Here is a 72,089-nt window from a genome sequence, read left to right on the forward strand (position 1 = left end):
TTGCTAATTGCTGACTACAAAAATAGAATGAAAAACAAGTTGTGAAGTGAGCACAAACAGTCTGCAAAGTGGAAGGACCATGTCACTTTATTTTCTGTGTTTTTCTTTAAAAAGAAACCTGTAGAATGAAATGAGAAAGAGCTATTTTAAACCAGTGTTTGAAAGGTTGGCTGTATGTCTTGAAAGCAAATAACCTGACTCCCATTGCACACTTTTATAACTGAGTTGTAATTGATTTGGAACTGAGGAATTGGACTGATGCAGCATTTGCTGGCAACAGGAAGTTAACTGGTCTATGGACAAGTGATTACTAAATAATAGATGCTGCTTGGCCTGCTGTGTTCATCCAACTCCACACTTTGTTATCAATGATAGAGACCTTCTTGCCTGTCAACAAATGTGTGCTTTGCTCTTGGGCAACTGAACAGCTTGGGACTGGGAACAAGTTATAGAGAGAAGGAGAGACATGTTCAGTTCTTTCCCAAATTTGGTGCTGTCTATCTGTTATTTGCAGTCAAAACTCAGTTTAAACCTGAAAAAAGTGTGTCTTCATGCAATAATTGATCCAACCTGTGACTTCTAACTGATAAATCAGAGACATTTTACAAGTGAACCAGCTAACTTGTTTCTCTTAGCAACCAGTGAAACATCCAGAGAAAGATGATTAATGCAATAAGCTGACCGCAGAAGAGTCATAAGGATTATTTCAGCAACAGAACCTGTTGGCAGCAGAGTAGAATGCTCCAAATGGAGCTCCTTCGCTCCTTCTGTTTATTTCCCATTTCTATCCATTTTTCCCCTTTCTTTTCTTTTTCTTCCCCATTTCTGGTACTTTTCCCATCTTGCTGCTCACCTCACCTGTGACAGTCTCAGTCTGGTCTCTTGGCAGTTCGTGGTGGGTCCCGACCCGGACTCTTGGTGGTAGCAAGTCCTGGTCTGGTGTCTTGGCAGCATGGCATCTCTGAGCCTGGACTCTTGGCAGCTCTTGACGGTTCCCCGCCTGATCTCTTGGCGGGTCCCAACCTGGTCTCGCAGCAGCTCATGGTGAGTACTGGCCTGGTCTCTTAGCAGCTTGTGGCAGATCCCAGATTGGTCTCTTGGTGGGTCCCAGCCTGGCCTCTCAGCCCTCTCAACCTGGCTTCTCGGCCATATGTGGGTCAGTCTCTTGGAGACGCATGGCAGTTTGTCATGCGAGTGGATCCTGCCCGGGCATGTTCCTGAGGCACCAGGAGAGATTGAAGAGGCGATGGTTTCAGCAGCAGCGGTGATGTCTGTGGCAACGGCATCTTGAACAAATATCTGAGGTTTCCTGGAGAGCAAGTCAAGTGGAGGACTCAAAGACTAAAGAGAGAGCTCAGAAGAGCCAGGAGGAGACATGAGAAGTTGTTGGCGGATAGGATCAGGGTAAACCCCAAGGCTTTGTACAGGTATTTAAGGAATAAAAGAATGACGAAAGTAAGATTAGGCCCAATCAAGGATAATAGTGGTAAGTTGTGTGTGGAGTCAGAGGAGATAGGGGAAGCACTAACTGAATATTTTTCGACAGTATTCACTCTAGAAAATGACAATGTTGTCGAGGAGAATACTGAGATACAGGCTACTAGACTAGGTGGGATTGAGGTTCACAAGGAAGAGGTATTAGAAATCCTTCAGAAGGTGAAGATAGATAAGTCCCCTGGGCTGGATGGGATTTATCCTAGGATCCTCTGGGAAGCCAGGGAGGAGATTGCCAAGCCTTTGGCATTGATCTTTAACTCGTCATTGTCTATAGGAATAGCGCCAGATGACTGGAGGATAGCAAATGTGGTTCCCCTGTTCAAGAAGGGGAGTAGAGTCAACCCTGGTAATTATAGACCAGTGAGCCTTACCTCAGTTGTTGGTAAAGTGTTGAAAAAGGTTATTAGGGATAGGATTTATAATCATCTAGAAAAGAATAATTTGATTAGGGATAGTCAGCACGGTTTTGTGAAGGGTAGGCCGTGCCTCACAAACCTTATTGAGTTCTTTGAGAAGGTGACCAAACAGGTAGATGAGAGTAAACCGGTTGATGTGGTGTATATGGATTTCAGCAAGGCATTCGATAAGGTTCCCCACAGTAGGCTATTGTACAAAATGCGGAGGAATGGGATTGTGGGAGATATAGCTGATTGGATCAGAAATTGGCTTGCTGAAAGAAGACAGAGGGTGGTAGTTGATGGGGAATGTTCATCCTGGAGACCAGTTACTCATGGTGTACCGCAAGGGTCAGTGTTGGGTCCCCTGCTGTTCGTCATTTTTATAAATGACCTGGATGAGAAGGATGGGTTTGTAAATTTGCTGACGACACTAAGGTCAGTGGAGTTGCGGATAGTGACGAAGGATGCTGTAGGTTGCAGAGAGACAAGCTGCAGAGCTGGGCTGAGAGGTAGCAAATGGAGTTTAATGCGGACAAGTGTGAGGTGATGCACTTTGGTAGGAGTAACCAGAATGCAATGTACTGGGCTAATGGTAAGATTCTTGGGAGTGTAAATGAGCAGAGAGATCTTGGTGTCCATGTACACAGATCCTCGAAAGTTGCCACCCAGATTGACAGGGCTGTTAAGAAGACATACAGTGTTTTAGCTTTTATTAATAGAGGGATTGAGTTCCGGAACCAAGAGGTTATGCTGCAGCTATACAAAACTCTGGTGCGGCCGCACATGGAGTATTGCGTACAGTTCTGGTCACCGCATTATAAGAAGGATGTGGAAGCTTTGGAAAGGGTGCAGAGGAGATTTACGAGGATGTTGCCTGGTATGGAGGGAAGGTCTTACGAGGAAAGGCTGAGGGACTTGGGGCTGTTTTCGTTAGAGAGAAGGTTGAGCGGTGACTTAATTGAGACATAAAAAATAATCAGACGGTTAGATAGGGTGGATGGGGAGAGCCTTTTTCCTAGGATGGTGACAGTGAGCACGAGGGGGCATAGCTTTAAATTGACGGGTGAAAGATATAGGACAGATGTCAGAGGTAGTTTCTTTACTCCGAGTAGAAAGGGAATGGAACGCTTTGCCTTCAACGGTAGTAGATTCGCCAACTTTAAGTACATTTAATTGGGCAAGCATATGGACGTACATGGAATAGTGTAGGTCAGATGGGCTTCAGATTGGTATGACAGATCGGCACAACATCGAGGGCCGAAGGTCCTGTACTGTACTGTTATGTTCTACGTTCTATATAAAGACTGTTGAAATTCTTACTTGTTACTTTATTCTCCTAATTTAAACTAAAAAGACTTTCATATTAAGTATTACCTTATTTATTTATCTTTCTGTGAAGTAATGCTTAATTTTTAAACCCTCGTTTCTCTGACTATTTTGCACCTAAGTTTTTGTATTTGATATTTGGTACCTAAGATTGCGCTATGTATGGCAACATTATACAGTTTTCACTGCACTCCAATCCTTAAGTACAAGTGACAGTAAAATCTAAAATGTCTAAGTCTGCTGAATTATTGGTCCCCTGTGCTCTACTTTCTGTGTGTTTGTGGGTGCGTGTGTATGCGTGCAAGCATTTATAAAGAGATACCTTTAATTAATTAGAATCTAATTACTTGTAATAAAATAGTAATTTTTGTTCAGTAAGAAACTGAGTCAGTGCTTTTTGTCAATCTGGATCTGAAAGTCAGTTAAATATGGGAACCTTGTATACTTTATAAAACTTTTAACTTTTGTGACTAATCTAGGAATAGCAGGGGTTGATTTCCATTAAACTACCCCAGTGAATCATAACAAAAGATGTATGAACAGTTTAAGTAAATGGGCAAAAAAAATGACAGATTGAGTATACTGTGGGAAGGCATGCAGTGTTTTAGCATACACACACACAAAATATTTGGGGTCTTGCTTTTTCCATTTCGTTTTAGAATTGTTTCTTACAGTTTTTCTGTTCTGATGGAAAATGGGAATCAGTTACTTTCAAAGTCAGAGAGAGAGAGAGAGAGAAATTGATGTGGCCAATGCCTGGAGATTTTCTTTTAATTTTCTCAATTTTCAGAGAGCCACCTCAGTGGGAAGACTAGAAAAGCAATGTATCACTTAATTGGAGAGAGATTAAAGAACGCTGCTGTACAGAGATATCCAAGCAGTTTGTAGACGGAACACTGAAACTTTGTATTGGAAAGTCTTGTTACAATGGTGCATGGAATGAGTGAGATCATATCTAGACTACTACATGCAGCTGTGGGCTTGTTCTTGCATTGGAGCAATTCAAAGAAGGCTCATTACATTGACTCCATACATGAATCCTCCAGTCCCTGCATGTGACTGCTCTCACCTGATTGCCTTTGTAACAATCTAATTATGACCAGTGAATCACTTGCAATGATTTCTTGCCCTGCTCCCAAATTGTTACCTCTGGTGTTGCCATGGATCCAGACTTGGCCACCTAACACCTTCACATGTGTATAGTTCCCCCCAGGAACGTATGTGTCAGAATAAAATCAATTTTGATATGTACACTGATGACATCCAGTTCTACCACACTATCAACTCTTGACCCCTCCATTGTTTCGATATTATTAGACAGATTTCCTACATCTAGCACTGAAAAAGCTGAAATTCCTTTTAGATATATATTAGGAAGATTGAATTGCTTTATTTTTCCCCCTTTGAATTCACTTCCCTAGCTACCGACTCTAACCTATTCCCTTGTAACCCTCTGAGACTGAGCGAGTCTATTTGGTATAACAAAGTGTGCTTGGCCTGCTGTGTTCATCCAGCTCCACACTTTGTTATCTCAGAGTCTATTTGGTGTCACATTCAAAAACCGAAATAACCGGAGAAACACTGCATGTCTGACAGCATCTGTGGAGAGAAAGCAGAGTCAATCTTTTGGGGCAAGTGATCCTTCTTTAGAATTGGTGAAGGAAAAGGTGGCATATATGCTGAAGAAAGGGGGTAGGTGAAGGAGCGCATGACAGGTGGAACTAGAACTCAGCAAGACAGAACAGCAGTCAAGTACAGAAAGGGATGGATAATAGTGAGCCAAGGAGAAAGAAAAGCTGATAATATGGACCATTAGTAAGTGAAAATGGGTTGGCTGTGATGAAAGCAGGTCAGATCATAAAAGGCCCAGGATGTGGGTAAAGGCTATGGAAAAAGGTGTTCAGGCCCCAAAATTATTAAACTCGATGTTGTATCCTGAAGGTCACAGGACGCCAGAATTGTGTGAGTTTCTAGGCTGTCACTAAGCTCCCCTTGAAAGGTACACACGGCATTGGATTGCACTCTCAAGTTCAACTCCACCACCATTTTCATTAAAATCAGTGAGTTACACTGTTGATGGCTCTAGAACGAGAGATGTTGAATGAAATGAAGTAAGAAATTAAGTCAGAAATCAGAGGAATTTCTTCACACAGCAAATCATGAAGCTAAACAATGTATGAGAGACCATAAATATAGGAGCAGAATTAGACCATTCAGCCTATCAAGTCTGCTCCAGCATTTGATCATGGTTGATATGTTTCTCAACTCCATTCTCCTGCTTCTTCTCTCCATAGTTTTTGATCCCCATAATAATCAAGAACCTATCTATCACGGTCTTAAATGCACACAATGACTTGGCCTCCACAGCCTTCCATAGCAATGATTCACCACCCTCTGGCTGAAGAAATTCTTCCCCATCTCAGTTCTAAGGATCGTCCCTTCCTTTAGGCCTTGTCTTTCCTACTAGTGGAAACATCTTCTCCACATCCAGTCTCTCTCAGTATTCTATAAGATCCTCCCCTCATTCTTCTAAGCTCCATTGTGTGCAGACCCACTCCTCATATGACAAGCCCTTCATATCCGGGATCATTCTTGTAAACCTCTTCTGGATCCTTTCCAAGGCTAGCACATTCTTCCTTAGATATGGGACCCACAGGTGCTCAGAATGTTCCAAATGTGATCTGATCAGAGACTTTTACAGCCTCAGCACTACATCCCGGCCTTTGTATTCTAGCCAGCTTGAAATGAATACTAACACTGCATTTGCCTTCCATCTGCCTATTGAATCCATATGCTAACAGTAATAGAATCCTGAACAAGGACTCCCAAGTCTCTTTGTGCCTCAGATTTCTGAAACTTTTCCACATTTAGAAAATAGCCCATACCTCTATGTTTCCTACTAAAATGCATAACCTCACACGTACCCACTTTGTCTTCCATCTGCTCCTTCTTTGCCCACTCTCCTTGCCTGTCCAAGTCCTTCAGCAATCTCCCCCCTTCCTCAACCCACCTGCCCCTCCATCTTTGTGTCATCTGAAAACTATGCAACAATGCCCTGAGTTCCTTCATCCAGACTGTTAATTTATAACATGAATAATTGTGGTCCCAGCAATAACTACATGCTACTCCATTAGGGGAGAAGACGTAGTAGTAATTTATAGAGATTCATAATCCAGTAGCATGGGCTAATGAGGGACAATGAGTTCAAATCGCATCATATCATGCTGGTGTCATTTAATTTCATAAAATCTGGAATTGAAAGTTAGTCACAGTAATGGTGACCATAAAACTATCATGATTAATTATTATTTAGAGACAGATTCAATTGTACTTCCTGAACGAGCCTATTTGAGACTCCAAATCAATAGCAATGTGGTTAACGCTTAACATGTCCCAGAAATGCCCTGGAAAGCCACTCAGTTCAAGTGCAATGAGGGAAGGGCAACAAATGCTGGCCTCACCATTAATACCCAGACCCTTGTCATAAGATAAAGACAAACTCCACATACTTGTCTCGTTCTGTATGTCTTGACACCATGTCTGATATTTGCAGCGTTGGAAATGAAAGGAAGTGACCAGCAGTTTCCTACAGAGATTTATCTTGGAGCCTCAAAAATTTGTCATACTTATTGATTATTTGAATTACACAAGAGGGAACTATGTACCTAGGTTTGCCAGTCACATAAAATTTGATGGTTTAATAAGTTGTGTAACTGAGCACATGAGATTATAAGTAGTTGCTTATGATTAAGTGAGTGGCTGAAACTGTGGTAAATGGATCTCAACTGAGGTACGTATGAGATCATTTTTGATGGAAATGAATCGATCCAATTTTACCTAAATGGAGAGAAGCTGGGAATATTGAGGGTTCAAAGAGATTTAACAGTCCATGCACACGGATTGATATCATTCAATAACTTACAAAAATTGAATTAAAAGGTAGTTAACCTTTTAACCAGGGTACTGGAATAAAAAGGGAAGGAGGTTTTTCCACAGTTATACAAAGGTCAGAATAGACCACATATTAGAGTACTCTATACAGTTCTGCACGTGCACCTTAGAAAGGCCTTGGAAGGAGTATATTCAGTGGAATGATACAAAGACCCCAAAGATTAGATTTTAAAGAGAACCTACATCAATTAGTTTTATCCCCTGGAATATTGAAACTGTCAGAAGTCACATGACACCAGATTACAGTCCAAATATTTGTTTAAAATCACAAGCGTTTGGAGCTCTGCTCCTTCACCTGTCCAAGCTGAGTGAATGGATTTAAGGTACAGATTAGCAATGGTGTCACTAATTAAGAAGTACAAACTTGAGGGTCAGAATGGTCTCCTTATTCCATGCAGCCTTAGCTGTTCAAGATTATAAAAGACATTCCCAGCGGTGTTTGAAAACCCGAAACATTTACGAGTCAACAATATCTTTTTTTAAAAAACTGTGAAGAATGATCTGTTGTTCATTGCTAATGCATCTCTGGTTCCAGATGAGATAAGCCCTTTTTTTGCAAAGTTGTATTTGGTTCATGCAAAGGGCTAATACTATGTTTGCTATCTAAAGGGGAAAGGAAAATCACTGCATCATTAGGCCACACTGATTGGGCCAATGGTTCTCAGGAGAGCAGGCATTATCATGAAATAAGAGCACTCAGTTTATTAATGAGTGCCATTAGTCATTTATAGATGTTGTTGTGGAGCTTTATCATTGATAAAATGTTTGAAGTTTCATTTGAGGCAGCTACGCATTAACAAAACAAGAGACCATAACCATTTGATTTTTCTATGGAATCCAGCCAGTGGTAGGAAGCAAATACTTAATAAATTGAACAACTTACTACAGAACAGTCCACTACTCAGTTTGATTTCACAAACATCTGAGTGAATAAAGGTTAGCTGACTTGGAGAAAAATTCCGAGAGACACAAATGAATAGAAGTGATTCAGAGTGGTGCTCTAAAATTTCACAATTCTTAGCTTAGGTTTCACTCAACTTAGAAACTTGGACATTGGAACTCAGGGCATTTTCCATCATTTGTAAAATCTACAATATCATCACCTTCTCTCAAGGTTCCTAATGCTTGGCACCCTCCTGAATAGAAAGACATCACTGCATTTCTCAGCAACATTGCCAACAAAGTTGCCTTAAACAATGCTCTCAGTTTTGGCTCATATTTATCCTTCAACCACCATTATTAGAAACACAATTATCAGTTATCCTATTGCTATTGTGAAATCTTGCTGTGAAAGAATTGCCTGTCAAACTTTCTTGTAGTATAGTATTGAATTTACTTTAAAACAATACTTGGTTAGCTCAAAAGCACTGTGGTTCATCTTGGGGTAGTGGAAGTTGCCTGTATTGTTGCAGAATTGTGTTTTTTTGGTCAGTATTTGAATTCAGCTCTGTCAGCAAAGGAGTTCTGAGTAAAAATTAATTAATCTAATCAAAAGGTATACATTGGTTCATTGAACTAACAGAACAGGATCCAAATTGCTGCCAACTGTCCTATAGAATGATAAAAAATTGATCCAATATCATTAGAAATAATAATACAAAATCATCCAATTTCATTATGCGGAGAACATTCAGTCCATTTTGCCTCTGCTGGCTCCTTGAAAGAACTATCCAATTAAATTAACTCTGCCTACTCTTTCCACAGAGCATTGCAATGCATTTCAAATTCCCCTTTTCAAAATCAACTTGTGAAACCGCTTTCGATACCCTTTCAGACAGCCCATTCTAGATCATAACAGCTGATATATATTTTGAAAATAGAAAAAAATGTTGTGCAATTTACTAACTACCATATCTTGTCAGTGAAATGTCTCAAAACTGTTCAGGCAGTGCATCAACGTTGGTACACTGCAAGAAAGTTCAGCTCATTTACACCAGTAACGCTGCACAAACAACATTGGGATGGATTGCTAGGCAATCTGCTTGTTGGGGGGAGGAATGTTGGCCAGGATAGCTGGGAGAATTCCCTAAACTAACAAATCATACCTTGAAATATCCAGTTGTGAAATATCTAGTTGAACAGCCAGAGATTAGAAATAGTTACATGGTTGTTTTTGATTGATGCAGACTTGATTGGCCGAAAGACCTTTCTCTCTACTGTAGAACCTACACTCCCTTACTCTTCCTTCCTGCCATTATGGCACAGGCTGGATAAATTGTCTTGGCTTTTGGATCACACTGTTGAAAACTTGTGATCTGAAGGCAAATTGCACTAAAAATAAGGTTCTGGTTTATATTCAAATTCCTGTTCATCAACTTACTTACATTGGAGACAGAAAAGACCGAGAAGGGTTCCAAACTGAAACATTGACTTTTCTGCTCCTTAGATGCTGTCTGACCTGCTGAACTTATTTACCTCGCAGGGAGTACATAAGTCGACATGATCCAGTGCAATTGGGCAGTATGTCAGATTTACCTTTGCGGTCAAAGTAAAAGATATGCATTAAAATATATTCTTTCGCATATCTAAGAGTTGTAGCTGGAGCCATTTGATTAATACATCTCAAAATGGGTTAGTGCAAAAATAACACCAGTATCACCTGAGAGCAATTGATTTTAAAGATTGGAAATCACTTTTCAAACTATATAAAAATGCTATTTACTAGCTTCTTTGGTGTAAATAATTAGTTTCATGGTAAATTTAGAATTTTTTAAGGTGCCTATGTGATTTTGTGCCAGACACAGCAAAGTTGCAGATGTGGGACAGCCAGCTGAAAAGGCTTTGTGTGCACTTAAGCTGTTTTCAAGGGACATTACTCATCACCTTCTGAACAGCATTTATAGTTGGACAATCAATCTTAGCCTTGACAGTGAAACCCATCTCACATGATTGACATTAAAAACGGGCATTGATCTTAGAGAGTTTCAGACTTTCGGATAATCTTTTCTTTCTCTTCTGTTATTTCAGCCTCCTTGCTGTGTGCTGTCTCCCTTACTGTTGCTGGGCTGCTCTTTAAAATGTTCCCCATCTCCTCATTGAGCCTTAGAATAGTCTAGAGAAGGGGAGTTCAAATCCCACCAAGCCAGTTTGAGAATTGAATTCATGTTTGAGAATTGAATTCACTTTTGTAAAATCTGAAAATATGTGGCCACTGTTGATACAAATGTGCATGAAACTGTTGGGGTGACATTAAAACCTAGTTGATGAATGCCCTTTTAGAGAGGGGAAAGCTTACAGTCCTGAAAAAGCCTGGACCTCATATATATGAGTTTAGACATGTCTGAATGTGTTTGCCTCCTAACTGCACTCTGAAAGCATATCACTCACAATTTGGAATAGCACTAGAAAATAAGAGCAGGACTAGACAGATTGTCCCTTTACAGTAATGCTAATTCTTTTATATAGAGTCATAGATTCAAAAATCAAGAAATCAGACCCTTTGTTTCAACCAGTCATAACCAAACATAATCCCAAACCTCCTCCCACCCGCCCTCCTGCAAAAATTCCATCCCCTATTCCCAATTCCTCCACCTCATCTGCTCCCACGATAAGACATTCCACTCCCGCACATCCCAGATGTCCAAGTTCTTTAAGGACCGCAACTTTCCCCCCACGGTGATCGAGAACGCCCTTGACCGCGTCTCCCGCATTTCCCACGACACATCCCTCACACCCCGCCCCCGCCACAACCGCCCCAAGAGGATCCCCCTCGTTCTCACACACCACCCTACCAACCTCCGGATACAACGCATTATCCTCCGACACTTCCGCCATTTACAATCCGACCCCACCACCCAAGACATTTTTCCATCCCCTCCCCTGTCTGCTTTCTGGAGAGACCACTCTCTCCGTGATTCCCTTGTTCGCTCCACACTGCCCTCCAACCCCACCACACCTGGCACCTTCCCCTGCAACCGCAGGAAATGCTACACTTGTCCCCACACCTCCTCCCTCACCCCCATCCCAGGCCCCAAGATGACATTCCACATTAAGCAGAGGTTCACCTGCACATCTGCCAATGTGGTATACTGCATCCACTGTACCCGGTGCGGCTTCCTCTACATTGGGGAAACCAAGCGGAGGCTTGGGGACCGCTTTGCAGAACACCTCCGCTCAGTTCGCAACAAACAACTGCACCTCCCAGTCGCAAACCATTTCCACTCCCCCTCCCATTCTCTTGATGACATGTCCATCATGGGCCTCCTGCACTGCCACAATGATGCCACCCGAAGGTTGCAGGAACAGCAACTCATTCCGCCTGGGAACCCTGCAGCCATATGGTATCAATGTGGACTTCACCAGTTTCAAAATCTCCCCTTCCCCTACTGCATCCCTAAACCAGCCCAGTTCATCCCCTCCCCCCACTGCACCACACAACCAGCCCTGGTCTTCCCCCCCACCCACTGCATCCCAAAACCAGTCCAACCTGTCTCTGCCTCCCTAACCGGTTCTTCCTCTCACCCATCCCTTCCTCCCACCCCAAGCCGCACCCCCAGCTACCTACTAACCTCATCCCACCTCCTTGACCTGTCCGTCTTCCCTGGACTGACCTATCCCCTCCCTACCTCCCCACCTATCTTCTTTACTCTCCATCTTCGGTCCGCCTCCCCCTCTCTCCCTATTTATTCCAGTTCCCTCCCCCCATCCCCCTCTCTGATGAAGGGTCTAGGCCCGAAACGTCAGCTTTTGTGCTCCTGAGATGCTGCTTGGCCTGCTGTGTTCATCCAGCCTCACATTTTATTATCTTATAATCCCAAACTAGTCTCACCTGCCTGCTACTGGCCCATATGCTTCCAAACCCTCCCTATGCATGTACTTATCCAAATGTCTTTTAAATGTTGTAATTGTACCCACATCCACAACTTCATCAGAAAGTTCATTCCACACACGAACCACCAACTGTGTAAAAAATAATTGCCCCCATGTCTTTTTTAAATTTCTCTCCTCTCATCTTAAAGTTGTTCTCCTAGACTTGAAATCTCTTGCCCCAGGGAAAAAACACCTACTATTAACCCTATCTAAAGCACTCATGATTTTATAAACTTCCATATCCGGCAACGTCCTAATAAATCTCCTCAGAACCCTCTCTGCTTAAGAATATCCTTCCTATAACTGGGCCACCAGAACAGGACACTATTCCAGAAGAGGCCTCACCAAACATGGAACTTTTTTTTCAGTACAGTTGGGGGAGGGATGGTGGTATATGATTACTGGAAAATGATCAAGAGATAAAATGCAATGGGTTTGTTCTTTAACTTTGTAAGTCAGAAGTGACCAATTCTAGCATTGCAATTTCAAAACAGCTGACCGATTACAGCATTCCTTCTCTTAGTGCACAGGGATTGCTTTTCACAATCAGCCTTGACACAGCAAAGTCACAAAGTCCACAGCAAATACTATATGAGCCTGTCATTCCCAAAGTTTGCAATGAACAGTAAAAGCAAATTAGGGCCTCATTCCTACGGCACTACCACATAATCAGCGTGGAAAGGAGTGAGCTTAATCATCAAATTTTTTGCAGCAATAAATAATTGCTCACTGAACTCATTAATCTTTCTGGTTATTGATTACGTTTTATTTGCTTTCAACTGGTTGAACCCTTTTGACACTAATAGAAGCAATTATTAGCTGGAGTAGTTAAAAAATGACAGAGGGCTGAAAATTCAAGTCAACTGTTATCTCCAAAAATTATTCTTGTTAAAAACAAAGTCCACCTGTATTATAGGGTCTGTTGAACACTTGCATATTTTCTACATGATGAATGTCAATTGGGTGGCAGGTAACTGTAGAAAATTGTACATAAATAAGTCAAGGAAGTTCCTCTGAAGATAGAATTGAAGTCAGAGGAAACTGGGGCTAAACTCTTCACTAGTTCGAGTTGCTGGAATATGGGTCCTGGAGATTCCACACGTGATCCTCAACCAAGGGCAAACTTCTGGATTAAGTATGCAGTAATTGGGGCTTATGGAGGGATGGCAATTAGACTAGCTAATGAACCATTTCAATTTAATTATCACTGTTCCCTTCGGAATTCAATAGTGGCTCAGGGTTGAATGTGACCACTCCTGTAGAAAAGCATTCATCTGGCGCACGTTGTTACCAGCTGGTGGTAGGGGGAGATGTCCCTTGTTCACAGGCATCTAATTGGGGGACCCAGCCTCTCAGAAAAGGTGCTCCCACTGAAAAGAATTCCCTGCCTTTGCATGCAACATGCCCCTCCACACTAGCTCCCTCCCCACATCCTGACCTAGTTACCTCTCCCAGGCTGAGCCCCATTTCATGGTGAAGACCCTGGTCTATTATTAACACTAAAATAAGACAAAGAAGGGCAGATCTTGATGATCTGAAACAGGAACAGAAATTGCTGGAGAAATTCAGCAGGTCTGCAGCATCTGTGAAGAGAAAGCAAAGTTGATGGCAGCCAGAAACTGAACACCTGCTCAGCCCCAGAGAGTAGATGATCCCAGATTTCCAGCCATTAATGGCTTTGTTAAAGTGCACAGACAGACACTGGGGCAGTAGCCAGGTTTGTGAGAGGCCGTTGGTAACCTGGATTGAAGAGTGGAGGTGTCCACCAAAGATATTAGTACCATATTGGCTCAGTATGCATGTATCTGGTTGTCTCCACGAGCAAGTCAGCGACCCCTTTGGAAAGTCAGGTCCAGCTCACTCAATGTCTCACTTATGCATGTGAGCCTGCACTCCATTGCTGTAGCTGTTGATGCTCAGCAAGTGACCTCACTTCTTCGTCTTAGGAAGACCAGAGGTTGCTAGTGGAATCCAATTGAAAAACAGAGCAACACAAAGGACACCAAAGGCTTCCTCTCAGAACACTCTAGCGGCGTCTGGCCCCTTCACATTCCCAATGTCAAAGGCTGCAGAAGTCCAAACTGAGGAAGTTGAGCTTACATATGGGCAAGACACCCTCAGAAAGCTAGGGTCCTCTAGGCCCAGACACCCCTAGATACAACTGACCATATCTTCCATAGTGACAGGTCCAATTACACAACAGGCTCTCTCCACTCCAGATGTAGAAGTTGGGACTTTATTTAGATGTAGTCAGAAGAAAAGGAAGAAAATCATTAAAGAGGATGTAGAGATGGGAAGGGTGATACATTATTGTAATTATCTTCCACTTTTGTATATATTTGTGCATTTGGACTCTTCAAATGTTTGCTTGTGGTGCAGTTGTAGTGTCCCTCCCCTGGTTAAATAAAAAAAATTACTCTAGTGACTTTGTTGCTGTTAAACCTGTTCAGAAATGAGCAGCTTCTTCAGATATTCTAAAGATAAAAGCAGTTGTAATTGCCAAGTGTTGCTCATTACTAATAAGAATCCAACTCTTTGACTGCAGATAAACTCAGGTGTTAGAGATCCTAGAACCATGACATCATTGGCTGCAGCCAAGACATTGGAATTTAATTGAGGCAACACTGTGGTTAAAAACAAAGTGCAGGAATGGGACCTAGCCTGCACACATCTTCCACATATACAACCACCAGTGAGGATTCTGTACATCCCTGGAGGAAATGGCTCATTCTATGTATCACCATTTTCAAGACACATCACTGCCATTCAAAGCTGGAAATGTTCAATGGGCAATTCACATGTCCACTCTCCAACATTGTGCAACTTCTCTCAACAGACCATGACACTAAGTACTGCCTGTCTCAAGCTAAACATTAATTTACAGGATCTTGAAGCATTTCAGAACAATTTGGCAATCAACAAATATTCTGCAATGTTGAAGGGTTACCAATGATGGAAGGGTCAAAAGCAGAAGCCTCAAGGATTGCTCTTAATATTAAGTCTATCATGACAACCTTCACTGCACACTTGGTATTATATGCTGAATGAAGCCCTAAGAGCAACTTAACCTTAGTTCACAAGTATCACATGGTACAATCTCACTGACTGCCGCTTTTTCCTTATAGTCAATAGGGCATGTAATGGTTAGATATTGAAAGTGGGATCACTGAAAGATATCAAGCATACAGTTAGATGGATAAAAGAAAGCAGTCATCAGTCTCTCTAATAACCAGGCCCAAATGCCCATTACGCTAAACAGAGCTGCTCGCCATAAAAGCGAGAGAAAGTTGTGCAATTAAAGGAAACTGGTTTCAATTAGATTCTCTCTGGCTTCTCATGCTCAAGGATGCATTGTTCTGCTATGCTTTTGTGGATGCCCTTTCCAGTTAATACCCTGATCCTCATCCTAACTTTCATCCTCCGAAGATTGCTGTCAATCTCCGATGTCCTGTGCATCCCCACTTTGTCAGATCAAGTTGTGAATGGCACAGCATAGCAAAATAATCCTTTCTGGGCTACACTGTATGACAATGCTGGGTGATGCTGGAAATCAAGTCCAGGAAATTCTTAGACTGCCCACAAATATGAGAATTTAATTAAACTAACAAAAATCCCAACTTGAGAGTCTGTTATCATAAGACAATAAGATATAGGAGCCCACTGAGTCTTCTCCGCCATTCAGTCATGTCTGATATGTTTCTCAACCCCATTCTTCTGTCTTGTCCCTGTAACCCTTGACCTCCTCACTAATGAAGAAATAAATGCATTCAATGACTTGGCCTCTACAGCCTTCTGCGGCAATGAGTTACACAGATCAACAACCCTCTGGTTGAAGATATTCCTGCTCATCCCAGTTCTAAAGAGCTGTCCCTTCATTTTGAGGCTGTACCCTTGGATCCTGGCCTCTCATACTAGTGCAAACTAGTGTTCTCCACATCCATGCTATCCAGGCCCCTCAGTATTCTGTAAGTTTCAATCAGATCCCTACTCATCCTTCTAAACTCCGAGTACAGACCCAGAGTCCTCAACTACTCCTCATATGACAAGCCCTTAATCTCCAGGATCATTCTTGTAATCTTCTTCTGAACCCCCACCAACGCCAGCACATCGTCCCTTAACCTCTGCTGATTTTTAAAGGCTTCCCAATCGTGTTCACCATATTGAATGCTTTTTCTTTCGCTTTTATGCAGCCTCTGATTTCCCTTGTCAGCCACAGTTACCTTGTCCTCTCCTTGGCATTTTACTCATGACAAAAGCAAATTACATTAGGTTTCTTCAGTAACAAAAAAAAAGCCCTATTATTTATTATAATGCACCTGTGAAAGGTGAACTGTAAAAGGAAAGGCATCTGATTTGTACAGCTTAAACTTAATCTTATTTTAAGGAGCCTGACGGTCTGTGTATCAGACTGTGGGCTTTGTAAAGATGTTGTCAGCCACGTTTGTCAGGGGTAGCTCTAATCTCCATGCAGGTTGGCCCCTTATAACGTTAAACATTACCCCTTTTAAAATTCCTCCCCCCCACCCTACCAGCCCAACTCATCCACACACACACACACACACAAAATATCCGGGGTCTTGCTTTTTCCATTTCGTTTTAGAATTGTTTTTTACAGTTTTTCTGTTCTGATGGAAAATGGGAATCAGTTACTTTCATAGTCAGAGAGAGAGAGAGAGAGAGAGAGAGAGAGAGAGAGAGAGAGAAATTGATGTGGCCAATACCTGGAGATTTTTTATAATTTTCTTGTTTTCATTTCCCTTACAAGGCCTGTGTTAATCTACAATCTGACCATTAGATGGTTGTTGCTATGGTGCTTCTGCTCCAACAACAATTGGTTCCAGTTCACATAGACTCAATGTCCCCAAAAAGTAACATTGTTTCTCGTGTACTGGTTAGCTTGACCTGTTTCCCCAAACTGCAGACAACCCATGTCCATTCTCCACTTTTAAAGGCTGGGTCAATTTTTCTCATTTTTGATCCACTGTTTTAAAATAACTAGAGGTGGTCTCTTACAACAATTATTCCGTGCTGAAGTGATCCAGGTATCAAAGCTTCCTCATAAAGGGACCTTCATTGAATCATAGAATCCCTGCAGTGAGGAAACAGGCCCTGAGGCCCAACAAGTCCACACCTACTCATGAAGCATCCTACCCAGACCCATTCCCCTCTCACCCACCTAATCTACACATCTATGGACACTAGATGCAATTTAGCATGGCTAATCCATCTAGCCTGCACATCTTTTTGGACCGTGGGAGGAAACCGGAGGAAACACACACACAGAACTATAGTCGCTTTCTGTATATCTTCATTCTGCGTAGCTCTGAGGGGTTTGCAAAGTTGTCATCAGCTATCCTTGTCTCCCAGCAGCCATCCTAGTAAAACCCAAGGACCCTGGATAGGAGCAGGAACCTATAATTGTCTCTTCCATATGCATCATGACAGCTGTCAGGTCATCCAGTGCAGACCTCCAAATTCTGGCATCACGAGTTACATATTAATTGAACATTGACAAGCTGGAAACTATGAATTGGGCAGGTTGATGTCAGGGCACCTGTAACAATGTGGGTGCAGTCTATAGGGTCCTGCATCTGGGAAGCCATCTGGCTATTTGACTTACAGAACCATATATATTTATGAGGACAGAAAAGATCATTTGGCTCATGATATCTGCATTGGTTCACTGAAAAAACATCGTGATTTCGTGCCATTCCCCTGCCTTTGCCCCATAATCCTAGATATTATCTATATTTAAAGCGCCTAATACCCTCTTGATTGCCTCAATTGAACATGCGTCCACTACATTTTGAGGAAGTATATTCCATATCATAGCTACTTATTATGTGAAATTGTTTTTTCTCACTTCACAATTACTTTGTTCACAAATGGCCGTATATCTGTGCCCTCTGGTCCTTGATCCTGTTATAAGCAGCAACAGTTTCTCCCTATCTACTTTGTCCAGTCCCATTTAAGTTTGAAAAACTTATACCAAATCTCCTCTCGGGCTTATTTCCAAGCAGAACCATTCTAACCTCTCCACTCTACCTCATAACTGAAATTTCTCATCTCTAGAATCACTTTCTGCACTGTGTTTGTATCCTGCCTGAGGTGTTCTGCTGAAAACTGTACAAAATACTTCATCTGAGGTTGAACAACTGCTTTTTGCAAGTTCAGCATAGCCTCCTTGATGGTGGACTCTACATATCTTTGACAAATCCTGGCTGCTTACTTCACCTATCCTGCTATCTTGAGACTTCTGCACACATACTGCTCCTGCACACTCTTTTGGGTAGAACACTTTGTTTTATACTGTCTCTGCATGTTCTTGCAACTATGGTTTATCACCTCACATTTCTCTGCATTGAATTTCATCTGCCATCTGTCTAGCCTTTCCACCCAGTTGTCAATGTCATTTTGACATTTCTTCACTGTCCTTTCAAAGTTTTGCACCATCCATAAACTTTTAAATTCTTGGTAATTATTCCCCAAGCACCAATGTCTAGGTCATTAATAGATATCAGGAAAGGAATGGTTCCAAAACTGACTCAGAGAGCTCTGCTACAAACCTTTCTCCTGCTTATTAGCCATTTGTGTGTCCATGTTGTTACTGTCCTATTTATTCCATGAGCTATAGCTTTACTCCCAAGGCTATTATGTGACACTATTATCAAATGCCTTTTGGAAGGCCATGTTCAGCACATTTCTCAGATAAGAACAGAAATACTGAAATGGCATATAAATCAGATGAGTTGGGCTAATAATGTGATGCAAAGACATGGAAAATGGTAGTCATTGCTTTCTAGTGAAATACTGAAATCAGCGTTTGAAGTTTGAAGGAAAAATCAGGAACTTTCGGACTTGTTTCATTTTTGCTGTATGTTTCCAACATTCTTCCCCATGCCATTCAAGGGAGTCCCAATGTTAACATTTTAAGTCCGGTATGACTCTTCTTCAGAACCCTTGGGCAAAAAGCTGCAAATCTGAAATAAGGGAGGAAAATGGTAGAAATAAAGAGCATGTAATATTCCAGCTCCTCCTGGACACAACAGCTCAACTGTTTTCCTGATCATCATCTTCTTTTAACATGTTTTAAAGACATACAGTACATCAGAGAGGCTTTCTTTGTCGCCTTTCACTTCATAAAAAATCAAAAGTCATGAAAGAAATTCCGGTAACCAACTGTTTAATCTGTTAACTTACTGTTATAAATTGTACATTAGTCTGTTTTAAAAATAGCACTAGATGTGTTAATGGGACGTAAATCCATCCTCAAACATTACAAATCTCTGCTTAGCAGATGACATTTGCTGAAAGACAGGCAGTGAGTGATACGTTGCTCCATGGATTGGTTTCCATGAATAGTTGGTGTGCATAGTTCTACATCATTGCTTCCGGATCACAACATCCAAGAAACCGAGGGCTAATGCTTTGATCACATACTCAGCCTGCCCATCCCTCTCCAATCCAGCTCCATGCTATGTTCCTTATGAGTGTTTTGAGATCAGGAATGAGAGGTTGCCAAATTAATCTAAAATGGCTCTCAGAGGCAAATGATTGGATGGGAGCACCGATGGCTGATGGGTTCAGGGTTGGTGACTGATGCAAAGTCCATCACCTAGAGGACAGAATCAATGAATGTCTCTATTGTTGCTTCCACAGAAGCTGGTGTGCCAGCAAACCACCAGATGGAAAATTCAGTTCAATCCTCAGTTCTGCCATTTCAATATTTCAGCAGTCACGCAAAAGTTATTTTCAAAGAAATGAACAATTACAGGCAAATTATTTAACTTAGCAATAGTATGCAAGTACTTCTCCACCCCTGATCTCCTCCAGAGACCTGCAGTGCACTGTCACCTCCCTTTCAAACCATAACAGAAGGACTACAAGTAGGAGGTGGGGAGAAGCAATGCGCATTGCTTAAATAGCCTAAATTTGTGCAAAATAATTGCTCTTCAGATCACTGGAGAATTGATTATTCTGTTTGCTGATCTTGATGAAAACCAAGCTCACAGGGTTCCAACATTATCTCAGATGGTGAATTCCCCTTTCTTAATATTGATTTGAATTTGGCATTAAGTTTAGGGTATCTCCAGGCATCCAGCAATTGTGATATAATCGAGTAAGAGGAAGCAAACTGACAACATTGAAGTATTCTCAAAGGTAGCAAACTAAGAAATAGAATATACTGATTATCCTTCACTTTTTAAAATTATTTTAAAATACTATTCTAAAATTATGGATTTCTTTTGTCAAAATGGAAACTTCTTACTCTACACAATTATAAAATTAGTTTTGATTGTTCAGCAGTGGTTGTGACTAAATTTAAAAAAAACCAAAAAAAACCTGCAGATGCTAGAACAAAAACATGAATTGTTGGAGGAACTCAACAGGTTTAGCAGCATCTATGCAGAGAAAGCAGAGTTAACATTGTGCATCCTTCTGAAGAAGGGAGACTGGATGCACAACCTTAACTCTACTTTCTCTGTACAACTGAGTTTTTCCAGAACTGCTGAGCTTTTCCACTTTGGTTGTAATGAAATACACTGTTAAAAACCTGTGAAAAACCTCACTAATGAGGTGTAACTTCTTGTGGATTGTTAACAGCAAGATTACAACTTAGATAGTACAATTTTCATCAGTGATTTTGAAAGATTGTCAAGACACTTACAGAACAGCAAAAAAATAGCAATTTCTGGATTTCCACATTTAACTGTGCATTTGTGGATGGCAGAAGTTTCTGGCAGTTTCATAAGCTAATGATGGTATCATTAAAACCACAAAATCCTTGCTAATATTCCTCTTGACAAGATTTGAGAACACTGTTGTGTAACCAATGGTAACCTTAAAGCTGCATGGCAATAACACACTAAAAAACATGGCATTCAATTAAAGGAAGTAGGGAAAGCCATAATTTGTGTGGCAGTGAATCATCATGTGTCCTTCATACAATCATGTCACCATCACCCTTTGCATTAAAAATCAATGAAACAAAGGTCAGGCAGAGTGCACAATAGGCACCATTTCATTTTTACCTTTCTCTTTCCCCTCCCCCCACAAAAAAGTTATATTCTATTTCCAAAATCTTTATCAGTTTGTCTGAAGTGGTTCTGTTATTTTAACATATGTTGCTGATATATTGAACATAAATGGGGTTAATTTCTGTTTTAGGACAATTGGTCAATTAGCTTCAGTTAAACAAGTATTCATTGACTAATTCCACACAGAGCAATCTTAAACTGTTGTTCCTTAGCACAATTATTATTGCGCCCTAATTTCATTGATGGTTGTCACTAGGGAATTGGTTAATATTCAACTGTCAGTCAAAAGGATATTTTGTTTCTCCCCATCTCCAAATGTTTTCAAGTAAAACTATTCAAGGAAAACAGAGAGAAAAAGAAATTGATGATGTTCCTCCAGGGCAATTCACACCACATCTAGGAATTAACCTGGAATCACCAGAAATTTAAGACTAATCATGGATGATTAGTAGATTGATCTTGGTTGTCTAACTCCATGCAAGCATTAGAGCAAAGGAAAAAAGAAGCACTACAGGCCATGCTGGGATCCAATTTACACCAGGATCTAGCCCAGACTTGAACCAGCTTGTACTAGAAAATCTGCTTTACTAAATGCATTCACTTAGTCATTCTTCATACAATACCAGTATGCACTGTCGATGGTTCTGGTTTCATCCAACTGTTGAAGATAGGGAAGAGGCACAGCAATTTTCCAACATGTTTTCCTAAAGGTACTGGTATATCACATTACATGGTTCCTCTTTCAGTCTCAGTTTGAATCCTTTCACATCAATTTGCACAGAAGAAAGTTTCAGATTCTGACCTTTTCCCTTTGTGCATCCATTAGGCCTCTGCACTGCCCAAATGTTCCAGCTCAGTAGCAGAAGCTTTGAATTGTTCTGCTGTAGATTTCTGTTGTCGGAATCCTTGCACAATCTGTTCAAATGTCTTGCCTTTTGTCTCGGGTACTCTGAAGTGTGTGAACAGGGTGAAACCAAAGAGAAGCCCAGCAAAAATGACAAATACATATGGGCCACACAGTTCCTGTAGAGAGTATATGGAGAGAAAGTCTTAAAAAGAGATGGTGATCAATTAGCTGAATCAGAACTAATCCCAATTTTGTGCTTGATTTGTAGACCCCATAAATGTTTATTGCACAATTGGTTCAACTGGTCCAACATGTGGAGTAATGTGGAGTAATTTAAAGGTGGTTTAAAAGTGATTTAAAAGTAATTTAAACTACTGTGGCTCAGTAGTTAGCACTGCTGCCACACAGCTCTAGGAACCTGGGTTTGATTCCAGCCTTGGCTGACTGTGAAGTTTTCACATTCTCCCTGTGTCTGCATAAGTTTCAGCTGGGCGATCTGGTTCCCTCCCACAGTCCAAAGATGTGTAGCCTGGATGGATTGACCATGCTAAATTGTCCACATTGAATGGGGATGTGTAGGCTCAGTAGATTTATCATGGTGCATGGGGGCTATGGGGTTAGGGTAGGGACCTAGGTCTTGGTGGGATGCTTTCAGACATTTGAATGACCTCTTTCTGCACTGTAGGGATTCTGTGATTCTGCGACTTTATTAATAATCCCTCTGAATCACCATAGCCCTGTTTCAATCCCATTGTCTCAACACCACAGAAATTCCTCCGTTTCAAATATTGAACTGATTTTCTTTAAAGCACTCTGCTTCAAGCACTTGCTGTGGCACCCCAAAATGAATCATTTTTAGGGTTGTGGCAAAATGGCAAAATAAGTTGCTCTTGCATAAAGACAGTTAGGGCTGGATGAGCCAATTGGCCCTATGTGACATAACCAACCTACAATTTTAAAATTTCCTGTGTTTCAAATATTGAGCCAATCTTCCTTAAAGCACTCAGCTATTAAAGTATTTCCATCTTCCAAAAATTGTCTACATTAAGAAATTTCTTATTCACAATCTTAGAATAGTTGATGACCCCACATTGCTTAAGCTCCAATATGAGACTGCACTTTTTACCCTTTACATTGTATGACAATCCTTCATTGTTTTATAATTATCAATCACACCTCGTATCAACCTTGTCTGCTTCAGTGAAACAGCCCTCATGTCACAAGTCTCTTTAGACAACTGTAATTCCTGATCAATGGTTAAACCTGTTACATCAGTCTATTCTCTAGGTTCACATTGGTTATAATGGGGAAGTGCCTGGAACTGGGGATTGGAAGAGTTCCCCATTACCTTCAAATTCACCACATTTTCCAATCATCAGACTTCCTACCCAACTGTGATCACATGCATACTACACCCGTACTCTGAGAACCGTAGCGATAAACTGGAATATCCACATATGGTCATAAGGGATTTCTGCATCACAAGCTCTTAGGGTATAATTTCATCCAACTGTTCAATCAGGGAAACTGACTGGATCAGATCCACCAATTATTTTCCTGACTCTTCATTCCACTGGAGCAAATGCAGAGCAAATCTTGATTAAAACGGACAGGAGATCAGAGGAAAAGCTTTTTCAACCAGTGGGTGGATGGTGTCTGGAATTTACTCCCTTGTTTCCTGGTTGAGGAGGAAACTGATTGCATAGGAACCTGGCTCCACACCTGAAGTGCTGCAAATCTCTGGAACCAGAACCAACTTAAGCCAGAGAGTGGTGAATCTATGGAATTCACTGCCACAGAAAGCTGTAGAGGCCAGGTCATTGAGTACATTTAAGACTGAGTTAGATAGGTTTTTGATTATCAAGGGGATCAAGGGTGATGGGGAGAAAGCGGGAGAATGGGGTTGAAAAACTTCTCAGCCATGATTGAATGGCAGAGCAGATTCGATGGGCCAAATGACCTAATTTCTGCTCCTATGTCTCATGGTCTTATGGTCTTAATGGGATTAGAATGGGCAGTATTTTAAACTATCAGTGCAAATGTGATGAGCTGAATGGCCTCGTCATTTGCTGAAAAATTCCATGGTTCCATAAAACAACATTCTGATCTGTTGAGATCAGAGTCATGCCAATAAAATTGAATAAAATTGTGTTCTTCCTTGTTTCTGTCTACATAACTGGGCACTGTGCTTCTTAATTTTCACTTCATCTGCTCAATAAAATGAAGCCTTTGTCTGCTACAGTGATACATCAGTGTTCCAACTTACACCAATTCCCCCTTACTCATCCCTGTTGCTCACCAACATACAATTGGTCTCCTAGTTTAAGCAACTTTTTGATATTGTTGAAGACTTTCAAGATCTCTCCTATCTCTGTAAGCTCCTTCAGCACATAACCCTCTGAGATGCTAGAGATAATGGGAACTGCAGATGCTGGAGAATCCAAGATAACAAAGTGTGAAGCTGGATGAACACAGCAGGCCAAGCAGCATCTCAGGAGCACAAAAGCTGACGTTTTGGGCCTAGACTCCTCCCTGATGAAGGGTCTAGGCCCAAAACGTCAGCTTTTGTGCTCCTGAGATGCTGCTTGGCCTGCTGTGTTCATCCAGCTTCACACTTTGTTATCCTCTGAGATGTTTTTGCTTCTCTAATTCTGGTCTCTTGCACATCCCTAATTTTAACTGCTCTAACATTGCCTGGGTCCAAACCATTTGGAATTCTACTACTCTGACCTGTCCTCCCGTATGTGTAAAGTGTGAAATAAATGCAAATTTTGATGGAGTTTAGGATTTCATGATTTTACAATAGTCTTTAGCATGTTGGCGTAACACTGAACAGTATAAGTGAATCCTGCAGACACTACTGTATTGAACAAAGGCACATTAAGATGTCAGTTTGGATTATGTCTTTACAGAATTAAATATTATTGAAAAAGCGGGTTGTAAATTCCCTTACCGCAATGTATGGGAAGCACATTCCCACAAAGAAATTACAGGTCCAATTGCAGAAACCCGCAATCGTTATAGCAGCTGGCCGTGCCCCTTGGCTAAATAACTCTGCTACGATAAACCAAGGGATCGGGCCTGGTCCAATCTCGAAGAAGGCTACGAAGATAAAGATAGCTGACATGCTCAGGTATCTCATCCAGGTGAAGTTGTGCTGAGGGGAGAAAAGGAACATAGAAACATAAGAACCAGGAGCAAGAGTAGGCAGTTCGGCTCCTCGACCTCGCTCAAATATTCAATACAAGGAAAGCTGATCTAATCTTGGCCTCAACTCTACTTTGCTGCCTGCTCTCCATAATCTCTCAACCTGCTTTATCCATCTTAAATTTACTTAATGTCCTGCAAATCCACTGCTCTCAAGTAGTGAATTGCACAGATTCATGACCTTCTGAGAGAAGTAATTTTTCCTCATCTCTCTTTTAAATCTGCCACCCCTTATCCTAAAACTTTCTAGATTTATTTTGTAACCCTTCTTTAGAATTTCATATGCCTCAATTAGATCTCATCTCTTTCTTCTAAACTCTCATGAATACAGGCAAAACTGCTCAATTCCACTTCATAAGAAAAACCTTATCTTTGAAATCAATCGAGTGAATCTCACCCGAACTTCTTTCAGTGCAACTATATCACTTCTCAAGTAGGAGTCTAAAACTGTACATGATAGCTCAGGTGTGGTCTTGCTAATGCCTTGTACAGTTGCAGCAACACTTCCCAACTTTACACTCTATTCCTGTTGCAATAAGTGCCAAAATTCCACTTGTCTTCCTTATTAACTGCTGTGCTTGCATACTAGTTTTCTGTGATTCATTCACAAGGAAATCCAGATCCCTCTGCACCAAACATTCTGATGTTTCTCTCCATTTAGGTAATCAGTTAACTTTCTAGTCTTCGAACCAAAATGGATCACATTATGATGATCCACTTCAAACTCCATCAGCTAACCAATCTATATTCATTTGTAAGTTTCTTATTTCTTTATTGCAACTTACTTTCCCATCTATGATAGTGGCATCTACAATTTGTCTATGGTACCATCTATCCCCACATCCAAGTTATTAATACAGAGTGTAAATAGGTGAGGCCCAAGGACCGAACCCTGTGGCACCCCACCAGTTATATCTTGCCAATTCTCTTATGCCAACCCTCTGTTTTGTGTTGGCTAGCCAATCCTCTATCCGAGGTAATAAATTGGCCCCATGTGAACGAGGGTCTTCAAAATTAAAATAAAAGGACATCAAAAACAAGAATCAAACCAAGAGGGAGAGGCTAGAACTAACTGGAAGGCTTGTATGGGCTGGGATTTTAGTTTTGAAGCAAAAGCTGAAGAGGAACCAGATAGACAGCTTTATGGTAATGAAGAGATACAAAAGGGTAGATGCAATGAAAATCGTTCCACTTTTGACAGCCCAGAACTAGATAAGGTGACAAATATAAAATAGTCATTAATAGGTCAGACGGAAAATTTACAAAAAAAGTCTTTAACCAGACATTACCACAAAAGTTAGTTACGGTACATCAGAAGAAGTTGGATAACCATGTGAAAGTGAAAGGAATAGTACAATATGCTGATAGGATAGGATAAGACAGTGAAAGAGGCTTGTCTGTTGTGTTATGTCTGATGATTCATAAGGCAGCATACCATTAAAAGTTATACCCATGGCATCATCACTGTATTACAGCAAGTGACTTGAAGATATAAAGTTCTCATGTTCTATATTTCAATGGCAATTGTTTAGCGGTTTTGTCGCTGGACTGTTAGTCCAGAGACCCAGGTAATGCCCTGGGGACCCGGACTGAATCCTGCCATGACAGTAGAATTTGAATTCAATTAAAATCTGGAATTAAGAGTCTAGTGACTATGAATCCATTGCTGATTTTCAGAAAAACCCATCTGATTCACTAATGATGTTTTGGAAGAAAACTGCAATCCTTACCTGGTCTTGCTTATGTGTGACTCCAGACCCATAGCAATGTGGTTGACTCTCAACCTCCCTCTTACAATTAGGAATGACCTAGCTGGTGATGCCCACATCCCGTGAATGAATTTTTAAAAACACAATGAAAGCATACTCCTCTGTTATAACATAACATGACAATGTAATATTATCCCAGATACTTATGGACCTGAGAAATAGAACATAGAACAGGAACATAGAACATAAGACACTACAGCACAGTACAGGATCTTCAGCCCACAATGTTGTGCTGACCTATTATCCTACTCTAAGACCAAACTAACCTGCAAAACCTACATTTTATTATCCAAGATAATCCAAGAGTTGCTTAAATGTCCCTAATGTATCTGACTCCACTACCACCGCTGGCAGCCAATTCCACGCACCCACCACTCTCTGCGGAAAGAATCTACCTCTAACATCTCCCCAAACCTTCCTCCAATCACCTTAAAATTATGCCCCCTCATAATCGTCATTTCTGCCCCAGGAAAAAGTCTCTGGCTATCCACTCTACCTGTGCCTCTCATCAACTTGTGCACCTCTATCAAGTACCCTTTCATCCTTCTTTGCTCCAATGAGGAAAGCGCTAGATCTGTCAACCTTTCCTCATAAGACTTGCCCTCCATTCTAGGCAGCATCCTGGCAAATCTTCTCTGCACCTTCTCTAAAGTTTCCACGTCCTTCTTATAATGAGGCGACCATAACTGCACACAATGTTCCAAGTGTGACCTAACCAGGATTTTACAGAGCTGCAGCATAACCTTGTGGCTCTTAAACTCAATTCCCCTGCTCAATGTTACTCAAATGTAATATTTCAACATAATAGTGAGTTTTAATAAATGTCCATTGGATCTTTCAATGCTATACTATCATTCAGCTTCTGATGTTATAGGATATAACATAAACACTGCATATCAGTTAAAACACCCTGTTGGAGCCAAACGCGCACCAAGGTAGAAGCAATGGCTGTCTTTGATAGATATTTGAAAAACCAATTGATAAACAGCTGATTAGCAGTTTTGAATAACTGAGAATTTGGAGACAAAGAGAATTCCCTCCTTGCAACAGCATCAGTTTCAGTGAGTACAGGCTGTTGTTGTAATTGGAACCATAGCCAGGTGGATCATACTGACTATGTGTTGGGGGCTGTTAACCAGTGAGCTGTGGCTGACAGATATAAACAGAAATGTCAGAAGGGCTCTTCAGTTTAAGTAATGGCTTTGATTTGGCTGGTAACAGCCAAAAAAATGGTGTACATGTAAATAAATGGTGATGGGATACTGGCCTCTGTGCAGTTATTTCACAGATAGACAGGGTAATAACTGTCAAGAAAACAAAGTAACTTCTTTTTTGATTAGCATATTAGTTCTTTCAAGAGAAAAGACATTTCTAATGATGTCTAGAGTAAATGAAAGGGACCTGTTTCTGTGTTGTGGATCCAATTAAAAGCAGCTAAACAATAGCCAAAGAGTAAAAGTAACCTTTCTGTAAACTCTGCTGGGGGACCAAATGTCTTGATGGTGAGTGAATAAACTTTAAGAGTTTTGCCATTGTCTGTGAAGCCTATGGAGAGCTCCTAAGGCTACAAATGGCACTATGCAAATATAACTTATTTACATTTTTACAGCTGTATATGTGTGGGTTTGAGGATTTTGCTTTCTGTATTCGTGCATCAACTTCACTCACCTGGAAAACCAGTCCAATTGTCATTAGAAATGCACAGCAGCACATCCCTGCCAGGCCTATTATGTAGAGAGATCGACGGCCAGCATGCTCCACCAGGAAAACCTATAGAAGATATATGTCAGAGGAAGCAAAATATGTCTGACCTTGAAGCAATCCTCCTGTGATGCTCCTGCTTCTCTTAGATCACAGCTAAAATTCCTCTGGCTATGCAGCAAGCCTTATTTTATTGGTGTGAATCCGTTTATCTATCTTGCCTGTTGTTTATTTGTGCAAATATCATTGTATGCTATTTCTCCCTTTCTCAGCCCTGTCCTAACATTGAAGCTGTACATTAGTGCTTTGGCATAGTTCTACATATTCTGATACCCAGTTCAATCTTAGGAACATAGAAAGAGCATAAGACCATTCAACCTCCTCAAGCACCATCATTCCATTACATTGTGGCTGATCTAATTTTCAACTCTATATTTATTTACTTTTGATCCATTAATTTGGGTAGCCAACAAAAATCTAACAATCACTGTCTTAAAAGCTCCAATTTCATCCAGTATCCACAGCCTTTGTAAAGGAGAGTTCTGGAATACCAGAGATAATGGGAACTGCAGATGCTGGAGATTCCAAGATAATAAAATGTGAGGCTGGATGAACACAGCAGGCCAAGCAGCATCTCAGGAGCACAAAAGCTGACGTCTAGGCCCGAAACGTCAGCTTTTGTGCTCCTGAGATGCTGCTTGGCCTGCTGTGTTCATCCAGCCTCACATTTTATTATTCTGGAATACCATTTTGCTTTGTGTGGAGAAGTTCTTCCTCTCTCCACTTCAATCAGTCCAGCTCCCAAGTTTAATGTTAACCCTCATATTTTTAATGTCCCTACCAGCAGAAATAGTTCCTCTTTTTGCTTGCCATAATTCACATTTTAAATTTTTTTTGAGATTCCCTACAGTGTGGAAACAGGCCCTTTGGCCCAACAAGTCCACACCGCCCCTTGAAGCATCCCACCCAGACCCATCCCCCTATAACCCACACACCCCTGAACACTACGGGCAATTTAGCATGGCCAATCCACCTAGCCTGCACATCTTTGGACTGTGGGAGGAAGCCGGAGCACCGAAGGAAACCCACGCAGACACGGGGAGAATGTACAAACTCCGCACAGTCACCCGAGGCTGGAATCGAACCCGGCTCCCTGGTGCAGTGAGGATGTAGTGCTAACCACTGAGGCACCATGCCACCCAAAATGAAGACCTACTCTTCATAGGCCAATTCAATAGTCTTCTATAAGTCAGCCAGGACCTAAGAAAGGGTTAATTGTCATCCCAAGATAAACTCTGCCAATCTGTTCCTGGATGAAGGTAACCAATTCTCCATTATTCAGCTCTGCTTCTGGTTCTGTGCTGATTACCGATATTATGTGACAATGTTTTAATAACTGGAATATGAACATAACCTTAAATTTAACCATATGTTTCACAAGACACTTAAGTATCTCATATATGGTGTAGTTAGCTATTAAATAATATAAATAAAATGTATTAAACATATTCTATTTAACTAGGATCAAACTTGTGCCTAAGACTTCATGTGGGTATCTATTCCTGCATGGTATCAGTAGCTTAGGCTTATACCAGCAAGACGGATTTGTGGTGGTGAATCTATCCAACATATCCCAGATCATTTCTGGCATTCTGAGACATTGATAAAATGCAGTGATGAATTTTTCAATTATAAGATGTTACAGCAAGCTATATCACCATTGCGACTGGGGGCAGAGGTGATGCTGGTAATGAAAATCAAAGTGACTTTCATCATCTAATATCCATTAGCCCACGATATAGCTCATGATGTTCATCATAACAGGGATCGGTGACTAGTAGTCACCAGTGAGAGTCTTGGTTGATTGTTCTCAGGACCACTGAACAAGATGAATTGTAGGTCACCTAATTATTTGCATTGAGAACAGTTATCTCAGCACAGAATGGCAATGAAACCTTGGATAGCCCAGAACTAGACTGGCATACAGTGAGACCTTTGGGAGTGTTTGCTTCGTTAATAGCATGACTATTTGTTCATCTGGTAGCGCGCTTGCCTGTATGTTAGCATATATGGGTTCAAACTCTCTTAAAATTAGAGGATTAACTCCTGAGATTAAGGAACTGTCTTATGAGGTAACTTGTGTTGTTTATGGAATTCAGCAACAAATCCTCTTTTCTTCAAGAAACAAACATTATTTAGTATTATCAAGAAGATGCTCTTTTCTTAAAAGGATATAACTTATTGCATGATAGCAGTTTAACTGGTATGATAGACATTGGCTAAGATATTCTGAAGAGTGGCAATCACAGTGAGATTGTCACTTTGCTCCCTTTGCAATAGTACAGAACTCTAGGAGTGCCAATCCTGTTCTCCTTCAGAAATGCAGACTTTAGCTGAAATCACACAATTACCCCTCCTGCAATATATCAGGGAAAGACAAACCATGCCTCCTATAGCAGCAGTTAGTGTAATGCATTTTATTATTTAAACATCCAGCAGCACTGCCAGAATCTTCGATAGCTGTTCTGAAAGGCTGAATATATAAGTGTTGGTTAGGGTGCCAGATATGTAAGGTACCAAGTGAGTACGGTGCCAAGTGTGTCAGGTGGTACGTACCATGGTAGTGATGAGACTCAAAATGGAATTGGTGAAAGTACAGGCCCAACATGTTCCCCATAGGGTGAAATGTAGGAGGAACAATCCCAGAGAAGCCTGAATGTCTAGGAATTTTCAAACTGGATAAGGAGGACAAGAGAAACTTTTAACAAATTAAAAGGGAGCAAATCAATAGCCCTTGTGGAGGACTGAAGGTACAGGGGAATTTAAGAAAGCAGTTCGGAAAACAAAGAGGGAATGTGAGAAATCACTGGTTGGGTAAGATTAGGGAGAATCCCAAGACTTCATAAGTATATCAAGGGGAAGAGGATAACCAGCAAACATGTTGGACCCATTAAGGACTAAAAGAGCATTGATAGGAGTTAAACAAATACTTCATATCATTCTTCACTTGCGAGATTTTTTAAGTAGTTTGACAAAGGGAGTGAAGAGGTACTGAAGGATTTAATGAGCTTAACAATGGATACACTCCTGGGCTCAAATAAGTTGTGTCCCAGGCTGCTGTGGGAGAAAGGGAAGGAAATTATGAGGGGTCTGCCTCAAATGTTTAATTCCTCTCTGGTGGCAGGGGAAGTGCCAGAGGACTGGAGACCAGCTAATGTGACTCCACTCAAAAACCATGGAAGTGTGGAAGGAGGCCATTTGGCTCATCAAGTCCGCACCGACCCTCTGAGTAGCATCCACTCACTAATCCCCTTACCCAATCCAGTTAACCCTGCATTTCCCATGGCCAATCCACCTAACCTGCACACCTATGGACTGTGGGAGGTAACCTGAGCAGTCAGAGGAAACCCACACAGACACTGGGAAAAAGTGCAAACTCCACAGAGACAGTCGCCCAGTGCTGGAACCAAGCTTGGGTCCCTGGCACTGTGAGGCAACTGCGCAAACCACTGACCCATTGTGCCGCCCATGAGCCACCTTGCTGCCCCTGAAGTATCACACTTTTCAAATTTTTGGTAGGGATAAACCTGGGAATTATAGATTAGCGAGTCTCCCATCAGTGATGGGCAAACTACCAGATAAAATTCTGTAGAAGAGAATTAGCCTTCACTCAGAGAGACAAGGTTTGATGAGGAATAGTCAGCATGGCTTTGTCAGAGGGTGGTCTTGCTTAACAAATTTGATTGAATTTTTCAAGGAGATATCCGGGAGTGTAGATGAGGGTTGTGTGGTTGATAGAACATAGAACGTAGAAAATACAACACAGTAACAGGCCTTTCAGCCCACAGCACTGTGCCAGTCATGACAAATGAAACTAATCCCTTGTGCCTGCCCTTGGTCCATTTCTTGCATTTTCATGTGCTTATTTGAAAGTCCCTTAAATGCCCTTAATGTATCTACCTCCACCACCACACTTGACAGTGCGTTCCAGACTCCTACCACTCTATATAAAAAACTTGCCCCTCACGTCTCCTTTGAATTTTCCCACTCTCACCTTAAATGCATGTCCCCTAGTATTAGATATATCAACTCTGAGAAAAAGATTCTGACTGTCAACCCTATCTATGCATGTAATAATTTTATAAACTTCTATCACGTCTCCCCTCAACCTTCGCCCCTCAAGACAAAACAACTGAGTTTTTCTAGCCTCTCCTCATAGCTCAGAGTCTCTAATACATCTTGGTGTAATGTGACAATCAGAACTAAATGCAATATTCTAAGTGTGGCCTAACCAACGTCTTATAAAGCTTCAATATGACATTCTGACTCTTGTACTCAGTTCCCTAACCAAAAAAGGCAAGCATGCCATACGCCTTCTTTACTGCCCTATCAACTTACACGGCCACTTTCAGGGAGCTCTGGACTTGAACCCCAAGATCTTTCTGCACATCACTGCTGTTCAGAGACTTGCCATTAACTATATACTTTTGCCTAACATTTGATCTCCCAAAGTGTTCAGCAGCATAACACAGGATCAGGGCTGGGTCCCTTATTGTCCATGCTTTATATTAACAATGCAGATGAGAATGTGAGGAGGATGATATGTAAGTTTGCAGATGGCCAGATGGATGGCAGTGAGGAAGAATGTCGTACATTACAGGAGGATATAAACAGATTGGTAGGATGGATAGATCAGTGACAGTTGGAATTTAACCCTGATAGGCATGAGGTGATACAGTTTCGAAAAAGAAGCAAGACAAGGGAATACTCATTAAAGGAAAGAACAGAGAGATCTTGGGGTGCTTATCAACAGTTCCTTGAATGCGGCTGGACAAGTTAATAGAGTAGTTAAGCAGTCACACAGGACACGTGCCTTCATCTGTTGTGGCATTGATTATAAGCACAGTGAGGTCATGGTGGGGCTGTACGGAACTTTGGTTAAAGAACTAACAAAAACACAAAGAAAATTACAGCACAGGAACAGGCCCTTCGGCCCTCCAAGCCTGCGCCAATCCAAATCCTCTATCTAAACCTGTCACCTATTTTCCAAGGATCTGTATCCCTCTGCTCCCTGCCCATTCATGTATCTGTCTAGATACATCTTAAATGACGCTTTCATCCCCGCCACTACCACCTCCGCTGGCAACGCGTTCCAGGCACCCACCCCACTCTGCGTAAAGAACTTTCCACGTATATCTTCCTTAAACCTTTCCCCTCTTACCTTGAAATCATGACCCCTAGTAATTGAGTGCCCCACTCTGGGAAAAAGCTTCTTGCTATCCACCCTGTCTATACCTCTCATGATTTTGTAGACCTCAATCAGGTCCCCCCTCGACCTCTGTCTTTCTAAAGTAAATAATCCTAATCTACTCAACCTCTCTTCATAACTAGCACCCTCCATACCAGGCAACATCCTGGTGAACCTCCTCCACACCCTCTCCAAAGCATCCACATCCTTTTGATAAAGTGGTGACCAGAACTGTACACAGTATTCCAAATGTGGTTGAACCAAAGTCCTATACAACTATAACAAGATCTATCAACTCTTGTCCTCAATACCCTGTCTGAAGAATGAAAGCATGCTGTATGCCTTCTTGACCACTCTACCAACCTGTGTTGCCACCTTCAGGGTACAATGGATCTGAACACCCAGATATCTCTGTGCATCAATTTTCCCCAGGGCTTTTCCATTTACCGTATAGTTTGCTCTTGAATTGGATCTTCCAAAATGAATCACAACGCATTTGCCTGGATTGAACTCCATCTGCCATTTCTCAGCCTAACTCTCCAATCTATCTGTATTTTTGCTGCATTCTCCAACAGTCCCCTACTCCACCAATCTTAGTATCATCTGCAAACTTGCTAATCAGACCATCTATGCCTTCCTCCAGATCATTTACATATATCACAAACAACTGTGGTCCCAACACGGATCCTTGTGGAACACCACTGGTCACAGTTCTCCATTTTGAGGAACTCCACTACAACTCTCTGTTGCCCAGCCAGTTCTCTATCCATCTAGCTCGCACACCACGTGACTTCACTTTATCCATCAGCCTACCATGGGGAACCTTCTCAAATGCCTTACTAAAGTCCATGTATATGACATCTACAGCCCTTCCCTCATCTATCAACCTTGACACTTCCTCAAAGAAGTCAGAAGCCAGAGCTGGAGTACTATGTACAGTTCACCACACAATAGGGAGGAAGAGATTGTATTGGAGAGGGTAAAGTGGAGATTCACTAGGATCTTTCATGCAACAGAACAGTTTACCTATGAACAGAGTCTAGATAAGCTCAGGCTGTTTTCTTTAGAGCAGCGAAGGCTGAGAAGGGCCTTGATTTGAGGTATTCAAGACTATGAGGAACATAGGCAAGATGGATAGAATGCACACAACTCCCTTAGTTGAAGGATCAGTAACAAAGGGCATAGTTTTAAGGTGAGAGGCAGAAGGTTTAGTGGAGATTTGAGGAAAAATGTTTTCACCCAGAGGGTAGTGGGAATCTGGAATGCACTGTCTGGGAGGGTCGTTGAGACAGGAAACCTCACAACCTTAAAAAGGTACATGAATGAGCACTTTAAATATCATAACATTCACGACCATGGCTGGCTAGTGGGACTAGTGTATATTTAGAGCAGTTCCTCTTGGTGCAGACTCTTGATGGGCCAAGAGATCTTTCCTGTACAGTATGATTCTATAATGGTGTGCCTCAGGTAGGTCAGAGTGGTTATGTCAGGGTTGGCAGTGGTGGGGGATGTGTTATGTTGGAGCTGCCTATATGGGGATGAATACTGAGCTTGTGGGGGCTGGTTAATTGGAGATGAAGGGACTGGTGGGAATGCAATGGATATTGATGCTGGTGTATGAAGGGGTTGATGCTAGGGTAGCAGTTGGTTGAGAGAATCAGGTTAGAGATGTGGCCATGTCGTTAAGGGTGTTCAGGAAATGTGTGGATGGGAGGAGGGAGTTGTAATGTGAGGGTTTAGGATAATAGCTACTCAGGAGTTAATAGTAATCATCTAACCTTTTTTGTTAGCTGGTCATGAATTTCTCTTACATTAATGGGCTTTGAAAAGCAGAGGAATTTTCCATCTGGGTCTTCTATTTTCCCAACAATTGTGATGCAGCCTGCTGTGTCTAGGATTCCACAAGCTCCTAATGTACGATTCCAGTCTATGCTTCTCAAACAAATCTATGGCCATTGGAATATGCTTGTTACTAAAGCTATAAGTAGACCTGCGAATGTAGATTTGTGCTCAAAAAAATCCTAAATTGTTTTGCCTTATCCCATCCAAACCAGTAATGACGTCCTCAGATTGGGTGGAGCTTAATGCACGTTTCTCTTAAAAATCATTACCTTGCAACAAAACTCTGGAATCGGAAATGAAGAGAGATGAAATATATCAAATTTTCAGAGGTTGCTAAAAGAGAAATGGATTTCTCCTCGTCAATATTTATTCCTTGACCAACAATAGATTAAGTAGTGATTTATCTCATTACTGGCCTTGGAATCTTGCTATTTAAAAACTAGCTGCCACATTTCCTATATTATATTAGAAAGGTAAAGGCAAGGTTACCATAGTCTCTTATTAGGGAGAAACAATTGGTGGTGGCTTAACCAGAAGGGTTGGGAAGAAGAGTCCTTCATGGTAATCTCTGACAGTGCACAATTTGAACCTATGCTGTTGGCATTGGTCTACATTGCAAACCAGCTGTTCAACCAACTGAGCTAACTGATCCCACTACCACTTCCCCTCACAAATGTGACAACAGTGAATGCTCACCACATATTTCACTCATGGCGGAATCCTTTGTGATAACCTGTGATTATAATACAGGGCTATAGAAATCCATGTCTTTCTCTTATTCATCAGAAAAGATACCAAAAAACATGTTTTTCTGGCTACTTACTGAAACCAAAGTGAAGATAATGTTGACCACTCCAACCCCGATGGTGGCATACACCGGGTGTGATAAATCAGCCTGTCTGAAAATAGATGTGGAATAGTAGAATATCTACAGGGAATGAGAAAAAAGAGTTATGACAAAAAATAATAGACATCTGATACTGGATCAAACTGAACGTTTAGAAAGTGCCACTGGAACCAGAAGATGAGTGTGATTTGAGGTTATGATCTCATGACCTCAGAAATTAAGGTCAAAATATAACCCTCCCACTTCCATTACACTCACTCAGTGGTGATTGAAATAAGACAAAAAGCATAGTACATACAACATGGGAGAAAGCCATGCAACCCATCATGTCAATGTTAGCACTTTAAAACCCCCAACTTTCTGTCTCTTTTCCCATAGCTTTCTGAATCTTCCTTCACTTCCCTTTCAAGCAACACCTTCTAGATCACAAACGCTAACTAAGTAATGGCAAATCTTCCACATTCACCCTCTGGTTCTTTTGGAAATATTACAAGATAAAGCTAAAAGTGTTGCCCTGGAGAATGCAGCAGTTAATGATAACTGACAGTTAACTATTGGGTTGTGTTAGATTTCAAAGCATGCAGACGCCTCTGATTAGTCAAGGCATTGTCGTGAGAAGTGAACCAGCAAATGGTGTCACCTACTTTGTTGAGTTGGGGCAAGAGAACTGTATATTCATGTTCTTTCCGTACTGCAAAGAATAGGGTCCTATGTACTAATATTTGTAGTTTCTAATATGTGCTTGTGTGCCATGCTGCAAGCCTGACTGATCATTTTAAATTGATTGGCAGCATAATTCTTCACACATTCAGGATTATCCAGCAAATGTTGTCTAATTGCAGAAACAAAGCTAATGTTGGACACTTGTGGATTTTGCAAATACAGACTGCTGAATGAACTCAGTACATTGCATTCTCAATGGCAATATCTCTACCAAGCATAGTCAACTTGCCAACCAATCAGCAGTCTCCTCTTCTGTGGTATAAATATGGGTTTTCCCTTCACACTGGCATTCTTATAAATTGTCCAAATATGTGCAAAATGAAAAGCTTCAACAAATGAGAGATAATGGGAACTGCAGATGCTGGAGAATTCCAAGATAATAAAATGTGAGGCTGGATGAACACAGCAGGCCAAGCAGCATCTCAGGAGCACAAACGCTGACGTTTCGGGCCTGGACCCTTCATCAGAGAGGGGGATGGGGAGAGGGAACTGGAATAAATAAGGAGAGAGGGGGAGGCGGACCGAAGATGGAGAGTAAAGAAGATAGGTGGAGAGAGTATAGGTGGGGAGGTAGGGAGGGGATAGGTCAGTCCAGGGAAGACGGACAGGTCAAGGAGGTGGGATGAGGTTAGTAGGTAGATGGGGGTGCGGCTTGGGGTGGGAGGAAGGGATGGGTGAGAGGAAGAACCTGTTAGGGAGGCAGAGACAGGTTGGACTGGTATTGGGATGCAGTGGGTGGGGGGGAAGAGCTGGGCTGGTTGTGTGGTGCAGTGGGGGGAGGGGACGAACTGGGCTGGTTTTGGGATGCAGTAGGGGAAGGGGAGATTTTGAAACTGGTGAAGTCCACATTGATACCATTAGGCTGCAGGGTTCCCAGGCGGAATATGAGTTGCTGTTCCTGCAACCTTCGGGTGGCATCATTGTGGCAGTGCAGGAGGCCCATGATGGACATGTCATCAAGAGAATGGGAGGGGGAGTGGAAATGGTTTGCGACTGGGAGGTGCAGTTGCTTGTTGCGAAACAGCTGTTCAACCAACTGAGCTAACTGATCCCACTACCACTTCCCCTCACAACTGTGACAACAGTGAATGCTCACCACATATTTCACTCATGGCGGAATCCTTTGTGATAACCTGTGATTATAATACAGGGCTATAGAAAGAGGTGTTCTGAGTGGAGCTTCAACAAATGATTACTTTTTCAGCAATACTCAAGGCCAGTATTGCCAAACTGTTACTTCAGCACTGCCTTTCATGACAAAAATTCAGCAGAGCTGTTATTATTGACACTCACTGCGTTAATTCCAGATAATTGCTGGGCTATGTGTAGCATCAAGGCAATGGTAAGGGGCTGTCTGTAGCTGGAAGAGCAGAGCAACTGTGCTATGGACACTTTCTTCTCTTTCTGGATTTTCTCCTTCTCCTTCTTCATCTCTTCGATGTATTTGTCAGTGTCAGATATCTGCAGTAATCTTTTCAAACCTGGAAAATACAGAAGGCCAAACAAATTAATTGATCACTAAATCATTGTACAGAGCAGAACGAGCATGCGAACCAATAAATATTGGCCCCAATAAATACAGCAGTTCTCCCACCATGCTGGCCTTAAGAACAGCAACAGCATAGGGTGACAAACTATGAATGGTACTTTGAAACCAAAACAGACATTTGTTGGAGAAACTCTGCCAGTCTGGCAGCACCTCTGGAGAGGAAGTACAGTTAACATTTCAAATCCAAAGACCCTTCTTCAAAACTGCTAGATCTCCAGTTCAGCAATTTGTTTTTGTTTCATATCTTCAGCATCTGCAGTTCTTTATTTGATTTTAGTCAGTTTTCCTCGACGCTATTCTTATCAAACAATCCCAGGGCAGGTACAGTACTGTCTAGTCAGAGAGTTAAGCACATGACCTTTCGATACATAAGCAAGTCAAACCTGAAGCAACAGGATAATCTCTCTCTGGTGCTCTTGGTCAATATTTATCCCTTAATTTAAACAAACAGGCACAACCCAGTCATTTTCTGAAGAAGGGTCTCGACGCGAAACGTCAGTCTTCCTGCTCCTCTGATGCTGCTTGGCCTGCTGTGTTCATCCAGCTCTACACCTTGTTATCTCAGATTCTCCAGCATCAGCAATTCCTACTATCTCTACAACCCAGTCATGAACAAGCTGGTGTTTGTGGGAGCTTGCTGTGTGCAAACTGCTGTGGTTTCCTACAATTCAGTCGTGCCAGAATTTCAAAAGTATTACTTTAAAGTGTTACAAAACATTGAGACATCCCGAGGTTGTAGAAATCACGATAGAAATGCACGTCCAATGTCTCAGGAGTCGGGTCTCAAGAAATTTCTACAGAGTTCTGCATCCATTTTAAAGCCACTTTACATAAGTAATGATTTAAAGTTTTTCTAAAGAGAAAAAGAAAGGAAAATGTGAACAGCTCAAAGAATTCTGAACTGGAATTTGGCAAAACTAAAATGCACCCACCCCATTGCTTTGCTACAATCCAATGTTTCTGTGTTTCACTTCCTATCATGAGTTTTTGTTAATATAAACTATACGAATTGTTTCCTGCAGTCCTAAAATTATCCCAACATTATTTTATTCATGGTGGCATCATTTTATTATTGAAGGTGTGTTACAGATGACAGCATCTGGGATGATCAAAAATTAGTTACCAACATGCCCAAAGGCTGCGCCAGGTTTTCGTTTATTTATTGCCATTTCTGTCACGGAGTTAGAAGCTTAGAACTTATCAATTAGAAAAGCATCGAGGGGAAATATTGCATCTGCAGGATTTCTTTCATTTCTGTGCATAATGTGCGAGTTCATAAAGCTCTTCTGCTCTATAGAACCAGTTCTCCCTGGGAGAAGTAAGGGTCACTGTCATAGAAGCATTCAAATGACAGTCTATCAGACTGTTGCTCACCGTAATTACACGGAGGGAGTGCTGCTTTTGAATGAGTTCTGTTTCTCTTTGAGGCTGGGCTAGGGAGGTGCCGGCATTATCCTCACTGAACTGGTTAATTCAATCAACAGTGTCATTTCCCCATTGCTTTTGATGAGAGTTTGCTGTGTGCAAGCCGGTCACTCCACTTACTACATTAATGACAACACTCTGAAAAGTATTTATTCAAATACAAAGCGCTTTGGGATGTTGTGATACGTTGAAAGTTATGTGCAAGCCTTTTTATTTTTTTTAAGCTGTGAGTTAGCACTTGCACCCAAACAGAAAGACATAAAGAGACACAGAAATTCCTCTGTGCATGCAACTAAATGAAACTGAATGCCAAATTAAACAATCATTCACCCCACCTCTGCTCTGCTTTTGACAAGCCCCTGTGCTCAGCCAATCTGAGTTGAGAACACAGCTGGTGACTAATCTCAAACATTGAAGGATTACAACCACCATGCCTCACCTCACTCAATCCGGATTCTTATCTCTTCCCAGCCTGAATTTACACTTATTAAATACATTTCTGGTTGGCTCTGTGGTTAGCACTGCTGCTTCATAAGACCAGGGACCTGGGTCCAATTCCACCCTCAGTGTGGAGCTTGCAATTTCTCCCTGTGTCAGTGTGGGTTTCCTCAGTGTGCTCTGGTTTCCTCCCACAGTCTAAAACATGCAGGCTGGGTGGGTTGGCCATGCTAAATTGCCCACAGTGTTCAGGGATGTGTAGATTAGGGGAATGGGTCTGGGTGGGCTGCTCTGAGGGTTGTTGTGACCTTGTTGGGCCAAAGGGCCTGTTTCCACACTGTAGGAATTCTTCTATGAGATTTTGTGGATAAATATTTTGTGCTACTAGATTCTTAGGTCTTGGCTGCCATTAATAAATGTTCGAATGATGTCCTGATTATTGTTTCTGTGTGTACGAGAACACTTGCTGACCTTCCCCTGCCCAAACCAATATGCTCACCAGCATTTTGCCCTCTCTTCCCAAAAGTGGTGATTCCCTAATGAGGCTAGCAAGAGCTGCTGATGCTGGAGTCAGAGACAACACAGTGTGGAGCTGGATGAACACAGCAGGCCAGGCAGCATCAGAGGAGCAGGAAAGCTGATGTTTTGGGTCATTGGTTCATTCAGTTGGCTAGCTGGTTTACAATGCAGAGCGACGCCACAGGCACATGATCAATTCCTGCAGTTACCACAAAGGAATTTCCATCCTAAACATTCCTGAGAGGCATGGTGACTCTCAGGTTAAGACTCCACAGCCATCACTCTCTAATGAGAGTATAGAGCTGTGGTGATTTCTGACTCCGAAGGCTGTACAATCTAATGGGACCTGAAACTTCATCCAAAGAACTTTCTGTCGTCTCACGTAGATCACTTACTCCTTCCCCCTCATCCAGGGCAAAATCTAGGACCTTTGGGACAACACAGCCTCAGACTTAAGAGCGACCTTTATCAATCAGTTCACTTTGTACTGTTAGTATTAAAAAGGCAGATGTGTGTATGCAAATATACAAATACTTCCTCTCAGACTAAAACTAAATGCCACTTTAAACAATGTAGTGCCCCACCTCTGCCCTGCTGGAAACACACCTCTCTGTTCAGCCAATCAGAGCTCAGAGCCTGGCTGGTCAAACATATTGGTGATAAATCACAAACACGATCCTGTTACAGTGATGCAAACAACACTGGCATGTTGAAAGCATTCATTCAATCCACGTCATCACCAATCCTAATTTACTATATTAAAGCAACACTCTTATGGAGGAATGTTATAAATTGTAAGGGACTGATTGTTCAGGCACTGCCTCAAACAGGTTTGTCTACTTGATCAAGGTCCAACCAGCTTGTCCCTCTGCATCCTCTTCTCTGGTTCCCCTAAGGGTGCATGCCAATGATGCTGTATGGGAGCCTAGGGTCTGAGCCCTCATCCAAATAAGCACCTTCTGAAGTATCTTCCACCAAGTGGGATATCACATTGGAGATCCTCATCTCCTAGCAGTTCAAGCAGGAAGATGATCAAAGCACATTTTTCAATGCATTTGATTGAGTAAAGAACTACGACAAAGGAAAACCTTGTTCGTGACACCAAAGGCTTGCTAACAATTGCTGAAATTTTGCGTTGGGACAGAGATTATCGTGCCAGGGTTTAACGAGGGACAATGACACTGAACCAAATGCTTTCTCATAGAAGCATAGAAAATAGGAGCAAGTATCCTTTTGAACCTGCAGCAATCCCTCAGTACGAACCCTCTGACAGTGTGGCATACCCTCAGTACTGACCCACTGGCTAAGCTGCACTCCCTCAGTACTGACCCTCCAACAGTGTAGCACTCCCTTATTATTAACCCTCTGACCATGCAACGCTCCCTCAGTACTGACCCTTGGGCAGTGCTGTAGTCCTTCAGTACGACCCTGCGCTCCCATTCACTCACTTTCCCTTGCTGCTTCTTCTTTTCCAAGTTTTATGTACAGGTAGCGAGGACTCTCAGGACAGAAGGGCAGCAGGATGGTCTGTAGAATGGCTGGCACACCTGAAAGGCCAAGAATTGCAGGCCACAATCGATCATTACCTAGCAGGAACGTCAAGCCAAGCACCTAAAAGGATGGAACATAATGAAATTCACCTTAATTTCTGTTGTGCTTTTGTAAATGTTACCTTTCTCTTTTTAATTCCCTGAATTTTTGATTGTGGACTGACATGGGAAAAAAAACTGTTCTTAAAATCAAGGATTGTTTTGGAATTGCTACACTGTTTGAAAATAATTGTAAGAGATAGTAGGAACTGCAGATGCTGGATCAGAGATAACACATTGTGGAGCTGGAGGAACACAGCAGGCCAGGCAGCATCAGAGGAGCAGGAAAGTTGACGTTTTAGGTCAGGAGCCTTCAGAAATTTGGTCCCTTGAACCTGCTCCACGATTTAACTAGATTATGGTCAATCTACCACCTCACCTTCCCTCATTATCCCTGTATTCCTTAACAGCCAATATTGATTGTTAGCATTGATCTTTGTCTTGAACGACTCAATATTTGAGCATAACCACAACTCTCTAGGGCAGAAATTTCTACAAATTAGGGATGGGCAATGAATGCTATTTGGAAGTAAGTAACCTGGCACTCATTGTAAAAGATAATAAGAACTGCCGATGTTGGGGTCAGAGATAACACAGTGTGGAGCTGGAGGAACACACCAGGCCAAGCAGCATCGGCCAACAATACCTACACCCATCAAGTAAATAAAATAAATTTATGATCTTCTTATTTTAGCCATACTTATTCAGTCAAAGAAGAAATGCCCCTGTTCCATCCCAGAATTCTAACTATTTAGCTCTTGGTAAATTGGGAGCTAAAATAATCAGTCACAGCATTATTTGTGATAGTGAATGGACAGCCAGAAATCCAATTGCTAATCCAGGAGAGTTCTCCCCAGTATTTGGGGCTAATAATTTATACTCAAAAAGCCTCACTAATCAAAATCAACAAAAGTTGGTTTTGCCAGTGGCATCCCCTCATAAAAGGATGAAGAATTGCTAATATCTTTTAAAAAATGTTCAAACCCCTCCACAAATCCACATTGACTGCTTATTATACATATTATGATTTTCTAACTGCCTTGTTAGCACATTCTTAATAATGTATTTTAAAGTTTAGTCAACGTAATCATTTAGGAAAAGATCATTTGCCAATTTGTGCACAGCAATTTCCCCACAAATTGTAAGGTGATCATGACTAGATCATCTGTTATTTCTTGTGAAACTGGTTGAGGATAATTATGAGCCCTGAACTCTCCTGGATTAACACCAGCTGATTTGCCCATACACTGTCCCAAAAGACACTGCAGCTGATAGATTGTTTTACCACCCAATCACCGTCTGATTGAACAAATACTGCGATGGTAATTGGGATGTTCCTGCTGCAGCTGATTATATGATACATCCGTCATTGTGTATAGGTTAGGTAATTCACTCTACCCTCAGCCCTGACATCGCACAGTCTTTACCTCAACTCTACCATGCACCTCCATACTCTAGAAACGTGCCAAAAAATTAGCCCTTAGAGATCAATTCAACTCTGGGGCAATTGGCACAGGCCAAATGGTCTCCTTCTGCGTTGCCCAAGTCCATAATTATTCAATAACTCAATATGTAACAGTATCTGAGGGCATCTTCACTTCAGGCACTTCCACAACCGCTCTCAAGGGGCAACAAAGGATGGGCACTGTCAATAACATCCACCTCACCAGAGGAAATAAAGCAAAATAAATTATAATGATTCATTTCTGACAGTAAGCAATTTCTCATCTGTGACGACTATGGGTTGTAAGGTTTGAACTGAGAGAACTGGTTGATCAATCTTGATGATGATTGCTTTTTTGGCTTAGATCCCATAGTGAGCACAAAGCTTCTTGAAGTACTGTACCTGGCTGAGGAGGATACCCGTGACGATGGCCAATTGGTGCATGGTGCCCAGGGCCCCTCGCAGTCTGGTAGGTGAGATCTCTCCAACATACATGGGCACCAACCCTGAAGTCAGCCCTAGAAGAGTTGAAAAACAGCTTGATTGATTTTTAATGAAGCATTTAAAGAACAATGGCACTCAAAGTTAAAGAATTCCCATGATGAAATCTGCGCCAAAGTCAATATCAACAAAATCCAAGTGTCAACTCATTGCTCCAACAGCATGTCTCAGTCAGGCATACCTACTGGCTGATAAAGGATCTTTAAGAGAAACTTATTTCATTTCTTAATAAAATCTTTTCCTGGCTATCTCTCCTGACTACAGAATGAGGTATCTAATACCCAAGATATAACACAGGCATTGCATCTTAGACACCTGCTTTGCAAAACCTTTGCTCATTGGGTTATATTTCCATTGATGGATTGAAATGAAAATCTGAGGTTTCAGAGACTAGGATACATCCCAGTTCTTGCCAAAAGGCTCAGGTTGAATTGTGTGACACAGTAGGTGTGAATAGGTTGTCTGTCCTGGCTGGTGAGGATAAAAACAAGGAACATGGTTTCGGTGTAAGGGGTAGGTTGTTTAAGACTGCGGTAAGGAGGGCTTTTTTTTCAATCAGAGGATGGTGAATCTTTGAAATTCTCTACCCCAAGGAAATGTGGAAGCTCAAAATATTAAAGTATTTTGCAGACAGAAATCAACAGATTTAGAATCATAGAATCGTAGCATGGTACAGAACAGAAACAGTCCAACTTATCCATGCTGACCAGATATCCTAAATTAATCTAGTCCCATTTGCCAGCAATTGGCCCATATTCCTCGAAACCCTTCTTATTTATTTAAATGTTATAGTTTACCAGCCTCCACCACTTGCTCTGGCAGCTCTTTCCATACATGCACCACCCTCTGTGAAAAAGTTGCCCCTCTCACCTTAAACCTATGCCCTCTAGTTTTGGACTCCCCCAGTCTGGGAAAAAGCCATCAACTATTCACCCTATCCATGTTCTTCATGATTTTATAAACCTCTACAAGGTCACCCCTCAGCCTCTGAAGCTCCATGGAAAATAGCCCCAGCCTATTCAGCCTCTCCCTATAGCTCAGACCTTCCAACCCTGGCAATATGCTTCTAAATCTTGTCTGCATCCTTTCAAGTTTAACAGCGTCTTTCCTAGAACAGAGAGAGCAGAATTACACACAGTATTCCAAAAATGTCCCAATTAATGTCCTGTACAGTCGCAATATGACATCCCAACTCCTAAACCCAATGCACTGATCAATAAAGACTAACATACCAAACATCTTCACTATTCTGTTTACCTGCAATTCCAGTTTCAAGGATCTCTGAACTTGCATGCCAAGGTAACCTTGTCCAACATCACTCCCCAGTATCCAAATTTCTGGATAGTAATGACATCAAGGAACATAGGAATAGTGCAGAAAAATGCCTTCAAGGTAAATGGTCAATCTGGATCTATTGAAATAGCAAGTGAAGCTCAATTGGCCGCATGGCCTCCTCCTATTCCTGTATTCCTATACTTCCATCTTCCCACCCTAGCTTTCAAGGAATCAATGGACAAAAACATTTCCCCTTAAATCTCATTCACAGGCAAAATGGTCTGGCACAGTTTAATCCCTAAGCTTTTCATTTCTGCAAAAAGTTGATTGGCTATTTGATTGGCTCAAAGTTATATAATAAAATGTCAAAACTCCAGAGTGACTTGACACTTTGTCAAGATCCACAGCAAGTCCTCGTTATGTCCAACGGCACTCTGTTGGAAGTTAAGAAATTTTCAATGGCCATTCAGATATTAGCAAGGCTGCTCATTACAGAAGAAAAATCATTCATAATACTGATACTTTACCACAGTAAATTCCAGTGATAGCCCGTCCTACAATGATGAGGATGTGCGATAGGCCAAATTTGGCTAATCCCATGAGAAGAGCACCAACTATTGCAAGGATATTTATGGCTAACATAGCTTTCAGTCTGGGAAAAGAATCAAATGTAAAAGTTATTTCTCTGAATATTATCTCATTTAAACACCCCATTTGCAGACAGATGAATATAGACCAGTTCAAGAGATTGGTTTTCCATGTTCAGTTCTAAGGGCTTTCATAGAACCAACAACAGGAGGCTATTTGGCCCACCATGCCTGTGCTTGAAAAGCTGCCGAATTGGCTTCCATTCTGCACTCTACCCCCAAAGCCTCGTAAAACATTTTCATTGACTTTGCTCCGACCACGTAGGTGTTCAAGATCACACTGTCTAAAAAAATCCTTAATTTCCCACTCTTTCTTTTGCTGATTAGCTTAAGTCTGTGTCCCTCTGGCTACTGGCCCTCCTGCCACAGGAAACAATTTGTCCTTAATTACTCCATCAAAGCACAAAGAATTATTTTGAATATCTCTTAATTCATTCCTTTAGAGAGGACCAAATGTTTGAAAACACTACGCAATTGGACAAGTTGGAAAATAAATTATTGTGCATTGATGTTAAGTTTTGAAGGTTGGGCAATAAATGCTCGCTTAACCAGCAATGCCACTTCCCGTGAATGAATAAGTAAAAAGGAACCTCACATTTTTCACAAAGTAACAAAGGCAATGTATGTTGTCTATTCAACTGCAGAAATATCTAGCCAAACTCAACACTTGACCTACTCATTCTCTAATGAAGTTCAATAATGAGGAATTCAAAAGGGATCTATTTCATCCCTTCTCTCACTCGTATATGTTTAAGCTAAATTTAGAACATAGAACATAGAACAGTACAGCACAGAACAGGCCCTTCAGCCCACAATGTTGTGCCGACCATTGATCCTCATTTATGCACCCTCAAATTTCTGTGACCATATACATGTCCAGCAGTCTCTTAAATGACCCCAATGACCTTGCTTCCACAACTGCTGCTGGCAACGCATTCCATGCTCTCACAACTCTCTGCGTAAAGAATCTGCCTCTGACATCCCCTCTATACTTTCCACCAACCAGCTTAAAACTATGACCCCTCGTGCTAGCCATTTCTGCCCTGGGAAATAGTCTCTGGCTATCAACTCTATCTATGCCTCTCATTATCTTGTATACCTCAATTAGGTCCCCTCTCCTCCTCCTTTTCTCCAATGAAAAGAGACCGAGCTCAGTCAACCTCTCTTCATAAGATAAGCCCTCCAGTCCAGGCAGCATCCTGGTAAACCTCCTCTGAACCCTCTCCAAAGCATTCACATCTTTCCTATAATAGGGCGCCCAGAACTGGACATGTATTTTGAAAATATGACATCATTTTGGGTGATGTCATCTCTGGGAGAGTGGAGAATTTAAGGAAGATAGCAAAAATTATAGTTCATCCTGTTCAGTTGAAAATTGGCTAAATATTCTCAGCTACAATGGTGATTTGATCAAAATACATACCTGCCCAGCCTGTCTGCTAGACATCCAACAAAGAATGAAGAAAACATTCCACCGATACAGAAGATGGAGACAGATACAGTCCAATAAATGATGATTCTTTGATCTTTGACTGGGTTGGATGATTGTGTGAGATTGCCAGCCATTGTTTCATTCTGGTCAATGTTGAGGATGTGAGCATAATGTTTCTCAATAATCTGCAAAGAATTAGAAAGCCATGTTGCTTATTTTCTTTTCAGCCACACCTCCAGAACCATCCACTTTTGGCTTATCAGTTCCATTACTATATCATTTTGCATCATCCACTTTAGAAAATCATAGAATTTTTATGGTGAAGGAGGAGGTCATTCAGACATGTGTCTTTGTTTTGGCACTCCAAATGAGCATCATGGTTTTGTGTCATTCTCCTGCCTTTCCCCCATGCCTTTGCACTTTGTTTCTAACTAAATTACCATTCATTCTTGAATGTCTCAGTTGAACCTGTCTCCACCATATTTCTAGGCAATGCATTCTAGACCCTCACCACTTGTGTGAAAAGTCTTTCCTCACGTCATATTTGCTTCTTTTGAAAATCACTTTAAATCTCTTTCAGCCCTCCCTCTTTCCTATCAAATCTCTCTTTTGTCCTTTCTCCCTCTCCTCCTTTCGTAACCTTTGTATTTACTCAATGCCTGCACATCTCTGACTTTACCCAGTTTTGACAGTGATTAGCACTGTTGCCTCACAGCACCAGAGACCCAGGTTTGATTCCAGCCTTGGGTGACTGTCTGAGTGGAGTTTGCAAATTCTCCCTGTATCTGTGTGCGTTTGCTCTGCTTTCTTCCCACAGTCCAAAGATGGGCAGATCAGGTGGATTAGCTATGCTAAATTGTCCATTATGTCTAAGATAGTAAATGCAGAGAGGAGTAGGGGTTGGGTCTGGGTGGGATGTTCTTAGGATTGTCAGCGTGGACTCAATGGGCTGAATGACCTGCTTCCACACTGTACAGATTCTATAATTTTCTCATTTTTTGAGTTGGGGAGATGGGCTAGGGGAGCTTTGTATCATTTCTAACTACAAAGCACATAGTTGATGATTCTTGATTTGATTTACATCAGTTTAATGCTGCAACTCATTAAGCTTTGCTCAGGAACTCCTCCCAAATCTGTCACTTCCACTAACGCAGAACAACAAGGAAATACCATCACTTCCAAGTTCCCACAAAAGTCAGATATGTGGTACCAACTTGGGCATATATTACTAATTCATTCACTAATACTCTGTAAACATCCTGGAATTCCACCCCATACAGAATAGTGACAGCACACTCTCCCAACCCTGACCCGGATCTTCATTTCAAAAATATGCTTTATACATGAAAAAGCTTTATCTATATACAGTGTAGTTCAGTACATGTAAATGCAGCTCAGCTCTGTACAGTAGCATATCAAGGAAACAAAAACAAATTGGACTTTGACTCCATCCAAGCAAACCGAAGACATCTTTTATATATACATACTATATTTACTTGCATTTGAGGCACAAGGGGTTCTGAAAACTGAATGGACACCCATTCAACTTCCTTGAAAAACTACAGACAGTGTAATGATTCAGAAAGAAAGTTCATCATCTCTACAAAATGAACTAAGGATGGAAAATAATTGTTGGCCTTGCAAGTAATGCCCACACACTTACAAATTGTGCTGACTTATTTTGGTCACAGTACCGTTTACTGTCAGAGAATTTAATGTCTTCACCACCCCAGTGTTATACAGCTAATGAACGGAGTTCTGAAGTCACTATTATAATGGAACCAAATTTCTGTAAACAGCAGTGAAGTAATGACCAGGCAGTGTATTTTCTCCTTTCCTGAATGGGTTGAATAGTAGATATTGTGCCAAGACATTGGGGAGAACATGCCTGTTCTTCTTCTCAATAATATTGTTCTGAATTGATTTGATATGTTTGAGTGCTGGAGTCACGGAGACTCCTGGATGTCTCACATTTTAACCCTTAATGACTTCATTATCGGTAACGATGGATTGCATTCTTTATATGTTCTCCAAAGACAGAATTCCATTGGAGGAGTAGAAATGGAATATTAGTGTCAAAGAAAGCTATGCAATTGCGAAACTTAAATCAAACCTAACTTGCTGCAGGGCAAACTCAATTCGCAATTACTGCCTAGGTATGAATCAGATTGTGATTAAAGGAGTTGCTGACAGTAATGGCGTGCGTTTTGGTATCTCCAGCTCTTGGAGTTCAACAGCTGGTGGACGATGTAAAACTGCAGTAGACTCATTCCCTTCTAAAATAATTCTATTTTCCAGGAAAAAGAATCTGAGAAAGGAATCCACCAGCCGCCTACAAGATCATATATTTTCCAATGCAAGTTGGTTCCCTGACAGGGAAAGGGTCAAGAAGGAAAAGACGGGAACTGTCATACAATAAAACTTATAAATTCCTGAAAGTTATTTGCATAATTCAACATATGAGTACTGGTTTTTTCAACGGGATTTGGTGTTTTCAAGGATACAGAATGAATTCAAGAATGTTAGAGAGGGGTGTAAGAGAACAGGAGGTTAATGCAGGGACGTGTGGAAACTAATGCCTGAGCGGGTATGAGAAAATGAGAGACTCATAGGGGGAAGCTGGAAACTGGGAGATTCAACAAGAGAATTATCATTTGGGATCATGAGGCCAAGTGGTCTGGAGCCAAGAAGAGCTAAACAGTGTTGGAGAGGGAAGGGAGTAAAGCCAGAATTGGAGTGAGTTGAATGAGACAGACTACCAAACACCATTATGACTCAGTGATAAGTCCACCACATTCATCTCTTGGATGATCTTTTGCTTTAAAATATACACTTTCCCGTTTTTACGGCCAGCTGAAATCAAAGGACAAAGAACAGTACAGCATAGGAACAGGCCTTTCAGCCCACCTTCACTAGTACATGACACCTTCCTAAAGTAAAAGTTTTTTGCCTCTATGCAGTGTGTATCTCACTATTCCCTGCCTACTCATGTATCTGACAAAACTCTTAAATTTTGCGATTGCATCTACTTTTATCACCTATACTGGCAGCAAATCCCAGGCCCTTACCACTTGTCATGTAAAAAAACTTGCCTCTCACATCTCCTTTATACTTTTACATTCCCCTTTTACATTCAATCTATGTCCCTCGGTAATGAACATTCCTATCCAAGGAACAAGATTCTCACTATCCATTCTAACCATGCCTCACAAATTTTGTAAACTTCTACCAGCTTCTGAATTTCAAGTGAAAATAACCAAGTTTGTCCAATCTCTCCTCATAGTTAATGCCTTCCGAACCAGTCAACATCCTGGTAATGTTTTTCCGTATTTTCTACAAAACCTCCACATCCATTCAGAAGTGTGGCAACCAGAACTGTATGCAATTTCTGAAGAAGGGTTTTGACCCGAAACATCAGCTTTTCTGCTCCTCTGATGCTGCTTAGCCTGTAGTGTTCATCCAGCTCTACGCCTTGTTATCTGCAATATTCCAAATGTTGCCTAAGTAAAGCTGCAACATGACTTACCAATATTTAGACTATACGCTCCGACTGGTGAAGTCAAGCATGCCATACACCATTTGACCACCTTATCTCATTGTATTTCCCCGTTCAGGCAACTGTGAACCTGAACACTTAGATCCATCTGTATGTTAATGCTTTTAAGGGTTCTGCCATTCATTCACTGTATACTTCCCTCCTATATTAGACTTTCCCATTTCCATCACCTTGCATTTGTCCAGATTAAATTCCATCTGTCATTTCTCCATCCAGGCTTCCAGCCTCTCTGTATGTTGCTGTATCCTCTAACAATCCTGCTCACTAACCGCAGCTCCTCCAATCAATGTGTCTTCTGCAAGCTTGCTAATCTGACCACCTACATTCTCCTCCAAATCATTTGTATATATTACAAACAACTGATCCCTGCAGAACACTACTGGTCACAGATCTCCAGTCAGAAAAACACCCTTCCACCACTACTTTCTATCTTCTTCTTTCACTCATTCACGGATGAGGATGCTGCTGGTCAAGCAAGCATTTATTACCCATCCCTAATCACCCAGAAGGCAGTTAAGAGTCAACCAGAGTGTCTGGAGTCACATGTAAGCCAGACCTCACAAGGATGTGAGTTTCTTTTCCTAAAGCACATTCGTGAACCAGATGACTTCTTCTGACAATTGACAATTGACAATTGATTCATGGTCATCATTACAGTCTTAATTCCAGCGTTTTACTGGTTTTTAAGTTCATTGTTGCAGGATTTGAACCCAGGCACACAGAACATTTCCTACATCTCTGGGTTAACAACCTAATGGTAATAACACAAGGCCATCACCACCTGTATCCAGGTGACCACCTCACCATGGATCCCCTATGACTTCACCTTCTTATCAATCTTCCTAAAGGGATCTTATCAGAGGCTTTGCTAAAGTCCAATTCGATGTGTTTTTTTTAAAAAGTCAGGCAACATAAAAAAAATTCTACAGCCAATCAAGTACTTTTTTTGGAAATTGAATCTCTGTGATAATACAGGAAATATGGTACCCAATTTGTATGTAACAATTTCCCAGAAACAGCAATTAGATAGCAATCAGGTAAGCTGTTTAGGTGTTATCACTGGAAGGATAACTTTTGGCCAGAGCATCAGAGAGAAGCTGTCTAGTCCTCTGAAAAATTGTGCTGAGATATGTTTCACCTCAGAGAACAGGTGGTTTAAAACCCTTGGTTGGGGGACTTAAACAAGGCAACAATGCTTAAGGATATGAGGGGCCCCCTTTTAATACTGAGATGAGGAGAAATGACTTTTCTGAGAGAGTCAATGGAGTGTTAATTCCCTTTCCTAGAGAATAGTGGAGGTTGGGTCTTTAAATTTACTCAAGGCTGAGTTAAATAGTTTGATAGACAAGCGAGTCATGGCTACTGAGTGTGGAGAAGAAAGTGCAGCGAGGTCACAACGGGATCAGCCATGACCTTGTTGAATAATGGAGCAGGTTTGAAAGGCTGAATAACTTACTCCTATTCCTATGTTTGGTTCTTATGTGTGTTCATCTTGATGCTGATCAATTATGTTTAATTATCTTATAAGAAGACAGGAAAATGTGGCTGATTTCCAGTAAATTAGTAACGAGACAACTTGCACACACATCTTTCACAGTATCTAAACAACAAATGGGATTGCTATTCCTTTCTTCATCCCCAAGTGATACAGGGAAGTGGCAAAGGTCACAGTCTCCATTTCAGTCTGATAATGTAACAAAAATGCTCCCGTATCTCTCAAATAAAGCTGTAGCTCAGTGAGCCAGCAGCTTGAGGATGAAATCTGATGTGGTATTAAAGGAATGCTGCATTGTAAATAGGGCAGTATTTTGGCTGAGTTATTAACCTGAGGACCCCATCTTCTGTCTTGACGATCAGAAATAATCACACAACATTGCTCAAAGAAGAGCAAGGTACACCAGCCCAATTTTAAACTTTTCAAAGTCATTTTCAAATTGTCCTTGGTCACAAACTTCTCTACATATCCTCCAGCCCACAATCCTCTGAGATCTTTTCCAATTCTGGCCTCTTGCTTACCTCTAACTTTTAACTCTTTTCCCATTGGCAGCTGTGCTTTCAGTCACCAGAATACTGACCTCTGGAATAAGAGTGAGGTAATGGCCTAGGAGTATTATCAATGGACTGTAGCCCAGGGACGCGGATATTGTTCTGCTGATCCAGATTTGATTCCTGCCATGGCAGATGGTGCAATTTGAATTCAATAAATATCTGGAATTAATGAACCTAATGATGATCATGAGTTCATTGTCGTTTGTCAGGAAAAACCCATCTGGTTCACTAATGTCCTTTAGGGAAGGAAATTGCTATCCATACCTGGTCTGGCCCACATGTGACTCCAGATCCACAGCAAAGTCTTTGATTCTTACCTGCCCTTTGGGTAATTAGGGATGGGCAATAAATAATGCCTGGCTAGCAATGCTCTCATCCTGTGAATGAATAAACCAAAAAAAAATTCCTCCATACTCACCATCCAACCTCACTACCTCCTGTTTTAACACAATCTTTAAAAACTACTGCTGAGACCATAAGTTTGATCATTTGTTCTAGTAAGTGGTTTGGTTGAAAGTTTAGTTTGATAAAGCTCCAGTGAATAATTTTAAGATTTTTATCAAATTAAAGGTGCAAATAAATGGAAATTGCTCTTGGTGTCCTGGCCAATATTTATCCCTCAACAAACATCAATTTAAAGTCCACCGTCAGGAAACTTTGTGTTGCGTTTGAACATTCTCCCTGTGTCTGCATGGGTTTCCTCCAGGTGCCCCGGTTTCCTCCCACAGTCCAAAAATGTGCAGGTTGGGTGAATTGGCCATGTTAAATTGCCCGTAGTGTTCAGGGATGGGTAGCTTAGGGGGGGCTATGACGGGATGCTCCAAGGGTTGGTATGGGCTTGTTGGGTCAAAGGGCCTGGTTCCACACTGTAGTGAACCCATGAAAAATAGATGATCTAGTCATTAGTGCATTGTGGAAACATGAAATGGCCACCACATTCATGGCACTTCAACAGTTAATACACTTCATTGGTTGCAAAATGCTTGGACATTGAGGTCCTTGAAGGGTGCCACAAAGATGCAAAATTTTGCTTTCATAGGACAACAGGACAAGGGTGAGGCATCCATTGATGAGAAATCTTACCGTCTGGGGTGCATTGATAACGCCGAGTCCATAGCCAAATTGTAGTGAGCCAAGCACTGCTGCAAAGACAGACAGGAGTAGTAATCCTGTCACTTCCTGAAAGAAGTGAGTGAAAAACCACAAGTTAGAGACTCAAGCCAGAGACCCAGATAATGTTCTGCTGATCCAGATTTGAATCCTGCCATGGCAGGTGGTGCAATTTAAATTCAATAAATATCTGGAATTAATGAGTCTAATGATGACCATGAGTCCATTGTCAACTGTCAGGAAAAATCCATCTGGTTCACCAATGTCTTTTAGGGAAGGAAATTGCTATCCATACCTGATCTAGCCCAAATGTGACTCCAGAACTGCAGCAATGTGACTCTTAACTGCTCTCTGGGTAATCAGGGATGGGCAATAAATGCTGCCTGGCCAGGATCAGTCATCAACAGCATGATTACCAAAAGCACTTTTACAAAATGGCAGGGTAGGCTGAGGAGACAATGGAACAGGAGGTGAGGAATGAGGGAAAGGAAAGGCAGGGAAGCCGAGGAATGAGAGTGGGTAGAATTGAAGAGAAGGGAACACTGAAGGTAGGAAAGTAGAAACAAGGGGAGGACTAAAGGTGGGAATGGAATGGAAGCTATGGACTAAAGGGAAGGAAGCTTCAATTTGTCTTCCAAATACTTGATGACTGACAATTTTGTAGTTTCACCAACCTTGGCTGCGACAGATCAAACAAACTGAAATATCCCAGGTATGGATCAAATCACCTGTTTCCTTCTTGCTTTTGTCGATTGACAGAATCTGCCTTGCAGTCATTTTAACATTTAAAAGGCACAATGCGATCAGCCGGGCAATGGGATACGTGCAATGTCACCAACAATGTCTCTCGTTAAGTGGGCCGTATTCACTGAACCCCCAGGTTCACGATGTTAAAGCTATATTTCTCAGACTGCTCAGTGACTTCTGCAGAAGACCTTAACACTTCCTAGCCCCACTGCCCACCAATACTATCCATCCAGGTAAAGATCCGGGACAGGCAATACTTCTGATAGCTTTACCCTATAGTCAAGGAGTGGAAACTGTCAGCATTTTTGGTCTGGGAGAAACAGAAAATCAGAGGAACATTTAAGGCGGCTCAGTGGTTAGCGCTCCTGCTCCGCAGCGGGTTCAATTCCCACCCCCTCCCCAATCCTTGGGTAACTGTCTGTGTGGAGTTTGCACGTTCTCACCGTGTCTGTGTGGGTTTCCTCCGGGTGCTCCGGTTTCCTCCCACAGTCGAAAGATGTGTTCAGGGATGTGTAGATTAGATTCCCTACAGTGTGGAAACGGGCCCTTCGGCCCAAGTCCACACTGCCCCCTTAAAGCATCCCAGCCAGGCTCATCCCCCTATAACCTAAACACTGCGGGCAATTTAGCATGGCCGATCCACCTGCATGGCCTGCACATCTTTGGGCTGTGGGAGGAAACCGGAGCACCCGGAGGAAACCCACATTAACACGGGGAGAATGTGCAAACTCCACATAGTCGCCTGAGGCTAGAATCGAACCGCGTCCCTGGCGCTTGTGAGGCTGCAGTGCTAACCACTGAGCCACCGTAAATGATGTGGGTTGTAGAGAATGGGTCTGAGGGTCGCTTTGGGCTTGTTGAGCTGAAGAGCCCGTTTCCACACGTTAGGAGATTCTACGGATTTGTGAAAAGTAAACTTTCAAATTTTGCCAGCTGGTTGCTGACAACTCACAACGGCGTTAGGAAAAGCTAACAAACAATTTAGATATCCAATGACGCCTTTGTATTGTCAATAAATCCCATCGATCGCCCGTAAATGTTGACACTAGCCCCAGGATCCCGAGTAAGTGCTTTATTCCCCGGAGGCTCCAGGTAAATACTGACACATTCCCCAGGTAGCCCCCTTTAAAAAAAATACCTTAGCTCTGCGATTCTCTGTAAATACTGATACGTTCCCCAAAGATCCCTTGAAAATATTGACATACGGCCCGGACACCCCTAAAAGTACTGTTACATTCCCCCTGAAACACGGACACAAATGTCAGAAATTTATAAGTACTGACTTGGTTGTTTCTTTTTAACATACAACTGAGTTGACCGTGTTTCTGAGTTTCTTGCACTGCCAGGAATAGGTTAACATTTACTGCTGATCCCAGCTACCCGCATCGATATTTATCGATGATCCCCAAGAACAACAACCGAAAATTATACAGCCGAATAGAAATCATTCCAAACCTCCCTGGATAATCATCAGAATGAGCAAAGATCGTTTGGCTGAACATAACTGGCAACTTTCTGAACTGGGAATCTATGATTATTGAAATTCAGTTAGATTAATGCATTCCTCTCTTTCTTGTAAATGCTCCCCACTCGAGAGTTTTTGTTGTTTTAACTGGCGTATTTTTCTGCATTTTCTGCTCTTGTAGACAACACTTTCAATCCCCCTTGGCGCCGAATCAGAATGTCTTGTTGCAATCCCATTCCAGGGGTTTGAACACATAACAAAGTGGACACAAATATCCTATTCTGGGAATGTTGCACCGTTGGAGAGTCAGTACTGAGCGAGCACTGCACTGTCACACGTGTTACCACTGATAGAGAACCGATCTGTCCGAAAGTCAGTATTGAGGGAGCGCTGCACTGTAAGAGGGATAGTACTGAGGGAGCACCGCCGGATGGTCAGTGCTGATGGAAAGCTGTACTACCGGAGGGTCTGCACTGAGGGAGCACTGCACTGTCGGAGGGTCTGCACTGAGGGAGCACTGCACTGTCGGAGGGTCTGCACTGAGGATGTGTTGCACTGTAGAATAGTCTTTTTGGGCTTGGACACGAGGCCCCGTTTAATTTCTGATGTGGAGCTAAAGTCATCTCAGCCGTATTCTGTCCTGAATAAAAACCGAAAGAACTGCGGATGCTGTAAATCAGACATTGCTGGAAAAGCTCAGCCGGTCTAGCAGCATGTGTGGAGTCACTGGACTCGAGACGTTAACTCTAATTTGGCGGCAGCTTTTTCAGCAATTTCTGTTTCTGTTTCATTCTATCGTTAGTCAACCACGCTCCTGTTTGTGGGAGCTTGCTGTGCACAAACTTGCTGCCAAGTTTCTTTCGTTCTAACAGTTACGTTCCAACCCTTGGAGAAAATACTCGATTGGCTTGGTTCTTTGGGACGTGAAAGGCACTATCGAAATTCCGGGTCATTTCTCAACAGGTGGAAGGCTGTGAGCCAAAATGTGTGTGTGTGCGTGTGTGTGTGTGTGTAAGAACGGAGGATAACTTCCTGATAAGATTGAGTGCAGCTCAGTTCCTAGGGCTCCCCTGAGGAATGAGCCAAGTCCCGCATGTTCTCAGGAGCAGGTTTACAATAAACGCACTGGTGTCCCGGGCTCGGTACCGATGGTGCAGTCTCTCACTGTCTCTTACCTTCCCCGATCGGCCGTCCGTGCTGCTCTTCCCCATCCCCGATGCTGAAGCCCAAGTGACAAAACCATCTGAACGCGAAGGTGATTCTGCCACCCGGATCCTCCCTATTTAACTGACGTCCTCTTTCACATCTTAAGGGGGCAGCACCATGGGGCGCCGGCTCTCATCAATCAAGCGACTGATTCCTGCGTGTGCGTTGCGTGTGTGCGCTTGTGTTCGTGCCAGCCAGCCTATGGGAAGCGGGAGCTGGGCAACTGTTAGTCAGTGAGTGAGTGTGTCAAGATCTGAGACTGTCTCTCTGAGTGTGCCAGTGTGCACCGATGACCAGTTGGTTCGAGTCAGCAGCAGAGGTGATAAGGAGGAGGAAATGTTCCGTGCTTAAACAGTCATGAGCCATTTAGCGGAGTTCAGGCAGATCTGTGGTAAAGTTACGAATGACAACCATAGAGTGCATGTGGTGCAGTGTATAATAATGGGGGAAATAGGGGAGTAGACAATAAGGAGAATTTGGGGCAGGGGTAATGTGGGAAGTAGAGGGGTCATATGGCAGTGGGGGTGTAATGAGGCATATGAGTGAGTGGGTATTGAGGGAAATAGGGGAGTGGGGGCATGGGCAATGATGGTAGTGGGACAGTGAGTAATTAGAAGAGGAGGCCCAGAGTAGCTGCTTTGTAACTTGTATATTCTTATAATAGAATCCTTACAGTTTAGAAGCTGGCCATTCAGCCCATCAAGTCCACAATGACACTCCCAAGAGCATTCCACATGGATCCACCCCATTCCTGCAGATCCCATGGGCAATTTAGCATGGCCGATCCACCTAACCTGCACATCTCTAGACTGTGGGAGGAAATTACAGCACTTGGAGGAAACTCGTGCAGACATAGGGAGAATGTGCATACTCCACCCAGATAGTAACCCAAGGATGTAATCAAAGCCAGCTCCCTGGCATTGTGAGGCAGTAGTGCTAACAACTGAGGCACCATGCCAATTTATTGGCTAAAAGCAACAGCTAACAGCAACTGATGAGGGAAAATAAATTCGCTTTCTTCAGGTTTTATGTGGTTTTCACTGCAGAGACAAAAATACCAGCTCCTAGCTTTCTGTAGGCACTGAGGCATCGGGTTATCTTTTTCACAGCCAAACTGTTCATCCATGTGGCAGACAACTGCAGCGTTGTTGGTGGGTCAGCCTTATTATCAACACCAGTTGGCATATTACAGACCAATCAGCTAGTTGTTGTTGACCAAATATGTCTTCATACACAGCTTCCGGCTCCGGTTCATCTGTAGTAACTGCTCCCACTGCTTGGACAAACAGCGGTGTAAATAGCAATAACAGTGTCAATAACCTGCTTTCAAAATGTCAATCATCCCTTCCACAATCCATTTAAAAAAAAAGTCCACTTGTCACTTCAGCCCACAATTAAAAACACAGAAAAATTAAAAGGCATAGTCTTCATATACATCTATCCTTATAAGATGAAAATTATAAAATATATGATACACAAACAATAACACATAAGACTAACAACCATTTCTCCTTTCCCTTGCTCCTATAATCTTAGAATTCCACAAACCTTTAACTTATTTCAATATTTTAGACTCAAGACAATATGTTCACAATTAGAATGATTCTTCCAGCAATATGAATAATTGTTATATTAAATGGTTGAAGCAAAAATCTCCAACTATTCTAGCATTTCAAGTTCTAACCTTTATCAATTAATTCTCAGTGGATTATGGAATATGTTCAATTTAGTGTTACCTTATTATTACATTGCACATTGATTTTAAAGTATTGGAGAGCCAACAACAATCCAAAAGTCTCTTATGGCTGAGTACTTCTTCTGATACTAGTGTAGTTTCTTTAAGAAGTTCCCCATTGGCTTCTCAATTCCCAGCATATCATCCTGTAAAAAAACTGCACCTACCCCCAAGCCACTAGTGTCAATTGCCATTTTTAAAGGTCTGAAAAAAAATCAGGGCTGGCCAACATTGGTTCTTTTACTAGGATTGCCAAAGAGAACTGGCATTCTGCTAATTTTTGCATGTTTCTTTAACAAATTGTACTGGCATTGCATACAAATTTCTGGTAAAACTCACACATTTCTAAAACTTGTATGATGTCATGATTGCAAAACTAACCTTATTGCAGTTTTAGGAACAGATAATTCTATTCAAGGCATTATTGTACTTGTACTGTCTACAATATGCACTATGTAAGTTACTCTTGCTTTCACAAATTCAGATTTGTAAAAATTTGTTGCTAAGCCAACCAACTGAAATTGCTTAAGCAGGTTTTCCTCGGATCTCACATATTCTTCCCATTGTAACGATGTACCAGAACATTACCTAAATAAAATACAGTTATGAATGTCAGCTGCAATTTCATTCATAAGCCTCTGGAATGTAGCTGGGGCATTCTTTAACACAGTTGCATCACTTTTCATTTGTGTAACCAATTTTGGTGTGACAAAGGCAGATTTTTTTGGCCTTTGATATGAATACACTTGCCAATACCCCTTCAATAGATCAATCTTGAAAAGGGATGGGAACTGCAAGACATATCAACGTAGGCTTCCAATTCTGGAATACAGTATGAATCTAGTTTTGTGACTGCATTTACCATTTTACATTCTCTTCAGAACTTGGTTGATCCATCTGGTTTAGGAGATAACACTACTGGTGAACTTGAGCTAATTTGACGAGTTTCAGTCAAGTGGTTTTCTAGCACATATCAAATCTTTGTTTTCACCTGAGTTTGTTTCCCTGGGCTCAGCTAGTAAATATGTTTTATCAGCCTCGACTTTCCGACATCCACATCATGCCTAGCTAATGTATCTCTACAGGTGTATCTCTACAAATTACCTTATGCTTCCTAAGTAGTCCCACAAAGCTCTCCAAATAAATATGTACTTTCTCTAAATATGAGAATGTTGTATCAAACTGTCCCAGTATTTCTGTGTTGACTAGTCAAATTGGAGGAGGTTTTGATTTGAGAACTATTTACTTCTCTTCCCACCACACTGTTATTGTCTGTCATCTTTCGTTACTCTTACCACCTAACACATTTGTTTCTCCTTATCCTCTTTTCGACATGTTTATGTCATATAACTGATTCCTCTTCCTCCAATCAAGGGTATTTACCAAATAAGTCACTTTACTAACCCTCTGAACTGCATTATATAAGCCACTGTATTTTCCTTTCAGAGATTCACCATGTAAAGACAATGCCAATACTTCATTTTCCACTTGAAATGCTGTAGTTATTTAGTACTAGCTGTTTTTCTGCCCATTTTTTCACTTTCGCTTTTGAAACTTTTGTCCGCCAAACATGCTCTTGTGAGGTTTTCTAGAAGCATGGACAAGTGATCCAACAGTGAGGATTCATATGCTTGTTTCAAGAATTTCTCCCTAATCAATTTTATTGGGCCTCTGTTCTTGTGATCATCAATCATATCAAATGGACTAAATCCCATAGATTTATTGTGGGAATCTCTGTTAACAAATAGACAAAAATCTTGAAGTTAGGAAATCTAATGCTTTATCCCAATCCTGTTGGTATTCATGACGGTAAACCTCAAACGTGGTTTTAAGAGTTTAACTGTACCTGTCTGAAACCTCTGCAAAACTCCCCAGAGGACAATATGCAGTTGACCTAATTATTTTTTGCTCAAACTGGTAATGATTTCCAGGCAAAGTTTAAACATTAAATTAGAGACCTGATCAAACCGTATCCATAATGGATGAAAGAATAAGTTAATTGTTCCACTACTACACTAGTCATATTCCTTAGAGGAATAGCTTCTGGGAATCAGGTTGTCTTATCCAAAATTTTAATTATATAGTGATGACCTGATTTTGTTTTTGGTAATGACCCTCCACAATCTACAAACATATGACTAAATAATTTTTCAAAAACTAGTATGGATACCAAAAGTGCTGGTTCGATTGTATACAGCAAACCTTACTTTGACCGGCATTAACCTTATTAACTGGCATTCTTGATTAACCGCCAGAAATAATGTAGCGATCTGTGATGTCTGAGTATCTATGCTGTAAATAAAGTATGATGCTGCTGTGTATACTACCTGCATTACATTTCTATTACCTATTGTGTGTTTTACGTTGATTTTAGGAGGTGTGTTGATGTTATTACATAGGCTTTTGAGGGATGTTGATGCCTCGAAACTTTGATTAGCCCACTGTTTACTCTGGCTATGTATACCACTCGATTATCCAAAATATTTGATCAACCATCACATTTCTGGTCCCAAAGCTGCCAGGCAATAAAAAATGTTGGCTATATTAAAGTTTTCCTACCACCTGCCAAGTATAACATGTCTTACAGAGTCACACTGCATCTTTATGAAGTCTTGGTCATATTTACTGATGCCTGCATTTTCTATATTCCTATCTGTCCTGCATAGGAATTTCATGAGCTACTCGTAACATCTTATTACAATATCTGGGTTGTACGATTATTTGATGAACAACAGTCCACTCTCCATCTGCAAGTCTATGAGAATGTTTCCATTTCATCATCAGAACTCCATGTATCACACCAGAATTCTTTCAGCCTCTGCTTCAGTGTGAACTGCCTTACTTAATTCTGGACTGGCTTCCTGAACCCTAATTAACAAAAATTTGCAGAATACTTCTTTTGAATTATCCTCATTATAAATTGAGTTTTAGTTACCCTAATATTGGCTTGTAGTATTTCTGTGACTACTGGTGATGAACTTTGCCTAACCATTGCTGTGCAGGGTGACACAGTGGCTCAGTGGTCCGCACAGCTGCCTCATAGCATCAAGGACCCAGGTTTAATCCCTCCCTTGGGCTACTGTCTGGGTGGAGATTGCACATTTTCCTTGTGTCTGTGTGAGCTTCCTCTGGGTGCTCTGGTTTCCTCCCACAGTCCAAAGATGTGCAGATTAGATGGATTGGATATCAGGGATAGGATAGCAGGGTGAAACTCTTTGGGATACTCTTTGGAGGATTGGTGTGGACTCAATGGGCCAAATGGCCTGCTTCCACACTGTAGGATTATATGAAATGGTATTCAGTGAAAAACTACCTGGAACCTAGTCATGCAATTGTTCTATCTCTTTATCTTCAAGTAGACTATCCAGGAATCATTCTCCAGAAGTAAATCAAATGTGTCTTAACTACCCCATCTATCATGGTACAGGTAACAAGTCCCACTCCAATCTGACTTAAGGCAATGGAATCTGGACGTACTCTCCAGCTATTCCCATTTACCAACACAATACACAATGGGATAGTGGATGAAGGGGAAAATGATGTGTGGCATCTGAGGGAAATAAGGGAGTGGAGGAGAATGTATTGAGGGGAATTGGGGTAAATGAGGGTAATGGGAGTGTTCTATTGAGGGAATTGGTTAAGTGGTGGTGAGGGGAATGTGAGAGTGGCTGATGTTGGGGGGTAAAATGTGGGGAGTGGGTAATGAGGGAAGTAGTAGACTGGTAATGAAGGGAATGCGGCAATGTTAATAAGGGAAAGGGGAGGGGAAAATTGCATTCATGTTAACTTAAACAACAATTTTAATAATCTGTCACATGGAATAAAAAGTCCCCAAACCAATTTTGCTCTAAGCTCTCCATCACTCGTCTTATCCCCAAGGAGCACATCGTTCTCCTCGGTGCTGACTGGTTTCTGAGCCTGAACTTTTTCTCAAGTCTCTGAGGTACATAGAACATAGAGAAGTACAGCACAGCACAGGCCCTTTGGCCCACGATGTTGTGCTGTGGAATAATCCTAATCCAAAAATAAAATAACCTAACCTACATTCCCCTCAATTCACTGCTGTCCATGTGCATGTCCAGCAGTCGCTTAAATGTCACTAATGACTCCGCTTCCACGGCTACCACTGGCAAACTATTCCATGCACTCACAACTCTCCGGGTGAAGAATCTCCCTCTGACGTCTCCTTTATACCTTCCTCCTAACACCTTAAAACTATGACCCCTCGTGGCAGTCAATCCTGCCCTGGGGAAAAGTCTCTGGCTATCGACTCTAACCATACCTCTCATTACCTAGAGCACCTCGATCAGGTCACCTCTCTTCCTCCTTCTCTCCAGAGAGAAAAGTCTGAGCTCAGTCAACCTCTCCTCATAACACAAGCCCTCCAGTCCAGGCAGCATCCTGGTAAAACTCCTTTGCACCCTCTCCAAAGCCTCCACATCTTTCCTATAATAGGGTGACCAGAACTGGGCACAATATTCGAAATGTGGTCTCACCAGGGTTTTGTAGAGCTGCAGCATAACCTCGCGGCTCTTAAACTCGATCCCGCTGTTAATGAAAGCCAAAACACCATATGCTTTCTTAACAACCTTATCCACCTGGGTGGCAACTTTGAGGGAGCTATGCACTTGAACACCAAGATCCCGCCGTTCCTCCATGCTGCCGAGAATCCTGTCTTTAATCCTATATTCAGCATTTAAGTTCGACCTTCCAAAATGCATCACTTCGCATTTATCCAGGTTGAACTCCATCTGCCATTTCTCAGACCAGCTCTGCATGCTGTCAATGTCTCGCTGAAGCCTGCTATAGCCATCGATACTATCAACGGCACCTCCAACCTTTGTGTCATCAGCAAACATACTAACCCACCCCTCAACCTCCTCATCCAAGTCATTTATAAAAACAACAAAGAGCAGAGGCCCAAAAACAGAGCCCTGTGGGACACCACTCAGCACTGACCTCCAGGCAGAATACTTACCATCTACAACCACTCTCTGTCTCCTGTCAGCCAACCAATTCTGAATCCAGACAGCCAAATCACCCTGTATCCCAACCCTCCTGACTTTATGAATGAGCCTGCCATGGGGAACCTTATCAAATGCCTTGCTGAAGTCCATGTACACCACATCTGCTGCTCGATCCTCGTCAACCTGTCTCGTTTCTTTCTCAAAGAACTCAATAAGATTTGTAAGGCATGACCTGCCCTTCACAAAGCCGTGCTGACTCCCTTTAATCATGCTATGCTTTTCCAAATAGTCATAAATTCTATCCCTCGGAATTCTTTCCAAAACCTTGCTGACCACAGACGTAAGACTGACTGATCTGTAATTTCCAGGGATTTCCCTATTCCCTTTCTTGAAAAGAGGAACAACATTTGCCTCCCTCCAATCTTCTGGTACAACTCCCGTGGAGAATGAGGAAGCAAAGATCTTCACCAGCGGCTTAGCAACCTCCTTTCTCTCTTCCCGGAGCAACCTTGGATAAATCTGGTCTGGCCCCGGGGACTTATCAATCTTCATGTTTGTCAAAATTTCCAGCACATCAACTTCCTCAATCTTGATTCGTTCAAGCCTGTTTTCCTGCTCCTCAAAGTTCTTATTCACAACAAGGTCCCTTTCCTTAGTGAAAACCGAAGCAAAAAACTCATTTTGGGCTTCCCCTATCTGCTCAGACTCCACGCACAAGTTCCCTATGCTATCCCTGATTGGCCCTATCTTCTCCCTGATCATTCTCTTATTCCTCACGTATGAGTAGAATGTCTTCGGGTTCTCCCTAATCCTTCCTGCCAAGCCTTTCTCGTGCTCCATCCTGGCCCTTCTCAGTCCACTTTTGAGCTCCTTCCGAGCAAGCCTGTAATCCTCTAAAGCTGTGCTAGACCCTTGCTTCCTCCACCTTACGTACGCTACCTTTTACTTTTTGACAAGAAGCACCTCTGTACCCGTCATCCAAGGCTCCTTAATCTTACCCCTTCTTACCTGTCTCAGAGGAACAAATTTATACATCACTCGCAACAACTGCTCCTTAAACAGCCTCCACATGTCTGCTGTGCGCTTTCTGTGGAACAATTGCTCCCAATCTGTACTTCCCAACTCCTGTCTGATAGCGTCATAGTTTCCTTTACCCCAGTTAAATATCTTCCCCTGGTAACTGCCCTTTCCATGTATGACTTGACCTACAGCCTTTTGATTTAGCAATATAGGTGCTACCTTCTGAGCTTATTCAACATGTGTTTCATGCCAGTGAAAATAAAATTATAGATAAAAGCAAAACTTTTGCAGCTGCTGGATATTTGCAATAAAAATGAAAAATTATGGAAATAGTCAACATTTCAGGCAGCGTGCAAAGAGAGCAAAAACACATTTTTCTGTTGCCTAACCTGTTGGGTATTTCCAAACTATTCTGTTTACTTAAAGTCATAGGACTTTGAATAGAGGCTTGAAGTCATTGTTCAAATTTGCTAACTGACTGAATATTGTAACACAGACTCAAGATTCCTGACTGTATTGTTCAGATTTGCTACCATAAAAAAGTCACAAGCAGAGCGTAAGAGTTGCATTCCCCTTCTGATGGGGTCATGATACTCCAAGTGACAATCATCAGTGTTATTTTCTTCTTCTGCTCTCTGCCCAAGGGCCCACCATGCCATTGCTTCCCCCATGTTGGGGCAAGGATGCAGATCCTGAATTTCCCCCAACCGGAACGTGGACTGAGCCCTGTGCCGTTCAAATCAATTGGCACCCCCAAGGAGTTAAGTTTCTGCGGCAACACACTTTTACAAGAATGTTGTCATCTAGAGCTGTGGACAGTGATGTTAGAGGCTCCAACATCATTCCATCACATGGTTGAACAGGAATATTTCCCAAACACAAGAGAATTCTGGAAATATACAACATCTGGCAGTATCTGTGGAAACAGAAACAGAATGAACATTTCAAGGCTAATATAATTCTTCTTCAGAAATTTCTCCCAATTTTACCTCAATACGTTTGACCATTTGAACGCACGTTTCTGGGCCATCAAGTCCTGGAGTGGTGTCTCAAGAAGCAGGGGCAATGCCCATTGCACCACAAAGCCTTGTACACCTGATAACCAGTTAGTGAAGGATGAAACTGCAGTAAATCTTGACTTAGTTTAGATTTATACACAGCAAGAAACATTACAACTGTATACCCCATTAAACCCAACAAGGCATAAGTAAGAATGTCTTTATATGTACTCAAGACATAATCTAATGCACTCCATTTATAGTTAATACAACTGACAACCAGTTTGGACCACCAATCTACAATATACATGCACAGGTCAGAGGAACAAGCCAGGTTGAAATTCATTTCATAAAACAGAAATATGACCATTTATATGTATTCCTTAATGTGCATTGCTGAGTGAGCCAGCATTTATTGTCCATTCCTAATTGTCCCTGGAGGTGTTGGTGGTGCACTGCAGACCTGAACTGCTGTAGACCAGAGAGACTGACATTTCATCAGCCTTCCTGCTCCTCTGATGTTGCTTGGCCTGCTGTGTTCATCCAGCTCTACACCTTGTTATCTCAGATTCTCCAGCATCTGCAGTTCCTACATCTCTAGGTAGAGAAGGTGGGGTCGGGACACCCACATTACTGCTTTGGAGGGATTTCTAAGACTTTAACCAGCAGCAGTAAAGAAGCAATATGGTTCCAGGTCAGGATGGATTGTGACTAGAAGAGGACTTAAAGGTGGTGTTACTTGAGCTTCTGGAGCATTTTTGGAGGTGCATTGATCCAGGCAAGTGAAGTGTCCCATCTTCCATCACACTCCTGGCTTGTAAATGGTGGACCGGCTGAGGAAACAGGAAGTGAGTTACTCCTGGGGAGGCGATGGATTAGTGGTATTTGCTTAGTGGTACTTGATTAGTGGCTGTTAATCCAGAGACCCAGGTAAAGTTCTGAGGACCCGTGGCAGATGGTGGAATTTGAAATAAATAAAATTCTGGAATTGAGAGTCGAATTATTACCATGAACCCATTGTCGATTGTCAGGAAAAACCATCTGGTCACTAATATTCTTTAGGAAAGGAAACTGCCATCCTTACCTAGTCTGCCTCCATTTGACTCCAGACCAACAGCAATGTGGTTGACTCTTAAATGCCCTCTGGGCAACTTAGGGATGGACAATAAATGCTGCCTAGCCAGTGACACCCTCATCTCAGGAATAAATGAACAGAAAAAACCTCACTCCAGAATATCCTGCCTCTGACCTGTCTTTATAGCCCCAGTATTTGTATTGTTGGGACAATTCCTATTTTGGTCAATAGAATGCTGCAGGGTGTTGATGTTAGGGAAGGTTATTGATGGTAATGTGATTCAATGTTAAGGGATTCTCTCCTTTTGGAGATGGTCATTGTTTGGCATTTATGTAGTATGAATGTTACTTGATACCTATCTCTCAAGCCTGGATGTTTTCCAGATCTTGCAGCAGATGGGCAAGAGCTGCTTCAGCAATGTAGCATCAACTTATCATAGAAACATTCCTACACTGCTACGATGCAGTATAGAAATGGAAGGGGAAGTGGCAATTTGTAGGAACTTAAGCAGGCAGATAAGAATTTTAAAGTTGAGATTTTGAACATTTGGAAAGCAATGATAGCAAGGCCAAAAGTGAAGGGTGAACAGGGTTTGTAGGTTGGGTTAAAGTTTTGGGCAAGCATTGGAACATAGGAATGAGAGTAGACTATTCAGTCTACGCAACCTGCTCCACTGTTTAATATTGATCACAAGGAGAGGCCACGTTAGATTTGGTGCTTGGAAATGAACCAGACCAAGTGTTAGACCTGTTGGTAGGAGAGCATTTTGGCAGTAGCGATCATAACTCTGTTACTTTTACAATAGTAATGGAAAAGGATAGGTACATATAGCAGGGTAAGGTTTATAACTGGGGGAAGGATAATTATAATTCAATTAAGCAAGAACTGGGTAACAAAAAATGGGAACAAATGCTGTCAGGGAAGAGCACTATTGAAATGTTGAGATTGTTTAAGGAATGCATACTATGTGTGCTCGATATGTTTGTCCCTAGCAGGCAGGGAAGGTGCGGTCAAGTAAGAGAGCCTTGGTTCTCAAGAGAGGTCGAATGACTGGTTAAGAGGAAGAAGGATGCTTATATAAGGTTTAGGAAACAAGGAATGGAAAAGGCTCTAGAGGGATACAAGTTAGCCAGGAAGGAGCAGAAGAATGGGCTTAGGATAGCTATAAGGGGGCATGAGAAAACCTTGGCAGACAGGATCAAGGAAAGCTCCAAGCTGTTGTACACGTACGTGAGGAACAAGAGAATGACGAGAGGAAGGGTAGTGCTGATCAAGGATTATAAAGGGAATTTGTGCATGGAGACTGAGGAGATAGAAGAGGTCATTAATGAATACTTTTCTTCAGTATTCACAACTAAGAGGGACCTAGTGGTAGAAGAGGACAGTGTGAAACAGGCTGGTAGGCTAGAGGAGGTCGATGTTAGTAAGGAAGGTGTGCTAGGAATTTTGAGGAACTTGAAGAGAGATAAGTCCCCCGGGCCTGATGGAGTTTATCCAAGGAACCTATGGGAAGTGAGGGAAGAAATTGCAAGGCCTTTGGCGATGATCTTTTCATCCTCACTGTCCACGGGTATAGTGCTGGAAGATTGGATAGAGGGGAACATCATTCCCCTGTTCAAAAAAGGGAATAGGGATAACCCCAGAAATTACAGGACAGTTAGTCTTATGTCAGTGGTGGGCAAATTATTGGAAATGGCCTTCAGAGGTAGGACTTATGATCACTTCGAATGGCACAGTTTGACTCGTGATAGTCAGCATGGATTTGTGAGGGGTAGATCGTGCCTCACAAGCCTTATTGAATTCTTTGAAGAGGTGACCGGACACATGGATGAAGGTAGAGCAGTGGATGTGGCATACATGGATTTATGTGAGGCGTTTGATAAGGTTCCCCATGGTAGGCTTATGCAGAATGTAAAGAGGCATGGGATAGGGGGAAATGTGGCAGATTGAATTCAGAATTGGCTGACCCTTAAAAGACAAAGGGTGGTAGTGGATGGAAAATATTCAACATGGTTCTCAGTTACGAGTGGTGTACCACAAGGATCTGTTCTCGGTCCTCTTCACTTTGTGATTTTTGTAAATTATTTGGATGTAGGAGTGGAAGGGTGGATTAGTAAGTTCACAGGCGATACAAAGGTGGGTCGAGTTGTAGATAGTGTGGAGGGCTGTTCGGGGTTACAAAGGGACTTTGATAGGATGCACAGCTGGGCTGAGAAATGGCAGATGGAGTTTAACCCTGAAAAATGTGAGGTGATTCATTTCAGACAGACAAACTTGAAAGCAGAATACAGGGTTACCGGAAAGATTCTTGGCAGTGTGGAGAAGCAGAGGGATCTTGGGATTCATGTCCACAGTGCCCTGAAAGCTGCTACCCAGGTGGATAGAGTTGCTAAGGAGGCGTATGGTGTGTTAGCCTTCATTAATACAGGGATTGAGTTCAATAGCCATGAAATTATGCTCCAGCTTTACAAAAGCCTGGTTTGGCCACATCTGGAGTATTGTGTCCAGTTCTGGTTGCCTTATTACTGGAAAGATGCGGAAGTATTGGAAAAGGTGCAGAGGAGATTTACCTGGATGTTGCCTGGAATGGAGGGAAGGTCTTGCGAGGAAAGGTTGAACGAGCTGGGGCTTTTCTCTTTAGAACAATGAAGAATGAGGGGTGACTTGATAGAGGTGTACAAAATGATCAGAGGCATAGATAGAGTGGACAGCCAGAGGCTTTTTCGTAGGGTGGAGGTGCCTATCACAAGGGGCCATAGTTTTAAAGTGAGAGGAGGTAGATATTGGGGAGACAACAGAGGTAGGTTCTTTACTCAGAGAGTGGTAGGAGCGTGGAATGCATTGCCGGAGAGGATAGTGGAGCTGGCCTCATTAGGGGCATTTAAGCAGCTATTAGATAGGAAATGGATGATAGTATAAGGTAGGGGTGGAGGTTACATAGACCTTAGGTTTAGGGTAAAAGTTCAGCAAAACGCTGTGGGCCGAAGAGCCTGTACTGTGCTGTAGTGTTCTATGTTCTATGTTCTATGATCAAGGCTGATCAAACACTTCACTGATTTTTACCATCCCCCAAACACTTCCAGTCATTTGTAATTAGAGTCTATTAATCTGCATCAATCTTGACTTTAAGCATACTGAAAGCCCTCTGGTGTAGAGAATTGCAAAGATTGCCAACCCTCTGAGTGAAAAGGTTTCTCTTCATCATGGTCATAAATGCTGTGCCCCTTGAATGTTGGTGGCTGGTGACTGGAAGAGCAGTAGAATCATCATGTCTTGAGGTAATTAATAATTAAGTGGATGAGTGTTTCAATGGTGCAGACGCCAAAGCACAGCTAACCTCCATGATACTGACAATATAACTGGCTATCTGACTAGAGGTATTTGATTCTCCACAGCAAAAAGTTTTGCTCTGTAATGTCATGACCATAGCGTGCTCAGACCACAATGAACAAACAGAGCGGGGGTACAATGTCAAAATTGCTTAACAAAAATTAAGAGATGTGATATCAAACCCTATTTTGTTGATCCTAAATCATTTATTCCTGAAGTAATATTCAGAAGTAATTTCATCTCACACAATACATTTCTATTCAGATTAATCAAAAGAGTGCTGAACCTTGCCAACTTCTGTTTTAAACCTGATTTACTCAGCAATGGTCTGCAAGTCAAAACTCTGCAGCGTTAACAGGACATTCATACCTCACTGCAAGTGGTCAAAGTTCATCACAAGATATTTGAATTGCAAAACAATTAGCTATTGTTAATTAACTAAAGTCATTAAGTGTGTAGATAACAAGGTGTAGAGCTGGATGAACACAGCAGGCCAAGCAGCATCAGAGGAGCAGGAAGGCTGATGTTTCGGGCCTAGACCCTTCTTCGGAAATGGGGGAAGGGAAGGGGGATCTGAAATAAATAGGGAGAGAGGGGGAGGCGGATAGAAGATGGATAGAGGAGAAGACAGATGGAGAGGAGACAGACTGGTTAAAGAGGTGGGGATGGAGCCAGTAAAGGGGAGTGTAGCTGGGGAGGTAGGGAGGAGATGGGTCAGTCCAGGGAGGACAGTCAGGTCAAGGGGCCGGGATGAGTTTAGGAGGTAGGAGATGGGGGTGGGGGTTGAGGTGGGAGAAGGGGATGCGTGG

General features: G+C 41.9%; 1 protein-coding gene across 2 annotated transcripts; it reads right to left on the minus strand.

Annotated features, from left to right (window-relative positions):
* Nucleotides 1–16,532: 16,532 nt before the first annotated feature.
* Nucleotides 16,533–58,369, minus strand: slc2a2 (solute carrier family 2 member 2). 2 transcript variants are annotated; one of them, XM_048542742.2, is made up of 12 exons: nt 58,125–58,369; nt 54,711–54,806; nt 48,014–48,207; nt 46,471–46,595; nt 44,570–44,685; nt 42,583–42,745; nt 38,497–38,684; nt 36,457–36,561; nt 28,511–28,612; nt 24,820–25,023; nt 21,822–22,042; nt 16,533–18,961 (listed from the first exon to the last, which is right to left on the minus strand). In XM_048542742.2, exons 1-11 carry the CDS (start codon nt 58,158–58,160, stop codon nt 21,842–21,844), a joined length of 1,530 nt encoding a protein of 509 aa, XP_048398699.2. In that variant the 5' UTR covers nt 58,161–58,369; the 3' UTR covers nt 16,533–18,961; nt 21,822–21,841. The 2 variants fall into 2 exon arrangements, with proteins under 2 accessions (XP_048398699.2, XP_048398698.2); XM_048542741.2 differs by lacking the exon at nt 16,533–18,961 and having other exon boundaries at nt 19,148–22,042.
* Between the last annotated feature and the right edge of the window lie 13,720 nt (nt 58,370–72,089).

This window comes from Stegostoma tigrinum, chromosome 14 (genome assembly GCF_030684315.1).
Source record: "Stegostoma tigrinum isolate sSteTig4 chromosome 14, sSteTig4.hap1, whole genome shotgun sequence".
In the NCBI taxonomy this organism is placed as follows: Eukaryota; Metazoa; Chordata; class Chondrichthyes; order Orectolobiformes; family Stegostomatidae; genus Stegostoma; species Stegostoma tigrinum.

Bases quoted from the DNA above. Each gene is read 5' to 3' on its own strand.
- slc2a2 (XM_048542742.2), bottom strand. From the start codon at position 58,160: ATGGGGAAGAGCAGCACGGACGGCCGATCGGGGAAG. The intron at 46,596-48,013 runs GTATGTATTTTG...TTCTTTTCCCAG, and splicing joins CTAGCAGACAGGCTGGGCAG to ACTGAAAGCTATGTTAGCCA. The intron at 28,613-36,456 runs GTAAGTAGCCAG...TATCTTCTATAG, and splicing joins TTATCTTCACTTTGGTTTCA to GTTTTCCTGGTGGAGCATGC.